This window comes from Triticum aestivum, chromosome 7A, assembly GCF_018294505.1.
Source record: "Triticum aestivum cultivar Chinese Spring chromosome 7A, IWGSC CS RefSeq v2.1, whole genome shotgun sequence".
NCBI classification, from domain to species: Eukaryota; Viridiplantae; Streptophyta; class Magnoliopsida; order Poales; family Poaceae; genus Triticum; species Triticum aestivum.
In genome coordinates this window covers 112,909,645-112,981,733 of record NC_057812.1, presented here as the reverse complement: position 1 = coordinate 112,981,733, position 72,089 = coordinate 112,909,645, and the positions used below count along the sequence as shown (strand labels likewise).

At 45.8% G+C, this 72,089-nt stretch overlaps 3 protein-coding genes across 3 annotated transcripts; 2 read left to right on the top strand and 1 right to left on the bottom strand.

Moving 5' to 3' along the window:
• Window positions 1–21,932: 21,932 nt before the first annotated feature.
• LOC123154015 (ornithine decarboxylase-like) lies at window positions 21,933–23,360 on the bottom strand. The gene has a single exon (XM_044572834.1). It carries the CDS (start codon window positions 23,277–23,279, stop codon window positions 22,053–22,055), a length of 1,227 nt encoding a protein of 408 aa, XP_044428769.1. The 5' UTR covers window positions 23,280–23,360; the 3' UTR covers window positions 21,933–22,052.
• A 5,445-nt stretch (window positions 23,361–28,805) lies between these two features.
• LOC123148098 (diphosphomevalonate decarboxylase MVD1, peroxisomal) lies at window positions 28,806–35,727 on the top strand. Its single transcript, XM_044567453.1, has 8 exons — window positions 28,806–29,320; window positions 29,490–29,549; window positions 29,644–29,724; window positions 29,870–29,956; window positions 31,684–31,815; window positions 32,048–33,817; window positions 34,038–34,750; window positions 35,401–35,727. Exons 1-5 carry the CDS (start codon window positions 29,150–29,152, stop codon window positions 31,744–31,746), a joined length of 462 nt encoding a protein of 153 aa, XP_044423388.1. The 5' UTR covers window positions 28,806–29,149; the 3' UTR covers window positions 31,747–31,815; window positions 32,048–33,817; window positions 34,038–34,750; window positions 35,401–35,727.
• Window positions 35,728–49,398: 13,671 nt separating this feature from the next.
• Window positions 49,399–53,409, top strand: LOC123153136 (protein transport protein sec31). Its single transcript, XM_044572401.1, has 5 exons — window positions 49,399–49,417; window positions 49,529–50,126; window positions 50,653–50,757; window positions 51,345–51,403; window positions 51,527–53,409. Exons 1-4 carry the CDS (start codon window positions 49,399–49,401, stop codon window positions 51,361–51,363), a joined length of 741 nt encoding a protein of 246 aa, XP_044428336.1. The 3' UTR covers window positions 51,364–51,403; window positions 51,527–53,409.
• The last annotated feature ends 18,680 nt before the right edge of the window (window positions 53,410–72,089 follow it).

Sequence of the window (72,089 nt, the reverse complement as noted above, 5' to 3'; positions counted from 1 at the left end):
TGGGACGAACCGGGACCAATGGGCCTCGCTCCTGGCCCACCACCATTGGTCCCGGTTGGTGGCTTGAACCGGGACCAAAGGCTCCCCTTTAGTCCCGGTTCATGCCACCAACCAGGACCAATGAGGTGCCTATATATACCCCCTCGCGTAAGAGCTGAGCACACTGCTCTGTTTTTTCTGGCTGAGGGGGAGAGGGCTTGGTGGTGCTCTAGCTCACCTCCTATGCACACAAGGTGTTCGATGGAATACCCGAGCCACACTACTTAAGCTTTCTCCTCTCCAAGCTCGACTTCCAAGCTCCATTTTCCTCAATATTTGTCTAGGTTTAGCGGTCTGTCACGCCCCGTCCCCGTCTTCACCGCCGTCGATCACCCGCGCCGAGCTCATCGCCGGCACCACCGTGGTGAGCCTCTTGTTCTTATCTTCTTTCTGAAAGGAAAAAATATTCTTACTTGTATGTTTACATAGATACTTGTATTATTTTCTTACTTTTATTATTTCATCTTATATAGTGCGATGGTTTTGGTATCCGCCCCCGTCGGCCCTCGTCTTGTCTATGATTCGGATGTGGTATATATATTATCTTTATAACTATTGGTTCATTTATTGTTTATGAAAATTATGCCGACCAACGTGAGATAGATTTTATTTATCTAGGATGTATGTGAACCGGAAATTCCAACCGACCCTATTGTCGAGAGGTTAAATTTAGTTGAAGAAGAAAACAATTTCTTGAAGGAAAAAATAAAAAAATTGAGGAGGAGAAGATGATATTGGAGTTGCATGTTGCGGATGTCGTCGATGATCACAAGATCAAGATGGATGCAATGCGCTTGAAGATTAGAAAGATTAGAAAATATGACATTCATACCGAGGCTTGGTATCATTATGTCGTTGGATCAATTGTTACCTTGGTTGCGATTATGATCGCATTTGTTTTCGCATTAAAATGTTTTACATAGTTTTAATGTATGGTTTAATTAATTAGATGCTCTGGAGAGCTATATGTTGTTAGATGAGAACTATGTATGTACTTTGGTTTTAATGTGATGATGAACTTCTATTAATTTGGACACTTAATTATATATAATGCACGCAGATGAACCGGCAATGGATGTACGGTGACAGACACACCTCCGAGTACATTAAGGGCGTGCATGAGTTTCTCGATGCGGCTGAGGCAAACAAGCAGAATGGTTTTATGTGTTGTCCATGCACTGAATGTGGGAATACGATGTCTTACTCTAACCGGAAAATCCTTCACTCCCACTTGCTTTACAAGGGTTTCATGCCACACTATAATATTTGGACGAGGCACGGAGATATAGGGGTTATGATGGAAGACGGCGAAGAAGAAGAGTACGATGGCAACTATGTGCCCCCTGAATACGGTGATGCTGCAACGGGGGGAGCTGGTGAAGATCAAGAGGAACCAGACGATGTGCCCAATGATGCTGCAACGGGTGAAGCTGCTGAAGATCAAGAGGAACCAGACGATGTCCCTGATGATGATGATCTCCACCGGGTCATTGTCGATGCAAGGACGCAATGCGAAAGTCAAAAGGAGAAGCTGAAGTTCGATCGCATGTTAGAGGATCACAAAAAAGGGTTGTACCCCAATTGCGAAGATGGCAACACAAAGCTCGGTACCGTAGTGGAATTGCTGCAGTGGAAGGCAGAGAATGCTGTGCCTGACAAAGGATTTGAGAAGCTACAGAAAATATTGAAGAAGAAGCTTCCAAAGGATAACGAATTGCCCGACAGTACATACGCAGCAAAGAAGGTCGTATGCCCTCTAGGATTGGAGGTGGAGAAGACACATGCATGCCCTAATGACTGCATCCTCTACCGCGGTGCATACAAGGATTTGAACGCATGCCCGGTATGCGGTGCATTGCGGTATAAGATCAGACGAGATGGCCCTGGTGATGTTGATGGCGAGCCCCCCAGGAAGAGGGTTCCTACGAAGGTGATGTGGTATGCTCCTATAATACCACGGTTGAAACGTCTGTTCAGAAACGGAGAGCATGCCAAGTTGATGCATGGCACAGTGAGGTTGTAAGAAAGACGGGAAGTTGAGAGCACCCGCTGACGGGCCGCAGTGGAGAAAAATCGAGAGAAAGTATTGGGATGAGTTTGCAAAGGACCCAAGTAACGTATGGTTTGCTTTAAGTGCGAATGGCATTAATCCTTTCGGGGAGCAGAGCAGCAATCAAAACATCTGGCCCGTGACTCTATGTATGTATAACCTTCCTCCTTGGATGTGCATGAAGCGGAAGTTCATTATGATGTCAGTTCTCATCCAAGGCCCTAAGCAACCCGGCAACGACATTGATGTGTACCTAAGGCCATTAGTTGAAGAACTTTTACAGTTGTGGAATGGAAACGGTGTACGTACGTGGGATGAGCACAGACAGGAGGAATTTAACCTAAAGGCGTTGCTGTTCGTGACCATCAACGATTGGCCCGCTCTCAGTAACCTTTCAGGACAGACAAACAAAGGATACCACGCATGCATGCACTGTTTAGATGACACTAAAAGTATATACCTGGACAAATGCAGAAAGAATGTGTACCTGGGCCATCGTCGATTTCTTCCGACCAACCATCAATGTCGAAATAAAGGCAAGCATTTCAAAGGCGAGGCAGATCACTGGAAGAAGCCTGACATGCGTACCGGTGATCATGTACTTGCTATGGTCAATGATTTACACATAATCTTTGGAAAGGGTCCCGGTGCACTAGCTGTTCCGAATGACGCTGAGGGACACGCACCCATGTGGAAGAAGAAATCTATATTTTGGGACCTACCCTACTGGAAAGACCTAGAGGTCCGCTCTTCAATCGACGTGATGCACATGACGAAGAACCTTTGCGTGAACCTGCTAGCCTTCTTGGGCGTGTATGGAAAGACAAAAGATACACCTGAGACACGGGAGGACCTGCAACGTTTGCACGAAAAAGATGGCATGCTTCCGAAGCAGTATGAAGGTCCTGCCAGCTACGCTCTTACGAAAGAAGAGAAAGAAATCTTCTTTGAATGCCTGCTCAGTATGAAGGTCCCGACTGGCTTCTCGTCGAATATAAAGGGAATAATAAATATGCCAGAGAAAAAGTTCCAGAACCTAAAGTCTCATGACTACCACGTGATTATGACGCAACTGCTTCCGGTTGCATTGAGGGGGCTTCTACCGGAAAACGTCCGATTAGCCATTGTGAAGCTATGTGCATTCCTCAATGCAATCTCTCAGAAGGTGATCGATCCAGAAATCGTACCAAGGCTAAGGAGTGATGTGGCGCAATGTCTTGTCAATTTCGAGCTGGTGTTCCCACCATCCTTCTTCAATATCATGACGCACGTCCTAGTTCATCTAGTCGACGAGATTGTCATTCTGGGGCCCGTATTTCTACACAATATGCTCCCCTTTAAGAGGTTCATGGGAGTCCTAAAGAAATATGTCTGTAACCACGCTAGGCCAGAAGGAAGCATCTCCATGGGCCATCAAACAGAGGATGTCATCGGGTTTTGTGTTGACTTCATTCCTGGCCTTAAGAAGATAGGTCTCCCTAAATCGCGGTATGAGGGGAGACTGACTAGAAAAGGCACTCTTGGAAGTGACTTAATAATATGCAGGGACGGATATTCTTGGTCTCAAGCACACTACACAGTTCTACAAAACTCTACCTTGGTGACCCCGTATGTCGATGAACACAAGAACAGTCTGCGCTCCAAACACCCGGAGAAGTGCGACGACTGGATTACATGTGAACACATCAGGACTTTTAGCAGTTGGTTGGAAGCATGTCTCAGAGGTGACAACATTATTTGTGATGAGTTGTACTTGTTGTCCAGGGTACCATCTTTGACTGTATTGATTTACAAAGGATACGAGATAAATGGGAATACATTTTACACGATTGACCAAGACCAAAAGAGCACCAAACAAAACAGCGGTGTCCGCTTTGATGCAACAACTGAGAGGGGAAATGACACATATTATGGTTACATAGTGGACATATGGGAACTTGACTACGGACATGATTTTAAGGTCCCTTTGTTTAAGTGCAAATGAGTCAATCTGTCAGGAGGCGGGGTACAGGTAGACCCACAGTACGGAATGACAATAGTGGATCTGAAAAATCTTGGGTACACTGACAAACCGTTCGTCCTAGCCAATGATGTGGCACATGTTATCTATGTGAAGGACATGTCTACCAGACCGAGAAAAAGAAAATATAAGGAAGCGAATACATCATACGATGAGCCAAAGCGCCACATAGTTCTTTCATGAAAAAGGGACATCCTGTGAGTGGAGGGCAAGACAGACATGTCTGAAGATTATGAAAAGTTTCATGAAATTCCTTCCTTCAAAGTCAAGGCTGACCCAAGCATCCTGATATACGATGAAGATTATCCATGGTTACGGCGCAATAAGCAAATGACACAAGCGAAGAAAAAGTGAAGACTTTCTCCCCCAACTATTATGATGATACCATGCCAACTTTGTAACAGACGAGTATGATACCATTGTCCATTTTATACATGCACATGCTATGCCAACTTTTTCAGAGTTCATTTGAAAACTATGAATTTAGGTCGAATTTTCTCTATAGGTGCATCTATGTTCATTTTTTAGTAAAGTTAATCACAAACTTATGATTCACACAAATTTCAAGGAATTCAAATTTTAACTATTCAAATTTGAAAACTAATGGCACTAACAAAAAGTTTATAATTTTTCTAAAACTAATGACACTAACAGAAAGTTTATAATTTTGCTGACCTAAAAGCAAAAAGAATTAAAAAATAAAGCAAAAAAGAAAAGAAAATAAATAATACACAAAACAAAACAAAAAACTGGAAAAAAAATAAAAATAGCAACAATAAGTATTTTGTTGTAAGTAGAAACGAAATAAAATAAATAAAGCAACAAAGAAAACAAAAAAAAAACAAAAAAAGTGTTTTCAAATTTGAAAACTAATGGCACTAACAGAAATTTTATAATTTTTCTAAAACTAAAAGCAAAAAGAATTAAAAAATAAAGCAAAAAACAAAAGAAAATAAATAATGCAGAAAACAAAACAAAAAAACTGGAAAAAAATAGGGCTCGCCCCTGGCCCATGACCATTAGTCCCTGTTTGTGCCACAAACTGGGACTAAAGGGTTGGTCCTCGTTGCGCTCGGAGTTTAGTCCCACCTCGCCAATCGAAGAGCGCTCACAACGGTTTATAAGCCCGTCTCTCTCTGCCTTGTTGAGCTCCTCTCAAAGTGAAAGTAGATGCCCCTATACAGGGAATTTGACCTAAATTCATAATGAATTTCTCTTAAATTTATAGAAATTGATTATGAATTTAGGTCGAATTTTCTCTATAGGTGCATCTATGTTCATTTTTTTAGTAAAGTTAATCACAAACTTGTGATTCACACAAATTTCAAAGAATTCAAATTTTAACTATTCAAATTTGAAAACTAATGACACTAATAGAAAGTTTATAATTTTTCTAAAACTAATGGCACTAACAGAAAGTTTATAATTTTGCTGACCTAAAAGCAAAAAGAATTAAAAAATAAAGCAAAATACAAAAGAAAATAAATAATGCAGAAAACAAAACAAAAAAACTGAAAAAAAACAAAAATAGCAACAATAAGTATTTTGTTGTAAGTAGAAACAAAATAAAATAAATAAAGTAACAAAGAAAACAAAAAAAACTAAAAAAGTGATTTCAAATTTGAAAACTAATGGCACTAACAAAAAGTTTATAATTTTTCTAAAATTCAAGCAAAAAGAATTAAAAAATAAAGCAAAAAACAAAAAAATAATAATGCAGAAAACAAAACAAAAAAATGAAAAATAGCAACAATAAGTATTTTGTTATAAGTAGAAACAAAATAAAATAAATAAAGCAACAAAGGAAAAAAAACTGCCACCTATTGGGCCACCACGGCCTGAATACGACTAGAAACCCAGCCTGGGCCAGGATTCAGGCCCGCAGAAGGCCCAATAGGCCCACAAGCAGAGATGTGTCAGATTAGGCCCATAGGCCTGCAGTTCAGAGGAGTTCCAGAGGGAAGAGGCAGCAGAGCTTATAAACAGGTGTTGGCCGCTCTCAACTAGCGAGGTGGGACTAAACTCCCACCACCGCGCCAGCGCAAGGCCATTGGTCCCGGTTGGTGGCACCAACCGGGACTAAAGCGGGGCATTGGTCCCGGTTCGTGCCACGAACCGGGACCAATGCCCCGCTTTAGTCCCGGTTGGTGCCACCAACCGGGACCAAAGGCCTCTTAACCGGGACCAAAGGGCGGGAAGCGGCGGCCTTTGGTCCCGGTTGGTGGCACCAACCGGGACTAAAGGGGGCATTGGTTCCGGTTTGTGCCACGATCCGGGACCAATACTCTGTCTATATATACAGCACTTGTGAAAAAAATTCAGTTCTTCGATCCCGCCCCGACGATGCCGCCAGACTGCCCCTCTGTGCCTCGCCGTCGCCGTCGTCGCCCCTGCCTCCGACGCCGTCCCGCGCCGCCCAGACACCGTCGCCACCCTGCACCGCCCCGCGCCGTCGTGGTCACCTCCCCGCGCCGCCCCGATAATATTATTTTCCCATGTATGTATGTCGTTGTTGTCGATATACCCCAAACCCTTGAAGCGTTGTCGAGGCCACCCCAAACCCTAGAGAAGCAGTGTCGAGGCCACTAATTAATATTAGTTCTACATTTTCCACTAATATATCCATCTGTCATGTTTGAATAATAATTGCCATGTTGTAAATATTTGTAGAAACTATGGACACCGCCCGAGACGAAGTACAAGAAGAGTTGTTGGGGGACATAATCGCACGGGGAAGTGATGCCGTCTGCTCGTTGTTTCTCAACGACACCGATGGTCTGGAAGCAGCTGGCTATGATTATGATGGCTCTGGTGACCCAATGTCGGTGCAAGAAGGAGACCGTGAGGACGGCTCCGGTGACCCAATGCTGGTGCAAGAAGGAGACCGTGATGACGGCTCCGGTGACCGAACCGAGTCCGGCCAGGTATATATATTAGTTAAGCCTGTGCTGACTAGCTAATTGATGCATTCATTGTTTTGGTATGTACACATATTAATTAAGTCTTTGTTCTTTTTTCTAGCCCTCCGAATCGAGAACAACTTCGGTAAAGAGACGAGGCCCGAAGAAAAAGTTGAGCTCGGATGAAAGGTTTGAGATCATAGCAATCGCGCCCGACAGCCAACCGATTGAACCCATCCGGACAAAGAACGCATTTGTTGCTCAGTGCGGGGTTCGGGTTAGGGACAAGATCCCGATCAGCATCCAGCAATGGTTAAAGCCGGCTACAGAAGACCCTGAGGTGTCTTATGTCAATGATATGCAGAAAAATGATCTTTGGACTGAACTGAAGTCAAATTTCATCCTACCACCAGAGGATGATCCGGAGAAGCCAGTTAAAGAGCAATTAATCAAGTCTTTTGCTCTTAAGAGGATGGCAGACCTATTCAGGAGGTGGAAGAAAGAGCTGAATAAGTTTGTTGATTAAAAAGAGACACCTGAATTCAAGGGAAGATATGAGAAGATCAGAGATTACTGGCCCGCGTTTGTGGCCCACAATACATCGGAAAAAAGTAAGAAGATGTCGGCGACAAACAAGCAAAATGCTGCGAAGAAGAAGCATCACCATCGCACGGGGTCAGGTGGCTACCTCGTAGCCCGGCCTAAGTGGGCCAAGGCTGAGAATGATCTGGTTGATAAAGGGATCGAACCAGAGACAATTAACTGGCCAGACCGTTGCCGGACTTGGTTCTTCGGGGCTGGCGGAAACTTGGACCCTGTATCAGGGAAGTGCATTTGGACGGACGAGCAAATTGAAATACCAGTCAAGAGGCTTAAGCACTATATCGAAGCAGCGCAGCAAGGGACGTTCGTTCCAGACAGAGAGAACGACGAGCTCACAATGGCCCTCAGGAATCCTGAGCACCCTGGACGGACACGAGGCACACCAGGCTCCATTCCGTGGAAGGCTGGGTTTCCGGTCGCAGGCGGTTACAAATGCCACGAGAGGAGGAAGAAAGTGGAGCAGACCCAACTGCAGGCGCTGCATGCTAGGGTACAAGCGATAGAGGAACGAGAAGAAAATCGCAGCAAACGAACTGCCGAAGCTTCCCCCGAAGCTACCCCGCCATCTCAGTGGAGAAGCAGCGTGGCTTCCACTGAGCTACTTCAGCCGGAGCATGTCTTGACGGCTCCTTCCAGCTATCCCGTGGATGCTATCACGGAGTCTCAAAATTGCCACCTTATGACGCAATGGATTAATATGAAGGTCAAGGCGGCTGTTGGCTCTGTTTTTCCTACTGAACCCGGCGCAACTTTTCACTGCCGGCCGATTCCAGAAGGATATGCTAGGGTGATGGTGGATGAAATAACGGAGGGATTTGAGAACCTCCAGCTTGACCACCCTACCGGTGAAGGGGAGACTCGGCTGGGTTCTGCTCTGAAGACTCCATGCCTATGGCGGAAGGAGCTCATCAACCTTCCGAACTGGACGCCTCCGCCTCCTCCTCCTCCTCCGGTGAGTCAGGGCACTCCGCCTCCTCCACCGCCTCCTCCTCCGGCGAGTGACAATCAGGGCACTCAGCCGGCTCCTTCTCCGGCGCGTGGCGGCACTCTGCCTCCTCCGCCTGCGCCAGCGCGCCCGAGCAGCCAGCCTCCTCCTTTTCCGCCTCGTCAGCAAGGGCGGAAGAGACCCACCGCCGCTCCGGCTGCTCTGGCGCGTCGTAGTCCTTCTCCGCCTTGTAAGCAAGTAAAGAAGACAACCGCTCTGTCTGCTCTGACGGCGTCTAGCAATACAACCAGAGGCGGGAGGACATACATATTTGGTCCTTCTCTGAAGACTCCAGAGAAGTTACCATACGAGAGGACCCCGGAGGAGAACGCCGAGATCGCGCGAGAAGTGAGGAACTTCTTTGAAGGGGTGAAAGCAAAGAAACATCCACCTCCGGAGGAGAAGGTAGATCCGGTGAAAGCGAAACGCACTCTGGCTGCCCTGACAAAACCACCCAAGTCTCCGCCGAAAGGCAACTATGAGCGCATTATTGGAAAAGCATTTGCCGAAGCGGAGCGGTCGGGAAGTACTGTCAGTGATCAAAGGATGAAAGAACGACGAGGTGGGAAACAAATTGCCCATCTCGGCGAACAAGCGAAGCAATTGTGCCCCCTGCTCAAGGTGCCTAGCGACATCGTCGCTAATGATCCAAGGATGGTGCCCGGTTATAGTAATCTTGGAGATTACCTGCCTGACGATGTACATTATGATTTCTTGGAGGTGCAGATACAAAGATACGAGTACGGGAAGCCTCTCGTCAAAGATGAAAGATCTCTATAAACGATGATGCGAAGATTGCATGATTGGTACTTGAAAATCTGCAGAGAGTCTGGGGGGGAGGAATACTTTGTATGTGAGAGTTAAAAAGGAGCATGACCTCGTTGGAATTGAACTGTTGCCTATTCCATTTGAGGAGTTCTTTCAGTTTTTCAATAAATTGGCCCTATAAAGCAACGGTCACTTGCTACTGTCTGTAAGTAGTACTATTTCTATCATTAAGTCTCTCTATATAGCTCAGCTCTTTCATTGCATGTATTTATAATTATCCTCACTATATTATGCAGATTGAAGATCGTCGAATTGAAGAAAAGACAAATGGGTGATATTGGGTTCATTAACACAAATCTCATAGATGCAACTGAGGTTAAATTTCATGCCGCGGATACCGAGGCCAACTTGCTACGATCGTTGGTAATAAATGAAAACAAAGATATAATACTCTTTCCTTACAACTTCAAGTGAGTGTTACTGTCTTATGGATATTTGGTTTCCCTTATATATTAGTCAAGGTTATAGTAATGTAATTGATGAGTTATGCATGCATGCGCAGGTTCCACTATATTCTTCTAGAGATTAAGCTTGAGCAGGGAGTAGTAACTATCTTGGACTCTAAACGAAAAGATCCCCAGGAGTATGCGGACATGACTCAAATGCTCGAGAAGTAAGTTAAATCGATCATTATCCACCATATTAGTAACTTTGTTCATTTCTGATATCAAGTAATTGTTTTCTTTGTCTAGCAGGGTTTGGAGAAAATTCACCAAAAAAGCTCCGGGACTGCCGAAGAAGCTGGAATTTAGACACCCGAAAGTAAGTACTATAGTAGCATGTTTCACGCATCTCCTAGTGATTCAAGCACTAGTTTCATCAATACCATTTGGCATTCTTGCTTATCAGTTTGATTGACCTCTATTTCTTGTAAAGTGGTTGTGGCAGGAACAAGGGAATGATTTCTGTGGATACTACGTTTGCGAGTCCATCCGCCACACGACCTGTGAGCGGGGCTACTCTGACGAACAATATGAAGTGCGTAAATAACAATATTCACAATTTTATTTTATTACCATCATTTGTGTTGAGTTTCATTCATTCATATATATATATGTATTGACCCCCTTCTTCAAATTAGATGTTTCGGAAGCGGGATGAACTCCTAGCACCAGCTCGCATGCGAGCAATTCAAGAGGAATTGGCGGCATTCTTTCTTGACCACGTGATCGCTGAAGACGGAGAATACTATGTGGACCATGCGTCCATATGTTAGGAGATTATATTTGTAAGAGATAATTATTGTATATATGTAGCCGGTAGTGTCGGATAGATATACGAGAACTTGTTGTTCGACCAATCTCTTGGAGAAGGAGAGGTGGTCGATATCACTTCTCTCTGTATGCATATATGTTCATGACGATCTTCTGTTTCCTTCGTTTGCTTACTAGCTAGCTAGCGTGTCTAGTCCTCTCTATACGTATGTATAGTACGTAGCGTCGACCAAGCACGGACATAAGAGAGGACACTTCTCTCTATTAATTATAGCTAGCTAACACAATATATGAAACACCTAAATGTTGGAAATATGCCCTAGAGGCAATAATAAATTGATTATTATTATATTTCCTTGTTCATGATAATCGTTTATTATCCATGCTAGAATTGTATTGATAGGAAACTCAGATACATGTGTGGATACATAGACAACACCATGTCCCTAGTAAGCCTCTAGTTGACTAGCTCGTTAATCAATAGATGATTACGGTTTCCTGACCATGGACATTGGATGTCGTTGATAACGGGATCACATCATTAGGAGAATGATGTGATGGACAAGACCCAATCCTAAGCCTAGCACAAGATCATATAGTTCGTATGCTAAAGCTTTTCTAATGTCAAGTATCATTTCCTTAGACCATGAGATTGTGCAACTCCCAGATACCGTAGGAGTGCTTTGGGTGTGCCAAACGTCACAACGTAACTGGGTGGCTATAAAGGTACACTACGGGTATCTCTGAAAGTGTCTGTTGGGTTGGCACGAATCGAGATTGGGATTTTGTCACTCCGTGTAAACGGAGAGGTATCTCTGGGCCCACTCGGTAGGACATCATCATAATGTGCACAATGTGACCAAGGGGTTGATCACGGGATGATGTGTTACGGAACGAGTAAAGAGACTTGCCGGTAACGAGATTGAACAAGGTATCGGTATACCGACGATCGAATCTCGGGCAAGTACCATACCGCTAGACAAAGGGAATTGTATACGGGATTGATTGAGTCCTTGACATCGTGGTTCATCCAATGAGATCATTGTGGAACATGTGGGAGCCAACATGGGTATCCAGATCCCGCTGTTGGTTATTGACCGGAGAACATCTCGGTCATGACTACATGTCTCCCGAACCTGTAGGGTCTACACACTTAAGGTTCGATGACGCTAGGGTTATAAAGGAAGTTTGTATGTGGTTACCGAATGTTGTTCGGAGTCCCGGATGAGATCCCGGACGTCACGAGGAGTTCCGGAATGGTCCGGAGGTAAAGATTTATATATAGGAAGTCCTGTTTCGGCCATCGGGACAAGTTTCGGGGTCATCGGTATTGTACCGGGACCACCGGAAGGGTCCTGGGGGCCCACCGGGTGGGGCCACCTGCCCCGGGGGGCCACATGGGCTGTAGGGGGTGCGCCTTGGCCTACATGGGCCAAGGGCACCAGCCCCTAGAGGCCCATGCGCCAAGATATAGGAAAAAGGGGAGAGTCCTAAAAGGGGAAGGCACCTCCGAGGTGCCTTGGCGAGGATGGACTCCTCCCCCCCTCTTAGCCGCACCCCTTCCTTGGAGGAAGGGGCAAGGCTTAGCCTCCCCCCTCTCCCCTGCCCCTATATATAGTGGAGGGGAGGGAGGGCATCCATACCTGAGCCCTTGGCGCCTCCCTCCCTCCCGTGACATCTCCTCCTCTCCCGTAGGTGCTTGGCGAAGCCCTGCAGGATTGCCACGCTCCTCCATCGCCACCACGCCGTTGTGCTGCTGCTGGATGGAGTCTTCCTCAACCTCTCCCTCTCTCCTTGCTGGATCAAGGCGTGGGAGACATCGTCGAGCTGTACGTGTGTTGAACGCGGAGGTGCCGTCCGTTCGGCACTAGGATCATCGGTGATCTGAATCACGACGAGTACGACTCCATCAACCCCGTTCACTTGAACGCTTCCGCTTAGCGATCTACAAGGGTATGTAGATGCACTCTTCTTTCTACTCGTTGCTGGTCTCTCCATAGATAGATCTTGGTGATACGTAGGAAAATTTTTGAATTTCTGCTACGTTCCCCAACAGTGGCATCATGAGCTAGGTCTATTGCGTAGATTCTTTGCACGAGTAGAACACAAAGTAGTTGTGGGCGTCGATATTGTTCAATATGCTTGCCGTTACTAGTCTTATCTTGATTCGGCGGCATCGTGGGATGAAGCGGCCCGGACCAACCTTACACGTACGCTTACGTGAGACCGGTTCCACCGACAAACATGCACTGGTTGCATAAGGTGGCTGGCGGGTGTCTGTCTCTCCCACTTTAGTCGGATCGGATTCGATGAAAAGGGTCCTTATGAAGGGTAAATAGCAATTGGCATATCACGTTGTGGTTCATGCGTAGGTAAGAAACGTTCTTGCTAGAAACCCATAGCAGCCACGTAAAACATGCAAACAACAATTAGAGGACGTCTAACTTGTTTTTGCAGGGTATGCTATGTGATGTGATATGGCCAAAAAAAGGATGTGATGAATGATATATGTGATGTATGAGATTGATCATGTTCTTGTAATAGGAATCACGACTTGCATGTCAATGAGTATGACAACCGGCAGGAGCCATAGGAGTTGTCTTTATTTATTTGTGACCTGCGTGTCAACTTAAACGTCATGTAATTACTTTACTTTATTGCTAACCGTTAGCCATAGTAGTAGAAGTAATAGTTGGCGAGGCAACTTCATGAAGACACGATGATGGAGATCATGGTGTCATGCCGGTGACGATGATGATCATGGAGCCCCGAAGATGGAGATCAAAAGGAGCAAAGTGATGATGGCCATATCATGTCACTATTTGATTGCATGTGATGTTTATCATGTTTATGCATCTTATTTGCTTAGAACGACGGTAGTAAATAAGATGATCCCTTACAACAATTTCAAGAAGTGTTCTCCCCTAACTGTGCACCGTTGCGACAGTTCGCTGTTTCAAAACATCACGTGATGATCGGGTGTTTTATTCAGACGTTCAAATACAACGGGTGTTGACGAGCCTAGCATGTACAGACATGGCCTCGGAACACACGCGAAACACTTAGGGTTAACTTGACGAGCCTAGCATGTACAGACATGGCCTCGGAACACGGAGACCGAAAGGTCGAACATGAGTCGTATAGAAGATACGATCAACATGAAGATGTTCACCGATGATGACTAGTCCGTCTCACGTGATGATCGGACACGGCCTAGTTTGACTCGGATCATGTAATCACTTAGATGACTAGAGGGATGTCTATCTGAGTGGGAGTTCATAAGATGAACTTAATTATCCTGAACATAGTCAAAAGGTTTTTGCAAATTATGTCGTAGCTCACGCTATAGTTCTACTGTTTAGATATGTTCCTAGAGAAAATATAGTTGAAAGTTGATAGTAGCGATTATGCGGACAGTAGAAAGCTTATGTCCTTAATGCACCGCTCAGTGTGCTGAACCCCAAACGTCGTCTGTGGATGTTGCGAACATCGGACATACACGTTTTGATAACTACGTGATAGTTCAGTTAAACAGTTTAGAATTGAGGCACCAAAGACGTTTTTGAAACATCGCGAAACATATGAGATGTTTTGAGGGCTGAAATTGGGATTTCAGGCTCGTGCCCATGTCAAGAGGTATAAGACCTCCGATGACTTTCTTAACCTGCAAACTAAGGAGAAAAGCTCAATTGTTGTGCTTGTGCTCAGATTGTCTGAGTACAACAATCGCTTGAATCGAGTGGGAGTTGATCTTCCAGATAAGACAGTGATGGTTCTCCGAAGTCATTACCACCAAGCTGTTAGAGCTTCGTGATGAACTATAACATATCAGGGATAGATATGATGATCCTTGAGGTATTCGCGATGTTTGACACCGCGAAAGTAGAAATCAAGAAGGAGCATCAATTGTTGATGGTTGGTGAAACCACTAGTTTCAAGAAGGGCAAGGGCAAGAAGGGATACTTCATGAAACGGCAAATCAGCTGCTGCTCTAGTGAAGAAACCCAAGGTAAAACCCAAACCCGAGACTAAGTGCTTCTGTAATAAGGGGAACAACCACTAGAGCAGAATTACCCTAGATACTTGGTAGATAAGAAGGCTGGCAAGGTGGATAGAAGTATATTGGATATACATTGTGTTAATGTGTACTTTGCTAGTACTCCTAGTAGCACCAGGGTATTAGATACCGGTTCGGTTGCTAAGTGTTAGTAACTCGAAATAAAGAGCTACGGAATAAAGGGAGACTAGCTAAAGGTGAGCTGACGATATGTGTTGGAAGTTTTTTCGAGCTTGATATGATCAAACATCGCACGCTCCCTCTACCAAAGAGATTGGTGTTAAACCTAAATAATTGTTATTTGGTGTTTGCGTTGAGCATAGACATGATTGGATTACGTCTATCGCAATACGGTTATTCATTTAAGGAGAATAATGGTTACTCTGTTTATTTGAATAATACCTTCAATGGTCTTACACCTAAAATGAATGGTTTATTAAATCTCGATCGTAGTGATACACATGTTCATGCCAAAAGATAGTAATGATAGTACCACCTACTTGTGGCACTGCCACGTAAGTCATATCGGTATAAAACGCATGAAGAAGCTCCATATTGATGGATCTTTGGGCTCACTCGTTTTTGAAAAGTTTGAGACATGCGAACCATGTCTATTGGTGTATATGCATGAAGAAACTCCATGCAAATGGACCGTTTTGACTCACTTGATTTTGAATCACTTGGGACATGCAAATCATACCACATGGGCAAGATGACTGAAAAGCCTCGTTTTCAGTAAGATGGAACAAGATAGCAACTTGTTGGAAGTAACACATTTTGATGTGTGCAGTCCAATGAGTGCTGAGGCATGCAGTGAATATCGTTATGTTCTTACTTCACAGATGATTCGAGTAGATGTTGAGTATATTTACTTGATGAATCACGAGTCTGAATTATTGAAAGGTTCAATTAATTTTAGTGTGAAGTTGAAAGATCGTCGTGACAAGAGGATAAAAGATCTATGATATGATCATAGAGATGAATATCTGAATCACGAGTTTGGCATAGAATTAAGACATTGTGGAAATTGTTTCACAACTGATACAGCCTGGAACACCATAGTGGGATGGTGTGTCCGAACATCATAGTTGCACCCTATTGGATATGGTGCGTACCTTGATGTCTCTTATCAAATTACCACTATCGTTCATGGGTTAGGCATTAGAGACAACCACATTCACTTTAAATAGGGCACCACATAATTTCGTTGAGACGACACCGTATGAACTATGGTTTGGAGAAACCTAAGTTGTCGTTTCTTAAAAGTTTGGGGCTGCGACGCTTATATGAAAAAGTTTCAGGTTGATAAGCTCGAACCCAAAGCGGATAAAATGCATCTTCATAGGAAACCCAAAACAGTTGGGTATACCTCCTAATTCAGATCCGAAAGCAATATGGATTGTTTCTTGAATCGGGTCCTTTTTCGAGGAAAGGTTTCTCTCGAAAGAATTGAGTGGGAGGATGGTGGAGACTTGATGAGGTTATTGAACCGTCACTTCAACAAGTGTGTAGCAGGGCACAGGAAGTTGTTCCTGTGGCACCTACACCAATTGAAGTGGAAGCTTATGATAGTGATCATTAAGTTTCGGATCAAGTCACTACCGAACCTCGTAGGGTGACAAGGATACGTACTACTTCAGAGTGGTACAGTAATCCTGTCTTGGAAGTCATGTTGCTAGACAACAATGAACCTACGAGCTATGGAGAAGCGATGGTGGGCCCGGATTCCGATAAATGGCTCAAGGCCATAAAACCCGAGAGAGGATCCATGTATGAAAACAAAGTGTAGACTTTGGAAGAACTACTTGATGGTCGTAAGGCTGTTAGGTACATATGGATTTTGAAAGGAAGACAGACAATGATGGTAAGTGTCACCATTGAGAAAGCTCGACTTGTCGTTAAGATGTTTTTCGACAAGTTCAAGGAGTTGACTACGATGAGACTTTCTCACTCGTAGCGATGCTAAGAGTCTGTTGGAATTATATTAGCAATTACTGCATTATTTGTGAAATCTTGCAGATAGGATGTCAAAACATTGTTTCCTCGACGATTCTTGAGGAAAGGTTGTATGTGATACAACCGGAAGGTTTTGTCTATCCTGAAATATGCTAATAAGTATGCAAAGCTCCAGCAATCCTTCTGAGGACTGGAGTGAGCATCTCGGAGTTGGAATGTATGCTTTGATGATGATCAAAGATTTTGGGTGTATACAAAGTTTATGAGAAACTTGTATTTCCAAATAAGTGAGTGGGAGCACTATAGAATTTCTGATGAGTATATGTTGTTGACATATTAATGATCAGAAATGACGTAGAATTTCTGGAAAGCATATAGGGTTATTTGGAAAGTGTTTTCAATGGAAAACCTGGATTAAGCTACTTGAACATTGAGCATCAAGATCTATAAGGATAGATCAAAACGCTTAATAGTACTTTCAAATGAGCACATGCCTTGACGTGATCTTGAAGGTGTTCAAGATGGATCAGTCAAAGAAGGAGTTCTTGCCTGAGTTGTAAGGTATGAAGTTAAGACTTAAAGCTCGACCATGGCAGAATAGAGAGAAAGGAACGAAGGTCGTCCCCTATGCTTAAGACATAGGCTCTACAGTATGCTATGCTGTGTACCGCACCTGAAGTGTGCTTTACCATGAGTCAGTCAAGGGGTACAAGAGTGATCCAAGAATGGATCACAGGACATCGGTCAAAGTTATCCTTAGTAACTAGTGGACTAAGGAATTTTCTCAATTATGGAGGTGGTAAAAGAGTTCGTCGTAAAGGGTTACGTCGATGCAAGCTTAACACCTATCCGGATAGCTCTGAGTAGAGATACCGGATACGTATAATGGAGCAACAATTTAGAATAGCTCCAAGTAGAACAGTTATTTGGAATAGCTCCAAATAGAACATGGTAGCTGCATCTAGGAGATGACATAGAGATTTGTAAAGCACACACGGATCTGAAAGGTTCAGACCCGTTGACTATAACCTCTCTCACAAGCATAACATGATCAAACCCAGAACTCATCGAGTGTTAATCACATGGTAAATGTGAACTAGATTATTGACTCTAGTAAACTCTTTGGGTGTTAGTCACATGGGGATGTGACCTTGAGTATTAATCACATATCGATGTGAACTAGATTATTGACTCTAGTGCAAGTGGGAGACTGTTGGAAATATGCCCTAGAGGCAATAATAAATTGATTATTATTATATTTCCTTGTTCATGATAATCGTTTATTATCCATGCTAGAATTGTATTGATAGGAAACTCAGATACATGTGTGGATACATAGACAACACCATGTCCCTAGTAAGCCTCTAGTTGACTAGCTCGTTAATCAATAGATGGTTACAGTTTCCTGACCATGGACATTGGATGTCGTTGATAACGGGATCACATTATTAGGAGAATGATGTGATGGACAAGACCCAATCCTAAGCCTAGCACAAGATCATATAGTTCGTATGCTAAAGCTTTTCTAATGTCAAGTATCATTTCCTTAGACCATGAGATTGTGCAACTCCCGGATACCGTAGGAGTGCTTTGGGTGTGCCAAACGTCACAACGTAACTGGGTGGCTATAAAGGTACACTACGGGTATCTCTGAAAGTGTCTGTTGGGTTGGCACGAATCGAGATTGGGATTTTGTCACTCCGTGTAAACGGAGAGGTATCTCTGGGCCCACTCGGTAGGACATCATCATAATGTGCACAATGTGACCAAGGGGTTGATCACGGGATGATGTGTTACGGAACGAGTAAAGAGACTTGCCGGTAACGAGATTGAACAAGGTATCGGTATACCGACGATCGAATCTCGGGCAAGTACCATACCGCTAGACAAAGGGAATTGTATACGGGATTGATTGAGTCCTTGACATCGTGGTTCATCCGATGAGATCATCGTGGAACATGTGGGAGCCAACATGGGTATCCAGATCCCGCTGTTGGTTATTGACCGGAGAACATCTCGGTCATGACTACATGTCTCCCGAACCCGTAGGGTCTACACACTTAAGGTTCGATGACGCTAGGGTTATAAAGGAAGTTTGTATGTGGTTACCGAATGTTGTTCGAAGTCCCGGATGAGATCCCGGATGTCACGAGGAGTTCCGGAATGGTCCGGAGGTAAAGATTTATATATAGGAAGTCCTGTTTCGGCCATCGGGACAAGTTTCGGGGTCATCGGTATTGTACCGGGACCACCGGAAGGGTCCCGGGGGCCCACCGGGTGGGGCCACCTGCCCCGGGGGGCCACATGGGCTGTAGGGGGTGCGCCTTGGCCTACATGGGCCAAGGGCACCAGCCCCTAGAGGCCCATGCGCCAAGGTATAGGAAAAAGGGGAGAGTCCTAAAAGGGGAAGGCACCTCCGAGGTGCCTTGGGGAGGATGGACTCCTCCCCCCCTCTTAGCCGCACCCCTTCCTTGGAGGAAGGGGCAAGGCTTAGCCTCCCCCCTCTCCCCTGCCCCTATATATAGTGGAGGGGAGGGAGGGCATCCATACCTGAGCCCTTGGCGCCTCCCTCCCTCCCGTGACATCTCCTCCTCTCCCGTAGGTGCTTGGCGAAGCCCTGCAGGATTGCCACGCTCCTCCATCACCACCACGCCGTTGTGCTGCTGCTGGATGGAGTCTTCCTCAACCTCTCCCTCTCTCCTTGCTGGATCAAGGCGTGGGAGACATCGTCGAGCTGTACGTGTGTTGAACGCGGAGGTGCCGTCCGTTCGGCACTAGGATCATCGGTGATCTGAATCACGACGAGTACGACTCCATCAACCCCGTTCACTTGAACGCTTCCGCTTAGCGATCTACAAGGGTATGTAGATGCACTCTTCTTTCTACTCGTTGCTGGTCTCTCCATAGATAGATCTTGGTAATACGTAGGAAAATTTTTGAATTTCTACTACGTTCCCCAACACTAAATTAACCCCCCAAAACCCCCAACCCCCCCTCCCTTAAAAAAAACAAAAAACCCAGCCACAGAAATGCTGACGCGTGGATGCCTATTGGTCCCGGTTGGTACCACCAATCGGGACCAAAGGCCCTCCTACCTGGGCTCCGCGCATAGGCCACGTGGAGGCCCATCTGTCCTGGTTCTGGACTGAACCGGGCCTAAAGGGATAGGGCATTAGTAACGACCCTTTAGTCCCGGTTCAAGAACCAGGACAAAAGGCCCTTACGAACCGGGACAATAGGCCTGTTTTCTACTAGTGTGTCATTCTTCTTCTCTTTGAATGAATGGTCACATCACAGGTATCGACAGAAACATCAACATGCGAGGGTATTCACCAACAGGTGCCGTCGACGGTGGCCTAACATGTTGCATCTATCCTGAGACCTTCCCAGGTTCCCCTACACTACCGTTTTGAAGCCCTTGGGTTGGTGGACCAGTTGCATAAATTGTGTGGGGCCTATGCTTCCGAGATCCTAGGTTGTTCACTGCAAGCAACCTCTCTGCCAACATATAACAACAGAGTTAATAAACCTCTCTGCGTGAACGAAGAGAGTCACAAGTTAAGAAGTCGTAATAATAAAATCTTCAACATATATGTAGCAATGGTGGTAAGAGTAGGTGACAACTATGTGATATAGTAGTAAAAATGCCACCCGTAATAAGACCAAGATCCATCATGTTTACTCTGATGATATGATCCGTTCGTTCAGCACTCACCATGCTCGTCGGTGTTGCCATCCCCTTCTTCGGTGGGCTACTAGGGTTCTTTGGTGGTTTTGCATTTGCCCCAACAACCTACACTTCGTAAGATTCAACCTAAGCTTTTCTCTGTACTTCTTTTAATCTAGGGAACTATATACTAGTTTTACTAGTTAGCTTCATCTATAGTAGTAAATCACATGATGAACCAGTTTGTTTCCTTAATTAACTGGAGGACTATAACTTATTTGTATGCAGCTTCCCTCCATTATGTGGCTGGCAATCAAGAAGCCGGCGAGGTTTAGCATGTCGTGGTGCATCAACTGGGTAAGTTCATATCCAGTCTTTACTTCTTTGCATAATCTGCCGCTGAATTCTCAATCATAGAAACTCATAGCTTCCTCAAAATCATCGGTGGCAGATCTGCATAATATAGTACAAGATGGTAAGTGATTAACGAAGATGGAAGAATGAAATGGATGAAAAGATGCCACAAATAAAACTATACATATAAGGTTCAAAGATGAAAACCACACAGTTTTTAGATAAAAATACCTCGATGACGCAAACCATTTCTACAATCTTAAAAAGATTACAATGTTGGTTTGAAACCAAGAACTCCACCTTGTTCAACCATTCTTGAGTTTGCAATAATCTATAAGGTGTGGTTGGTTTTAGTCCAGCTCTCTTTTAGTGGGATTTTCTTATCCAATCTATCCAAAAAATGGATCAGATTCTATAAAGAGCTAATGGAACAAAAACAACGAAAAAGCTTCGGGTGCAACATACAAAATAAAAAGGCTAAAACAAAGTCTCGCTAATCGCTGCTCCATTTCAGCAGTTTGGTGGCAGTGCAAGAGGATGGCACGACAGCCATGGGGTCGCAATATACGGCGGAGAGCACCAGCAGATACACATAGTGGTTGTGGGGAGGTCGGCGGATTCGGATCGAAGGGGAGGGAGATGCAGCAAGGGAACCCTGGTGACAATGTCAACGGCCAACCATAGAGGGACTCCGACAATGACGAGGAGGGCCGGTCCATGAACTGCATGGCGGAGTGGAAGCAACGGAAAAGGTTCAATTTATAAATTTCTTAAATTTGAGTCCATTGCTTGCAAGGCTTGTTCTTCAGATAACATTTCTCCAATTTGTGTAATTGAACCCAATGCATACCGTTGCGTGGACAAACCAAACAAAGTCCACCTTTTCTCTTTCTGTTTCCGTTATGAGCGCATTCTGATTTTGTTACCGTCCGTGTTACCAATTTCTGAACCAAACGTGTCCCAGATCAATACCCGCTCAATTGTGCTGATACTTGGCATAAATGTTCGGTTTGATGCTTGGCATAAATGTTCGGTTTGATGCTTGCAGTCGTAAAATACATAGGACCTGTTACATAACTCGGCACGCGTGTGCAATACAATAAGATGAGATTACTATGTCTATATCTGGATGGAGTACAATTTTTCTTTTTTGTGTGTGTGGGAGTACAAATTTTCTTTCTATGTGTGGGAATACAACAAGTACAGCTTGTCGAGAAGAAAGACCCGCGCGTTATTCATGCAAAAAATACCCAAAAAAAAAACAAAGGAGAAAGGAACATGCATGTGCAATATACAAACACCAATCGACGGCAAGGATTTCGGGCGTGCCCATGCATGCATGTGCATGTGCATGTACCTCCCTAGCTGGACGTCGGGAGCTAGGTGGAGTAGGCCAAATGCGTCTTTATGTCCGAGATCAAGAATCCGTTGAAGTTGGAGCCCGACGAGGCGGCGTAGGCGCCTATGCCGTCGAACACGAGCCAGTCCCCCATCTGCATCTCCGGCAGCTGGTACCCGCTCACCACCTTGTCGCGGGAGTCGCACGTCGGCCCGAACACCGTCGACGCGTACTTCTTCTCGCCGCCGGGCGGAAGCTGGGCGGCGAGCGGCCTGGGGCGCGGCACGTAGTCGCCCAGGATGGTGCAGCTGAGGGCGCCGTAGATGCCGTCGTCGATCCAGTACTGGCGCACCTCGCCGCGCGTGCGCCTGCCGATGACCCGCGCCGCGAGCGTGAATGCCGTCTCGGCGAAGTACTGCCCCGGCTCGCCGATCATCTCCACGCCGCACCCGCGCGGGAAGTACTGCGCGAGCGCGTCGCCGATGGCCTCCGCCGCCCCCTCGAACGTGGCGTCCGGCATGAATCCGCCGCCGATGTCGAGCACGCGCATGGGCGGCATGCCGAGCTGCGCGGCCGCGTCGAACGCCGCGCGAGCGGCCTCGATCGCGCCGCGGTACACGTCGACGCGGGACGTGCACGCCCCGACGTGGAACGCCACGCCGGCGACGCGGAGCCCCGCGCTCTGCGCGGCCCGCAGGAGCGGGACCACCTCGTCGGCGCGCGCGCCGTACTTGGTGCCGAGGTCGATCTTGGCGTCCGGGTTGTCGGGGCCCTTGATGCGGAGGAGGAGGTCGCAGCCCGGGTGGCAGCGCTTCACCTTGGCCACCTCGTCCTCGGTGTCGTAGGTGGCGAGGTTGACGCCCACCTCGGCCGCGTACCTGAGGTGCGCCTCGGGCTTGCACGGGTTCGCGTACACGATGCTCCCAGGCCCGACGACGCCGAGCGCGAGGACGGCCTCGATCTCGGCGCGGCTGGCGCAGTCGAATCCCGCGCCGAGAGTCGCCATCGCGCCCAGCATCGCCGGCTCGGGGTTGCACTTGACGGCGTAGTAGGGCCGCACGCCGTCCAGCGCGCGGCACCAGCCGCTGTACAGGTCGACGACCTTGGCGAGGTCAAAGACGAAGAAGGCGCCCTGCTCCTCGGTGCCAGCGATGGAGCGCACGACGCCGGCAACGGCGTCCTTCTCGCTGCCCTTGAACGCGCGCACCTTCCGGCCCTTCACACCGGGGGCCGCCAGCACCGCCTGCATTGCGCTGCCTCCGGCCATGTCTGTCCGGCCGCGATCTAGTGGTGGACACGAAGAGCCGAATCCTATTCCTAGCTAGCTCCCCGGCGAGGTGTGTGCGCGGCTTGGGTGGCTGGGATGAACTGAACTAGCTAGCTAGGCTCTTATATATAGTGCGTGCGTGCATGGTATGGCTGTGGAAATGCGACGCCGCGGCTGGCGTACGTGCGTCTGCGCGTGCTGCATAACGAGTTTTTTTTTTCAACCCGGCATAACCCCTTACTTGCATAACGAAAATACAACAGTTCAGACGACAACAAGAAAAATGTAGAAAGGGAAAAGCGAGTTCAAAGCATCACCGAGAAACCCACGGCAATGATGTAGTATGCCACAGTAATGGTACGTGACCTAGACATGTTTCGGTTTTCTTCATGAACAGTGCCTATTCTTTTAACTTGCACAAACTAGAGAATGTCCCAAGGTCAACTACTCCATGGGATATACACATGAACTCGATCAGAGATAGGAGTAACTGGCATTGAACTCTTTCTTGGCAATTTGAACGGCTAATAGTGGTGTTTGCCTCGCATATCAGACGGAAGATCTGGTTATAAATCGAGTTATGTGATGGTAAACTGTAGGCCTCGACGCTGGCCTATTTTGTCGCATGTTTGCCGTTTCAGAAGTCGATCGGGTGTTTGTTTTCTTCTAGCAGATCTATCATCACCTCCAACGGTAAGAAAATGTATGCCACCAAGGAGAGCGGTTGATCGGTGGTGCCCCTACCGTGGTCGAAGACACGACCGAGTACAAGATTGTGGCATGCACTACAAACATTACTGGCCCCCGCTGCCATAGATGATGGCCGTCTTTGCCTTCTTACTTCATATCAGGAGCCGCCGGCCATGACCTGACAACCCATGGTGCTTAGAAGGTACACCGAGACGAGAAGCTCGTGATTTTCATGCTCGGTCTACCTGATCAGCTCGTTGCCAGCTAGGCTCATGAAAACATTGAATTATGGGCGGACTAATAATAATATAATGTGTTGAGTTTCTCTTTAACCAAGCCCTACTTGCCAGACAGACCTGGAGGCTCTTAATCAATTCTAACAATCTATGTGCGCAGGTACTGGAAGCCAAATACTGTCCGAGGGGTGTCTTGAGGACACGATCTTCCCCGGGAATGCATCCCCCACTTGGCAGGCCATCCAGTATGGGCTTGAGCTCTTGATAAAGGGTCTAGTCTGGCGCGTGGGTGACGGATAAAGCATCAGGATCTGGCGGGACCGTTGGCTGCCCATGCAGCCGACTGGGCGCCCGATCATGCAGCAAGGAACATGCAGGATTCGACGAGTGCCAGAGCTCCTTGATGCGTCTGGTGCTTGGCGGCTGGACCTCCTACAACGCCACTTCCTACCGGCAGACGTGCATATCATGACCAGCATCCGCATGTCGACCCGCATCACCGACAACATGATCGCCTGGAGCCCGGAGAAGAATGGTATCTTTACCATTCGCTCCACCTACCGCCTTGCCATGGACGAGCGCGAACGTTCATCTGCGACAGCCACGAGCAGGGCACCAGATGGTCATCGCACCATCTGAAAGATCATATGGGGGTGCCCTGCTCCCCCTAAGGTACGTGTGTTTGCTTGGAGAGTTGTGTCCAACTCGCTTGCTACTTGGGTCAACAAATTTTCTCGCCATCTGGCGCTTACTAACATATGCCCCCTATGTGGTATGGAACGTGAGAACGGGTTCCATGTGTTCTACAGGTGCCCATTGGCTCATGAACCGTGGCATGTCATGGCCTTGGATTGGCCAATCCCGGAGGTGGACACTATATGCAACAATGGTTCAGAGTGGCTACTCTCCCTCCTTGAGCCGCTGTCAGAAACGGCGCGTATGGTTGTCCTTATGACCATGTGGAGAGCTTGGTATGTGCGGAATGAGATCACACATGATAAGGCGCCTCCCCCAACAAAAGCATCTCGCCGTTTCCTCCATGGGTACATCACCTCTCTGCTTTATATCCATCAACACCCTCATGGCGACTTGGAGAAAGGGAAAATGGTGGTGCATGATAGCCTCCCGGTTATACACACAAGGGAAGTGCCCAAGCCGGAGTTGCATTGAACCCCTCCTCCACCGGGGTGGGCTAGGCTCAATACAGATGGCAGCCATGTCCCTCCAACCGGAGAGGCAGGGGGTGGTATGATTCTTCGTGATGATAGAGACACCATCATCTATACTGCTTGTAGACAGCTCCTTACATGCGATAATGGCCTTGGGGCAGAGCTGGCTGCGTGCAGAGAGAGGGCCTGGAGCTTGCGCTTTACCGTACGAACCCGCCCATTATGGTTGAGCTCGACTGTGCCAAAGCGGCGTCTATGCTGCTAGCACGTACTGGAGATAGATCGCAGTACCGTATGCTCGTTGAGGAGATTCGAAGACTAGCACAAGATGCTCGTAGGGAGATTTTTTTTACTCTTATTAGTCATTCGCAGAATAAGGTTAGTCATGCGCTTGCCGCGTATGGACGTGCTACACCCCGCACTGCAGTTTGGCTGTGCTCGACTGCTTGGGGCTGGACTTTGTTGTAAACCTTTCGAAGGCTGATATGCCTCCTTAAGTAATGAAATCTCCTTTTACCCCGCAGAAAAAAATAATGTGTTGAGTTTCATGTCACTGGCTGTAAGACCTGGAATTATGGTCTGCAACTAATCTAACGTGGCTGTGAGAAATTTAAAACAGAAAATGCCGCCCGATGATCCCGCGGCTCACTCGTATCGTTTCCGTCAAAACCGAAAATTAAAATAAATAAAATGCAGACCTGAAAAAGAGGCCGGCAGGCCGGCATGGCCAAGGTACGTGCTTTCCCCGAATCATTTTCATCCCCATCGATACCAAATCATTGAGGACATGTACATGGCTGCGAGCTTCAATCGAGAATTATGCCACTTAGGGTGGGAGGATGGTCTGCACCTTGTATCTAGCTGCCCTTTCACGGCTGGTATTTGGGGCTATTGCCTGGTGATATATAATTTTCCATTCAACCTCTTACCTATTGCTCATACTGGCTCTATATTGGACTGGTGGTTAAAGGCTCTGGATCGTACAGGCAGGAAAAAGGACCTATCATCACTTATAATGACGGTGTCCTGGCAGGTTTGGAAAGAAAGAAACAGCCGCATATTCAACAACAAGGCAAACCACTTCCTGAAGGTCGCTGAGAACATTATCAATGAGCTGAATTCTTGGAGAATCGCTGGATTCAAAGGAGCACAATGGACAGGCGCGAGATAATTTCTTTCTTTCTTTCTTTCTTTTTCTAGTGTACATTTGTATAGCTTTTCCTTCCCCTTTCTGGCCTTCAGCCGTCCTGAACCTTGACCTGTATTTCTTGGGGTGTCTCATCCTATCTTAATGAATGAAATCAGCACAATGCTGTTTTTCGTCAAAAAAAAAAAAAAAGAATTATGCGTTATGGAACGAAGTGGTGTCTTGATGGGTCGGTCCTTCGCTTGGACGCTTGGTGGAGTTATACCGACGCCCACTCCTCCCATGTTTCCGATTCTCTCCTTGGACACTCCTCTCCTTAAATAAATAGAAATGGAAAATGAGGTAGTACTACCTCTCTGTCGTCCTGGGTTATTGATCCTTATTGTAATCTGTGCCAAATTTTGATCATAAATTTAACTAACAAAATATTCATGCATGTCATAAAAATTATATCATTCAAAACTATGTTTAAATACGAATTCAACGGTATAACTTTTTTTAATATGCACTAACATTTTATCAGTTAAATCTTTGATCAAAATTTAGCACAAATTATAAAGGGAATAATAAACCAGGATGGAGGTAGTACTAGTAGTACACATCAACGGTGGGATGATTCTCCAAGAAATCAATTGAACTTAAAATTGTGGAGCCAACAAATCAACCGCATTGAGATGCGTGTCTAACTAATCAATTACCTTTGGAAATTTGTAGCCAAGAAATGAATGAGTAATTCAACTACAGGAGGAGGTAGGCTGCCATGTGAAGCTCTCTTTCAGGCCAAGCCAAGGATCATAGCCTCATGGTGTTGCTTTTGTAGATTTTTCTTCTTCAGTTTAGAGTATGATTTTGCCTTCAAGGCTTGAATAAGTTTGAGTGCAAATTAAAACTCAAAAATAATAAATTGAGCTGACCGATCATAGCCTCACGGTGTTGCTTTTGTAGATTTTTCTTCTTCAGTTTAGAGTATGATTTTGCCTTCAAGGCTTGAATAAGTTTGAGTGCAAATTAAAACTCAAAAATGATAAATTGAGCTGACCGATTAATGATTATTATGGTTTCATTCAAACTCACAATTGATAAAACATTTTTTATTGTAGAATTGTTTTTATTTATTATAGAATTGTTGTAAAACTGAACTTATTGATAAGTCCTTTTCGTAAATTATGTACTTATTGATAATTTCTAGGGCCGAGACAGAATATGAGTTGTAAAATTAAACTTATTAATACATTCTTTTGATAAATTATAATAGTATGCAGTGGCGGAGCTAGACAAAATCTATTCATGGATGGGCAAAGACAAAATATGAGTGTTGGGTGTGGAGCGGGGAGGCTAAAAAAATCATATCTAAGCCTTCCCATAAGTCTTCATTAAGAATGTGTTTGGTTCATGGATATGTTAGGATGGTTGTGTGGGGTATCCCCAACCACCTAGCTAGGTATAGCCTCTTTTTTTATTTGGTTGGGTAGGATGATAAATGGTTGGAGATAGCCATGAATGTGTTTGGTTTGATGGATGAGTAATGGATAAAAAATATGATGAGTTTTTCTTATTGAGGTGGTGAGATTAAATTGCAACTTTTGCAACGGTGCAATTTTTTAACCGAACAAAGGTTAAAACAATGGCATGATCTAGATTAAAACATTGCTTGGTCCTTAGACGGATTTGTATTTGCAATATAGCGGTGCACATAATAATTAAAAAATTGTCACAGCATAGCATTGAGAGTTTGAGGCACGCTGTGTTTGCAATCACCATCGACATTGCGGGTGCTTGTCAGTTTGCACTCGTCGCCATTAGCCCCAAACTACCATTTCAACAAACACCCTGTGAGCACCATGTAGTAGACAACCAAGCCTAGTGTCGTGTCCCCCGACAACACAGCTCTAAATGACACAGTCAGAAAGGTGCCCAGCAGTAGTGGACTGCGTCCTCCCGGTGGCAGCTCATTATGCCCTGACGATACTCACCTCTACCAAGTTTGTGACATGCGACATTTTTTGTGTGTGAATGGGGCGTGCCAGGCAGAAGTCATATACGAGGAGAGAGCATGTGAGGCTGGATTATATGTCTAGAGGCAGGCACATCGTACGATTGGGGAGGGGACTGATCTGGGTTGGCGCCGGTCGACCAACACCTTGCACTGCCCAAACAAAAAAGGAAATTTATCTCTACTCCTAATGGAGCAGTTGGTAGTTTCCGCCGGTCAATTTTTGTCCCACCACTTTCATCCGTTTTTTTTTCATCGGTTAACCTTCGCCCACCTCCCACCACCCCGTGCAAAACCAAAAAAAAAACATACGCCACCATCCGTCTCTCGATCCACCCGATGCGGCCGCCCTATCTCCCTCGTCTAGCGATGCAACGCCGCCCCAATCTCCCCGCTCCGCCGCCGCCGCCCCCCGCCTTCCACTATCACCCGCTCAGCCACCTCCACCCTCCTCTACATCGCCGGAGGAACGGGCACACCTGGCGCGCCGCCTCGAGGCCGCGCTCGAGCAGGTGAGGAGGGAGTCGGTGCGGCAGGGCGCGGCCCTGGACGAGCTGAGGCGGCGGGCGCGCGCGGACGAGCTCCTCGTCGCCAGGCGGAGGGCCACCGAGGGCGTCGAGCGCCGCAAGGAGCAGATGCAGGCGCAGATCAAGCGGGTGCTGCCGCTCTCCAGGGCCCTCGCCGCCGCGCACCGGCAAGTGCAGGTACCTGCCTGCCCGCCCGTTTCTTCCTCTCAACGCGAGACTGGAATGCTTTGGCTATTGTGGCTGCCTGCGTTTGGTCCAATAGCATCTGTCAATAGCAAGGTCTGTACTCTGTACTGATACATTATGTAGCAACACTCTGTTTGTGCACTATCCTGTTCATGATGTTTGCTTCATGATATAACAGCAATTTTACTTCATCTTACTCTGTATACTTATGTCCTCTCTTTAGTTATACTTCTCTCGGGCTGACAAATTTCAATGCAGGCAGGGGTCTGGAAGTGCATGCCGCAGTATATACGGTGGATTTGTGAAATGGTGTATGGGAAAAGTAAGTTTTCTCTTGGTTAAGGCAGAGAAATTGAATTGGTTAATATGCATGTTTTTCTATTGTAAAACGATTGAGTTTGACCCTATACTTGTAGAATGATGATGGAAGTGACAGTATGGCAGTACAGCTTGTTGACGAATCGCATTGGGATGATCTTGTTATAATCATAGCAGTGGTATGTCAATGTGATCTCTGTTGTATAACAGATATTGCTCATCGAGTCATGGTTCCATTAACACCAATCCTTAACTATATAGTGACACCGTTTTACCATTTTTATCCCAACATCTTTCTCTTATTATGTTGCTTTGTGGAATTAGGTCAGTTCAAAGCAGAAGGAAACCAGTAGCACCAGTGGGATGCGGGACACTATTGAAACAAGCCCCCTCTTGCAGTACAGGGCCCAGGTGATTGCATTTTCATCTTTAACTTGTTTTTGGCACATATAGTACAATTTTTTTTACGAATCATCAAGGAAACAAAATACCCTCCTCTTGTGTGGACCCTCAAGTTTTGTTGTTTCAATTTTTTAAAAGTCTTTTGGCCATTTATCTCTTTAGCTGCAGCTTACTGTTTCTTGCTCTCACTCTGCACTGCACTACTTTTTCTTGTATTCCACACTGTAGTGCCAAGTCGCATATTGAAAATGGAGGAGGCCATCAAGAATTGTGATTCTGAATCCTTTGCTAGGTTAACTTGTGCAGATAGCAACCAGTTTCATGTTGTATGTTTGGACACGAGTCCTCCCATGTTCTACATGAATGATACGCCACACAGGTAGTTTTTTGGCAGTCCTGATTTTGAGGTTCTGTTAGTACTGAAATCCCAGAGTTGAGGATCGCTCTTTCAACCAACTGCAGGATAATTAGCCTTGTGGAGAAGTGGAACCACTCGGAAGGAACCCCACATGTATATTCTGTTCCTGTTTAACACTTGCTACCTTGTTTTAAATTCTTCTGACCTGCGTCAGTGCTGCATATAGGGTTCTAAAATAAGGTTGGTTAAGCTTTGTTATGATATGCCGGTACAATAAGTTTTCACTGCACTGGATATAACATATTTAACTAGCATCACACAATGAAGTAATTTAACTTAATTTAAAAGAGCAACAAAATTATTGCCCTCTTTCTGAAAAAGGTCCAGAAAATACGAGTTTAAGCTTCCAATCCTTTGGTTTTTAGGGAACATATAGTTCAGTTTGAAGAGTTCATGATGAAAACATATTCCCGCAGCCACTGCCTCCTCGATCTACGCTAGCCTGCAGCAGCAAGGTCAGCCCCCACACTCTGCATTTTTTTCTTCAGGTCTTGGCACAGGAAACTGAAAAGGAGATGCTCTTAAAGTCACCACATTTAGGAAAACGTAACAAGTCTTCTTTTGCCCCCCCCCCCCCCCCCCCCCCCCCCACACACACATGCAGCTTGTTGCCACACTGGCCAACTCCTACCAAGGTATGTCCGAGGGTCGCTTGGGACTTGGGAGGTGCAGAGTGGTGAATTAGTGCATCGGGTCCCTCAGGAAGGTGTTGCGGTCAGTGGAGAGGTGGGAAGATTTGGTTGTTCCAAATGCACATATAATTTAATAAGCATATATACATCCCATGTATATGCAGCCTACAAAATATATGCATCGAAGTATCCATCTCTGCAGTTTTTAGGTTTTTCTTTTTTCTTGGTACCTTAGGCTCACATGGGTAGGAATAGGATATAAGCAAAGAGTAGCACGTTGGTTCAGGATTCATTTCTCCATCCAGTGATATTTATCATGTTGGTTCTGGAATTTGCTTTGATGCGTAAAGTCCAGGATTATTTTCTCCACCCTGTTTATTAATTCTGGGAGCATCTTACATATTTTATAAAATAAGGCATGTGCAATCATCAGTCTGTTTTTGTTTTCCCTAGGAAGGGCATTGTAACTATATCATGGTCAGAACATCGACCCTGTTAGTAATTTGGTTTAAAGAGTTTTGCATCTGTACACCTCTTAAATGTTTGCACGAATCTTGAAGTTACTAAGGGTACCAGATAACAGGTCCTGGTTCTACAAAGAACTCCTTCGTATGTGTGACCGCAAACTCTTCTTTTTCCAGTATATAATGTTCATAACATAAACTCATGCTTGCTGAATTTGATAGGTGAAATGTGGAGTAAGAGGAGACACCAGACCAAGATGCAATGAATATTTTGCTTCGTGGTGATTGGGCAGATGACTATCAACACCAACTGCAGCATCGTCCATCTTGCGAGCATACCACCAAGCTGCGCAGGTATGGAAATGCCATGTTGTGTTTTTTGTGAATAACACCTTTTTATCTTCATCTTGATAAGTCACTGCATTTTGTGTTTTTTGCACGGTGGTTCAGTATGAGAGATAGAATAGTTAGTGTAGGAAACTTATGTACGAGGGGCTCAGATTCAGTTAGTTTTTATGTGAGAGTGCATATGGTGTTGTTGCTACGAGTCTGCTGGTCAGTAACTTCCAGTTGGCTTCATCTACAGGGTTAAGGAGGATTTCACCAAGAAATAAAAACGGAGAAGAGGCCATAAGTGCTACTACCAATAGCCTCAAACAAGAAAATGGATACTTTCCGTGATATCTGTGCAATATTTCAAAAGTTTTAGCAAGTGTCTAATCATATAACGTGAATAACAAATTACTATTAGTATGAGCAGTGTGCATGGTTCAGAAAAGAGTAAACAATGTGAGTTACTATTCTATACAGTGGATATCTTCTTTTTCCAGGCCTAAGCTTAAAGAACAAGTGAGGTATTGTGACCAACACCCTGAGGAGATTGACACACTTGTAGAAGTGAAGGCTCAGTTTTCAGAGGCGAAGAAATGCCACAAAACTTCAAGAAGGTGCGTGTCTATTGTACTTTCAGTCTGATAGTGACTGATTCCTATGGGGTTATTTCCGAAACTTTGTCCTGTTTGCTTATTTCCGTACAAGTTGTAATCTAACCTTGAACTGCTTATCAATAGCTGAGCTTCAGTTAAAACTACTACAAAAACGTAAGAAAACTCTTAATATTGTTGCTCGATTTTGCAACTTCCATCTCAGCTAAGCTCGTCAGACCCACTTAGAGTATGTGAACTTCTCCTGTTTGTGCATCGGTGATTGGCATCACCGACAACAGTTTTCTACTACAGATCTTGATCTAGCTGAAGCAGGGAGCAATGCCTAGCTGTAGATGTTGGCCCTTCTTTATGAAGATAAGTTTAGCCTTTAGGCAAAGCAAAAGTTAAAAAATTAGTGCAATTTCTCGATTGTTTTATTCTGCGTTCTTATTCTGGTACAATTTCAGAAAATTAGTACCCATTATCTTTTAAAGGGGAGATTCATAACCAACCCAAATTAGTGCCCCTTCAAAGTCACTTGGCTTTTTCTTCACGTGGATGGCGGAGGCGGCGGCAATTACTCGAGGCGGCTGGGGCACCTCGGGCTGGGGGCTTTGCGCTGAGTCCAGGGCAGCTCCCTGGCCGGGCGGTGGCAACCGACAACCCCATGGCTGGTGGTGCTGGCGATGGTGTGCATGGTGGCGGCCGCGGATCTGGATCCCATCCAGATCCGTCGTTGATTCTTCACGTGGATGGTCGGTAGCGCGATGAGGGCCCCGGTGAAGGGATGGAGGGTCTCCGGCGGAGTTCCGGCGGCAACATACGTCTTTATGGCAAAGCTCCGCACGGTTCTAGCCAGCCGCGAGATCGGGACGACACGGCTTCCGGTGAAAACCGCGTCTGACTGCGGTCTTGGCGGACGATGGCGGTGTCTCTGATGTCGTTTCCTTCTCAAGGCCTTGTCGTTGCAGGTCACGTGAACTCGATCGGGATGTTCTGGGGGAAACCCTAGATCTGGGTCTACCGGATCGGACAATGACGGCGCCTTCGGTGTCGTTCTCCCTCCTGGGAGCATTGCTTTGGATCAAGTGTTGGCTAGAGGGGACAAGAGGGGGAACGGTGTTACATCTACTGCAAGGCGCCACGGAGTTCCGACGACGGGCGCGTGTGGATGGATATGTGCAGGATGGTGGCGTTGTCTAACGCCGTGGTGGCATTGACGATAGGCCTGGCAAGGTGGATGCGTCAGTACCTGCTCTGGAGATGGATCGACATCGACAGAAGACGGCGGCGGCTGCAAGCTGAGATCGTTAATACGGATGTTAATTATGTCGAGATTGCTTGCAGGTCAGCGGCGTCAGGTCTGGAGATGCGGATGCCCCTACATAGCGTGGCGCCAGTGGCACGTCGGGGATCCTTCATCACCCAAGGTAAACCTACGCTTGACTTCCTTCCTTATTCCCCTCATGTTCCGATGTTTGTTAGCTACCATTAGATTGGATCTTGGTTCTCTATGTGAATGGTTGTACATAGTAAATTTTGGTGATCTATTTTGGACTAATGAGGTTTCTAGGGTCAATTAGTATGGCACAAACTGTGTTGGTCTTGAACGTATGTATGCTTTCTCAAATTGTATTGATTCCCTTCCAGGAACAAACGCAATCGGCACTACTACATTACTGCAGTCTGCACATGCTGTGTTGAGGGGATTGGAGGAATTGGTAGCACGCCATAAAATTTTGCTTACCTTCTCTAAAATCATGCTTGTTTCATTCATTGCTTCACATCACCAAGTTATTGGTGCGATTGAGGTATGCATCTTTTTTTAGATAATAGAAGGCATGTATCTGAACTTCTAAAGAAACACGCTATGTGAGTTAACTATGTACTATATTTGACGAATCGTCGTGTAAGCTTTGTAGTTCAGAAAAATATCTTGTTTCTTACTCCCTCTGTCCCAAAATTCTTGTCTTACATTTGTCTAGATACTGATGTATCTAATACTAAAATATGACTTGATACATTCGTATTTAACAAATCTAAGACATCATGTGGTCAGCAGAATGGAGAAGCAAAAGAGAACATCTATCATTTAGTTCAGTAATATCATATTTTAGGCGTTGTCATTTTATGCGTGTTCAGAAAGTTCCCATATTAAATTTATCATTTCATAAATATACTATGACTCTGAAGTTTGTTTATTTTATATTATTCTTGCCCTAATTCCATCACATCATTAACAAGCTCATTGCTTCTAAGAAGTGCACCCATGTAACAAGCTTCTATAACTTGTATTTTTTTGGTACAGTCCAAGCTTGTTTGCACTACTGGATGCCGCTCCATTTAACTCCATGTGCTGTTTGGTAAAAACCGATTCACGTTTTACATCCAAAAGTTGTATTCTTTGACTCTACAAAATGCACGCCAATAATTCTTCATGCATTTTGTTTTATAGGTCACACTACCATATTATATATTGGAAATATTCAATAACATAGGATTTCTTTTTTACTTTATACTTACACAGATGTGCAAGAGAAAAGGTTTGCGTATGGTTCAATGCAACTAGAACAGGCTGGTGGGGGAGGGGGGTGGGGGTCGATTTATGTTCGAGAAGAAACTTTGGGTTCTCCTTTTATGATTGTACTTTTTATTTCGGAATAGGATATTCGAAAGTAGAAATATCTTATGAAAGATCTTGATGGGTAGACAACAAATATACAGGATAAGCATGTGTGGTAATGTTGGATCAATGAACGACAATTTCGGTTTCAGTTTGATTTACGCCTATGTATCATCATACCCTTACTTTTTAAAAACATAAGTTCAAAATTATATTTATATGATTTTGGGTGGGTAGGGGGGGGGGTTAATATTTGCCGGTCTATGCCTACCAGAAGAGCGTCATGTTACTAACAGAAGAGTGCCATGTTACTTTGTATCCTGTCATTTCAAGTCCTTGGAAATTCTAAATCATGTTCTAATGTTGGAAATGTTGTTTTTTCTTTTGCAGATTTTATAGGGGTAGAGAGTTTGTGCGAAAGTGCAGGGGTGCCGGTGGTACAGGTTGAATTGAACCCATGGAAGATTTCAACTCATAATCTTTGCTGTCAATCGTACACAAAAGTTCCTAATTTTTTTAACCTGTCTTGGAAGTAAATTGCCATTTCTTTTTTAGATTGACTCATGGTAATACTAGCATGTACACACATGAATGCACGTCTGAACATTTTGATGTGATTTTGTAGATAAGAAATTACAAAGATATAAACGAACCAACCTTCTTTGTAATTATGTATTTTACTCCTTATAATTGCCAGCAAGGACTAGCTATTTATCATATTTTCATCTAAAAGAGAACCCTGGCGTGTCACAACATCTACGACACAGTGTGGAGCAATGCAATGTCACAATGGCATTGGAGGCAATGGACTATTTTAACTCAGTGTTATAAATATGAAAGGAAACAAAGGAAGACGACAACACATATTAGGACCATGGTATGTGTATAATATATTTCTAGAAATGCATAACCAATATGTTGATATGTCTAGACACTTGTCACTATTGTCAAATGTATGTGATAGTGAGAGAATATTAACGTAAGGTGTTTAATGTACTATCATCCATGGATAGAAAGGATATGAACCATGACAAAGAAGAGCAATCACTATGTGATAGCAATATCGGAGATGAGGTCGTAGGGTTCGCTGAAAATAGGATGCTGGAAGGGAGAATGAAGATGATGTCATGTCTTCTTGCGGCTTTGACTGAGGAGTAAATAGAATGAAGATGGTGTCAATGTCTTGATGCGGTTTTGAGCGAGGAGTAAATAGAAAGAAACAGAGAGAAGAGAATGATTGTCTTATGTATTCCCACAATTTTTCTCACAATTCTGATATGTATCTAGAATTACATTATCTATGTATGTAGAAAAGCCGAGGGTTTTGCATCTTGGTGAACAAGATAAAAGATGACCACAACTTATGCCTTTGTGCTTATCTATATTTCTCTTGTGCCCGTAGCAGCGCACGGACATTCTACTAGTTGTAGATAAGGGACCAACACCCAGTTTTAGCCACATCATTTCCTATTCAAAAAGATGTAATGCTCCGAACAAAGCTCAGATTCTCTCCTGGCCTCTATTAAAGGGCCAGAAGCCCAATGCCATCGTATTCCTAAGGTAGTCTTCCATTTCCTTTATATTTGACATGTCATTTTTTTAAAATCAATTTAATCACTATCTTATTCACAGATCACAAGTTTCTTGTGGCCGCACATATATAAGTGGCACTTGCCAGCGAAAAACCCATGAGCTAGCTATTGCCTTGACCTGGACCTTCATAAAGACATGCACCTAAATTTCACAAGAGAAAAGAAAGTGGTGCTAGTCAGGAGCCACATGCTTCGCACTCATGGCCATGGCAAATAATTAATAGCCTTTGTTTAGTGAAACATTTTCTTCAAAAAATAAATAAATAGAAGTGATAATAAAATGATGCATATGCTTCCAGCGAACCAAGTTATATAAGATGGTAGAGCATTATAGACAGAACAACAGTAGTTCTTACAAAAGTGAAAGAGAACAACAAAGAGGTACTTCAAAGTTTGCCATGGTTCTGATGTGGTCTTCCACCGGGACTCAAATTGCAACTCATGAGATTGGGAGATATTGGGAACCGCTTGTATGTGTATTGGTCATCACGACCTTCTCCATTGCCCTTGTTGCCTACTTGATGTGAACGTCCCACTATTGCTGTTCTAACCTAGGGTAAGTGGCCTTGGCTTGGGGAACAAACTTGTGGGACTCCGGGTACAATATGGTCGTACTGAACTGGGCCACGTAGTCTGTAGATTGAGTTCGGCTCCATGCCTCCATATCAATCCTCAACTTTTTTGGAATGCGATGGATAGATACTGGGGTATATTCTGAAGGATTCCGCCGCATGCTGTGCGCAGATATATATACGGGATGACGTACTCTTTTTCGAAAAGGGAGGGCTCCCCGACCTCTGTATGAGAATGATGCATACGATCATTTTATTAATCCAAATAAATAGGATCCAACAAGGTCTCACAGTCTCCAAAAGCAAAAAGTAAATAAAAAAAAGGCTCACACAGAACCAAAAAGGCTAGAAACACAAACTAGCCAAAAGAAGGATGCCACAACCGGCTGGCTAAAAAGAGATAGGTAAACTAATTGTCTATCCTATTACATGACCGCCATCCAAACCGGTTGAAGATATCCCGAGCTACCGTCTCCCAGCGGATAGATCCAGTAACCAAACGCTCCCTGGCCTCCGTCGAAGTGAGTAGCGACCAGGAATGGATCAGCGTCGTAGCTCTGAAAATAACCTGCAAAAAATGAATGTGTGTTGTCCTGTTAAAAACCAAATCATTCCTGCAATTCCAGAGCGCCCACACCAAGGTGCAGACTCCTACACGAATATGTCGCGCTAACTCGGGCTCTACCCCGTTAAGCCACATTCTAAATAACGTGTTGACTGAACTTGGTGGAGAAATATTGATAGCAATATGGACTGTCCTCCATAAAACTTTAGCTAGTGGGCAATCAAGAAAAATGTGTTTAATCGTTTCATCCCAATCACAGAAACTACACCTAGTAGGTTCTGTCCAATTACGCTTTGTCAATTTGTCCTTGGTTAAAATAACTTGTTTGTGGAGAAACCACATAAACACTTTAATTTTCAAAAGAACTTTGATAGCCCACACATGTTTGGAACTAGGAATCGAGCTTGAATTGATCACATCAACATACATTGATTTAACTATAAATTCTCCCGACCTAGTAAGCTTCCAGCGTAATTTATCGGGTTATTGGGAAAGTTGAACGTCCATCAGTCTCCTTACTAGATGTAACCATTCTTCCCAACGATTGCCCACTAACGCCCTTCTGAACTGAATATTAAGGGGGATTGATTGAAATACCGTTGCAACAAAAACCTCACGTCGTTGAACAATACCTCTCCGAATAGGGGCTTATGTTGGATTGGCACGATATATATAAATCCAAATAGGATTAAAAAAGAGGTAAATTGTGTCTAAATAATTAGACAACTAGGAATACTAATAATCTTCTCCTATCCTACTTTTTGATTCATTTAGTTCTTCAATTAACTCAAAGTTCTTTCTTTTTCTTTAAAGATTTCTGCCTTCCTTAAAATATCATAAACAGTTCTTGTTGGTTGAGCACCCTTTTCAAGGAAATAGAGAATAGCTGGAACATTTAAACAAGTTTGATTCTTTATCGAATCATAAAAACCTACTTTTTGAAGATCTCTTCCTTCTCTTCGAGATCGAACATCAATTGCAACGATTCGATAGACAACTTATTGGGATAGATGTAGATAAACAACGCCCCCCCTAGAAACGTATAGGAGGTTTCCTCCTCATACGGCTCGAGAAAATGATTCGAATTTCAGTCGATAATAATAGAAATTAGACTATGACGTGCATTAATTTCCTTACAGAAAAAACAAATTTCATTTATGCTCATGACTCAAGTGGGCTAATTTTGCCTGACAAACTTTGAAGGCAAAATCCTTCCAAAATTTTTGAGTCGTCTTTAAACTCTTTTCTTTGTCTCATTTCGAACGAATTGACTTTTATTCCTTATTCTAATCCAACTCTGTTGTTGAGACAATTGAAAATTGTGTTTACTTGTTCTGGAATCCTTTATCTTTGATTTGTGAAATCCTTGGGTTTAGACATTACTTCGGGAATTCCTATTTTTTTTCTTTCAAAAGAGTAGCAACATACCTTTTTTTATTATTTCCTTCGATAAAGCATTTATCTCTTCTATAGAAATCTAATAAGAGGGATTGATTCTGATATACTTTTATTGGACTTTCTTCTTATTTTAACCTTTCGATTTATTTCCATATTAAGGATAGACTGACAAAGTTGGCCTAATTTATTATTTTTCACTAACCCTAGATTCTTTCCCTTGATAAAAAAATTCCGTCCTCTCGAGCTCCATCGTGTACTATGTTACTTAAACCCAGCGCAAATTTGGTTCGGAACAAATAGAACAGGCTATGTCGAGCCAAGAGCATTTTCATTACTATGGAAAATGATGGATAGCAAAATCCACAATCGATCATGTCCTTCAAGTCGCACGTTGCCTTCTACCACATCGTTTTAAATGAAGTTTTACCATAACAAACATTCCTCTTTTCATTGCAAAGTGGTATAGAGAATTGATCCAATATGGATGGAATCATGAATAGTCATTGGTTTAGTTTTTTTATACTAATTAAAACTTGCTATCTATGGAGCAATATGGATAAAAGAAAGTAAGTATTTATCCAGGAAGCCTCCGCCAAGATCCAATTTATTTAAACCCATATTAAAATTCTATCATATGAATGAAACATAGTTTGAAAAAGACGACTAAACAAGTTTGCTTAAAACTTATTTATTCTTAAATTTCCACCCTCAACGGATGGCTCGAGATGATCAATCTTGAAGTGAGAAAAGAAGGATTGACTCTTCCTCAATAAATAAACTATCAACCTCCAAAAAAGTTTAATTAATTTAATTACTAGAATTAGAATTCTAGTAGTAATATATCTTTTCAGTACCAAAAACAATTAACTATAATAACTAAATAAACTATTCCAATGAAAAGATTGAAATTTTTTGGTAGTTATAGAATTCTCGTACTTCTTCAACTCGAATACCAAAAGGAAGAAAAAAATATGACTAAGTGATTTTATAGTAGAGGCATATCCTGAATGTGCATGATAGATCCCATTTTTTCATGAAAATAAAGATAGTCAATTTGACTGGACTTAAGACTTTATTATGTTTTCTGAGAAAGAATAAGATATCATTATTCTCTTTAATAAACTTTTGTCTCGTACGGAATACTATATGATTTCACCGTTTGTTTCATCAGAAACAATCTGGGACGGAAGGATTCGAACCTCCGAGTAACGGGACCAAAACCCGCTGCCTTACCACTTGGCCACGCCCCATTTCGGGTTTTATGCGACACTAATAAACACTAGTATGTTTATTTGTTATTCGTCAATACCATTTCAATTACATAAAAAAGGAGGGATATTCTCTTGCTAGTATTCTACACATGCGGATAGGGGTACCTCTCCGAGCCAAGTATCCTCCCAGAATCTCGTACTGGCTCCGTCACCAACAATAAACTTTGTCCTATTAAACAAGGAAAGCTTTACTTTCATAAGCCCTTTCCAAAAGGGTGAATCAGTTGGTCTTACTGTGACCTGAGACAAAGTTTTGGTTTGAAGATACTTACTACGAAGGATTTGTGCCCAAGTGGCGTCAGTTCCGCTAGATAACTTGCACAACCACTTGCTGAGAAGACATCTGTTTTTGACTTCAAGATTCTCAATCCCAAGACCCCCTTGGTCTTTCGGTCTACAGATGATATCCCATTTGGCTAAACGGTATTTTCTTTTTAGCTCATCACCCTGCCAAAAGAATCGGGATCGATAAAAGTCCAGTCTTTTGCTAACACCAACTGGGACTTCGAAGAAAGACAAAAGAAACATAGGCATACTCGTGAGAACCGAATTTATCAGAATTAAGCGGCCTCCTTATGACATGAGCTTGCCCTTCCAGCAGCTCAGTTTCTTTTCAAATCGGTCCTCGATGCACTTCCATTCTCTGTTTGTCAGCTTATGATGGTGGATTGGTATTCCTAAGTATGTGAAAGGCAAAGCCCCCAAATCACACCCAAACAATTGCTTGTAGGCCTCTTGTTCATCATTGGCTCTACCAAAGCAGAACAATTCGCTTTTGTGAAAGTTAATCTTTAACCCAGTCAATTGTTCAAATAAGCATAACACTAGCTTCATATTTCTCGCTTTTGCCAAGTCGTGCTCCATAAAGATGATTGTATCATCGGCGTACTGGAGGATGGACACCCCTCCATCAACGAGATGAGGTACAAGGCCCCCCACTTGACCAGCCTCCTTAGCCCTTCCTATCAAAATTGCCAACATATCAACTACAATGTTGAACAAAATAGGGGACATCGGATCCCCTTGTCTTAGGCCCTTTTGTGTCTAGAAATAATGACCAATCTCGTCATTCACTTTAATTCCAACACTCCCTTTTTGCGTATATGATTCAACTTGGCGTCGCCAGACTTCATCAAAACCTTTCATACGCAACGCTTGTTGTAGGAATGGCCACTTTACTTTATCGTACGCTTTCTCGAAATCCACCTTAAAAATAACTCCATCCAATTTTTAAGAATGTTGTAGGATGACGTACCTGGAATAGCAAACTGGCTTCTTATGCTGAATTCTTGTTTTTTAGCTGTACATTTTTTAAACCCCGAAGCAGTGGACTCTACTGTGGAGGAGAATCATTGATCGATTCATCTCGCCTGTGGCCGTAAGCCTGTATATAGCTAACTAAAACCCTCGCTGTGCGTTGATATGAATACTGCTCTTTGTGCTCCATTCACGGATAAGGAAATATGTGATGCGTTGTTCCAGATTGGGCCACTAAAAGCCCCGGGTCCAGACGGATTTCCGGCTCAATTTTTTCAGCGGAATTGGGCTTTAAGGAAAGAGGATGTAATGATGGCTGTCAGGTTGTTCTTTGAGACTAGACACATGCCGGATGAGGTAAACTCAGCTACTATTGTGCTTATTCCTAAGGTTGCGAATCCAAAGAAGCTGAATGAGTTCAGACCAATCAGTCTATGTAACTTAGTTTACAAGGTCATCTCTAAGTATCTGGTAAATCGTTTGAGACCTCTCCTTGATGTTATTGTTGCTCCTGAGCAGAGCGCCATCGTCCCTGGTAGACTTATTACAGATAATGCTTTCATAGCTTTTGAGTGTATGCATACCATCAAACAGGAAAGGAATCAGGAGAATAGTTTCCGTGCTTACAAGTTGGACCTATCAACGGCATATGACAGGGTAGACTGGAATTTCCTAGAGCGAATGATGCAACATTTGGGTTTTCATCACCGGTAGATACAGCGGATTATGGCGTGTGTAACCTCGGTGAGATATAGTGTTAAACTAAGTGGAGCCCTCTCGGATTTGTTCGCACCGTCACGTGGACTTCGGCAGGGTGACCCTCTATCCCCGTTTTTGTTTTTGTTCGTAGCTGATGGACTTGATGCTATTTTGAAACAGAAGGTCAGACAAGCAAAGATTTCTCCTATTCATGTGTGTCCAAGGGCGCCAGGTATCTCACACCTCCTATTCGCGGACGACACTTTAATGTTCTTCCGTGCTACTCAGGAAGAAGCTACCTAGGTGGGAGATGCACTGGCTATTTATGAGCGCACTATAGGACAATTCATTAACCCGGTGAAATGTTCTATTTTATTTGGCCCATGTTGTGGTGACAACGACAAGCAGGAGGTTGTGCATACCTTGCAGGTTGAGATGGTGGGATTCGATGATAAGTATCTGGGTCTCCCCACACCATCTGGTAGAATGTCGAAGGGCAAATTTCAAAATCTACAAGAGCAACTTACTAAGAGTATCTTACAATGGGGAGAAGCGGCGTCACAAGGGGCAAAGAAATTCTCATTAAGGCGGTTGCGCAGTCCCTACCTACATATATCATGGGGGTTTTCCATTTGCCCCGGAGTGTTTCCGATGATCTTACTCGCATGGTACATAACTTTTGGTGGGGGGCCAAGTAGGGGAAGAGGAAGACACATTGGCGTGCGTGGGATACATTGATTAAACCAAAAGTGCAAGATGGCATGGGGTTCCGTGACTTCAGACTCTTCAATTAGTCACTTCTGGCTAGACAGGCTTGGCGTCTTATTGCTTACCCTGACAGTTTATCTGCACATGTGCTCAAAGCATGATATTACCCGGCGGGACGTCTGAAAGATACGGCCTTTTCGGATAACTCATCCCAAATATGGCAGTCTATTGTCCACAGTCTTGAGCTTCTCAAGAAAGGTCTAATTTGGCGCATTGGCGATGGTGCTTCTGTACGTATTTGGTGTGACCAGTGGATACCACATCCACTTGTAAGGTTGCCAATATTACCCCAGGGGCGCTGCCGCCTTCGTCGTGTTAGCGAGCTCCTGGACGACCGAGGAAATTGGAACGTGCAACTACTTAATCAACATTTCATGTCGATAGATGTCATGGAAATTATGAAGATCAAGGTGGTGCCACAGTTGGGCGCCTGAGCGTACTGTATCGTTCACAGTCCGGAGTGCTTATCGTCTATCCTATGACGAGATTCACCGTCAGACTACAGTCGCATCGAGTAGGGCACCGGACGGGCGACATGTCGTCTGGGCACTTATATGAAGATGCCCTGCTTCACCAAAGGTGCATATATATCTTTGTATGGCGTTTGGTCAAAAATTCATTGGCTACTTGGGTGAATAAAAAATCACGAAAACTTGAGGTGTCTAACCTTTGTCTGTTGTGTACAATGGAACTGGAGGACATATTCCACACATTCTGTAGATGCCCATTGACTGCTGCTTTTTGGAACGGCCTGCAGGATAAATGGCTATTGCTGGACTTAGCTTCAGTGATGAATATAGGCCGTGAGTGGCTTTTTGATCTTCTGTACAAGCTAAATGAAGATGATCACATGCATGTGTTGATGGTGCCGTGGAGTAGTTGGTATGTACGTAATGAAATAGTACACCATAAGCTACCACCTCCAATTGAAGCTTCCTGCATATTTCTGATTAGCTATATTGAATCTCTTCGATGCATCAATAATTTTCCAACCACTGACATCATCAAAGGGAAGATGGTGCTACCGCCGATTGGGTATAGTTCTACAATGATAAATACACCAACACAGCATGCAGCCACGGTCCAATGGTCTGCCCCGCCGGCCGGTCGCGTGAAGTTGAATGTTGACGGGTCGTTCGTTGATACCGACGGTGGATTAGCAGGAGTCGGTATGATCCTATGTGATAATGCCGGCAACATTATCTTCTCTGCTTGTCGTTTCATCTTGCATTGTTCCGGACCGCTCTAGGCTGAGTTGTTGGCGTGCGAGGAGTGATTAAGCCTTGCTCTACAATGGTCTACTCGCCCGGTAGACATCGAGATGGACTGCATAACGTTGTTAGTCACACCCTTGCTGCTTTCGAACGATGGGCCGAACTGCAGTTTGGTTGCACTCTGGACCTGCAGACGTTTCTCTGCTATGTAGGAACGAATATTCCAACAGTTGAGCAATGAAATCCTTTTAACCCCGAAAAAAAACCTCGCTCTGCGGCCCAGATCAGATCCTCCACTGAACATATTCGAAAAAAAAATCCTCCGCTGAACGAACTAACCGACCCTTGTGCACGCTGTATGTCTCCATGCCTTTGACCCTCACGCGGTGCAGCTGTACGTAGGTGCGAGAAAGACCGACCGAACAATTAACAGCAAATCGCACTGATCGGTCGAGGAGCCGGGTCCAATGATCTTACATAATCAAAGTCCCGTGGGAGTGAACAAGAAGCCAATTTGTGTCATCCCTATGACATATCTTAGAATCTATATATTTATTTATCCTGAATTCTTATTAGTGCGCACACACTATTTGGAGATTGTGAATAGCCGCTTCATGTAGGCATGCATGTGTGTAATTTTTGTCTGCTAGCGCATATCTCTTTTGAAATTTAATGCATTCACACCGGTCATATCAGTTGGAAAAAACAGAGTACAAATGCATTTATCTCGGGTTTTCAAAATTTTTAAAAACCATATCTTCCAAACAGCGCATCAAAATTCAGATCCGTCTTCACTGTTGGATTCTTCGCGACGAAATCTTTGAAACTAGATCCCGCATGATTATATTTTGACAAATTTTTTGATGCCAACTTGATGCTATATGGTGCAACTTCAGAACTACATTGTGCTACATGATGTAACTTTTTGCAAAACCAGTTTTTGGAGCTGCATGATCTAACTTCATATGAGGTTGCAAACTAGCAACCATGACAACTTGATGTGCAACTTCTCTAATGTCCTGGCCAACTATCTAGTAGTTAATATGCAACCCTTGTCCCTACTCGTGGATGTGTAGTTTTTTTAATAGTTGACACACTCTGCCCCACCTCTCCTACCAGCGATATGTGCAACTTAGTTTGTTGTTTGAGCCAACTACATATTACTCGATGTGCAACTCCCCCCTACTTGTGGATATGTAGTTTCAGTTGGGGCAACAAACGGAGTTGCATAAAGTCTGCTAGGCAGTTGACCGATGCAACATATGAAGTTTTACATCTCACAGGCAGCGATAGTTGGATTGTGAAAATTCCATATTCATGAGGGTAGTGAGAAGTCACATATTCATGAGGGTAGTGAAATCTGCATATAAACAGGGCACTAAAGTTTGACATCACACTAGATGGGTGGTTTGGACCGAGTGCTGCTAGAGAAATCACACATCCACGGGGTATGAGGGAAAGTTGCATATCATTGGTAGACAATTGGCCATCGCAATATCCGAATCTGCACATCCACTGCTATACAGTTGGCCGATGCAGGAAACAATTAAAGCACAACCATGGGGAGGAGAAAAGTTGCACATCAACTACTGGGCAGTTGGCCTGCGCAGCACATGAATTTCCACATCTCACTAGAAGGAGTTAGTTTGGGGGTGGAGGTACCATGAATGAAAACTACACATCTACGCGTAGGTGAAAAGTTGCACATCCATGGCCAGGTAGTTGCACGTCAACAGCTAGGCAGTTGCACAAAACTAAGACTAAATTGCATAAAAGAATTGTCGAAACATACCATGCGGGATCTAGTTTGAAGAGCACGTCGCGGAAGTTTCGACAATGAAAATGGGTCTTAATTTCGATACGGGGTTTGAAAGTTATTTGATTTCAGAATTTTGAAAACCTGAATTAAGTGCGTTCACACATGTTCATGTTGGTGATTTGCATTTACTTTTTAGTTTTTCTGTTCATATATTTTCACTCTTTCTAATATGGATTTACACTACTCACAGTGGAGAGTAATTTCGACTAGTAATATACATATGTTACTAGTCTATATTGCTAAATCCACAGTGGATTGTAACATTGTATGGTGTCATGCAATACTTTGTTTATTAGCTTGTAGACTCATCTTATATTGATATGTGTGATGTTACTCATAGTATGAGTAACTAGCTATGTTACTCAATTCATTTCTCTCCTCATTAAATCACTGCTACATAAGCAAATTTGTTGAGTTGGACCTTATGTTACTGCTGAAATTACTCCCACTATGGGTACTCTTAGGGGTCAAACTATTTCTATTTATAGATTATTAGATGGACAAAATAGTTTTGATGTTTCCTTTTTCGTCTGGCTGCTCCGAAGAGCTGGGGAGCAGCCGACCGCTCCCTAGAACATTCCTTTATTTATTTATTTATTCATGCAGTGCGTCATTAGTATAGCCCACGGTGCGCCATTAGTATGCCTCCCAGGGGGCCATATTTATCCATGTGCTTTGACATACTAATGGCGCACTGGTGGATGATGCGCCATTAGAGTCCTTTTTGCAGTGCGCCATTAGTGTGCTGAGTGGTGCGCCACTAGTATGAATATTAGGGATTTTTTTCTTTTTTGATATTTGCACAGGTTACAGAACATATTACTGCACATAATATAGAGAGCACAACATATAAACAACAGATTTATCGAATACAATAGAAGATTATCTACGAATACAATTCATCATATTAGTCTCGGAATTTAAAATACCAAACAAAGTTAGAACATTACAAGTCTCAAAACCGCGAGTAGCGAGTTTGTCTTCACATTACAAGTCGATATCGATCATCTAAACTACCATCACATAGAAGAGAGCTGCGGTCATCACGATTAGCATCATCGCGATGAAAATGGTCTTCATCCGGTTCCTCCAACGCTCCCTCCTCTCTCCCGCTAGATAGCTCACGTATCTAACTTCCGCCTCCGCCCTAATGGTGTACCCTTTGTAACTGTTACCGCTGAAATGGTGAACCTGTCTCCAACACTCCTCCCAGTCATCGTAGACTCCGGGAAGGCATCTCTATGCACTAGCCAAACAAAACGTTAGTAACAATTCACAGACAATACATAAGCAATATATAAGTATGCAACAAAAGGATCGGAAGAGAAAAGCAACACATTAATAGCACGATTCATGGTCCTACTAATAAATAGCATCGATTACATATAAGTTGAACGACTGTCCAAACCAAAAAGATATACAAGTTCATTAAAGTTTAATTACAACATGAGCCAATCGATGTTTCAGAACTACACATAGCATCACTACTTTCGACTCGACTCAGAGACTGGAGCGTGGATGAAGCCGCCGTCTCTCGTGATGGTCATGAAATCGCGGGCGTTGTCAGCCTGCATTTGTAGCGTTGTGTCTATCTCACTGTTGGACAGTTGATATCTGAGGTAGGACTGCCCCGAGGTATGAAGGACATCTTGATGGATGATTTCCGCAAACTCCGACTGGATGCGAAAGAATTCTTGTCTGATGTCCGCGTCCTGGATTGCCGACAATCTTGCGGCCCAATCTTTGAGATTATTTGGTAGCAGAAGGTGATTATGGTCCCGTACGATCGCCCGCATGTGATGGAGGGCGTAGTAGGCATCCTTATGACCGCCAGGCGGCTGCTTGACGCAGGGGAACGTCGTAGTGTGGGCGAACACGTGCTTGCCGTACCTACGAACTGGCCTGGTGAAGGTGCCTCCAGATCTGGCGTAGCCGGGGAGAACATCATCAAGAACTTTCTTGATATTTGTGTAGTCTTTCTTCGACTGACGGTCCGAGTTGAAATACGTGGCCATGGAATATTTCGGGCTTAAGAGGATGAGTGTGCAATGTGTGTCACTGCACAAAACACGGAATGTTAAAAAAAAAGAACGACCGAAATCTAAGAAATCATATGTTACGGGGCGGTGAGGGGATGACTTACTTAGGAAAGTAAGGCACGAGGAAGTTATCCTTATTTGGGTTTTCCAGAATGACGCCTTCGAGGTAAGAACTCGCGACTTGTCGGTCCCAGCGCTGCCCAAGATCTTGGCACACATGTAGAAGGGGTCGACTATCACGATGTCCGGGGTCTTGTCTCTAATGATCCACATCTCCATACTCAGCGAAAATAGCCGAACGAAGGTGTAGTGCAGCGGATGAAGGTTAAACATAGCGAAGATGTCATTAAACCGCAGGACGATTGTACCCCCGATGGCGTTATCTACAAAGCCCTTGCCCTCTGGCACCTTGGCCATAAAAACCGGGTATGCCACATCATTCTCGGAGAGACGCCGCTTCTCCAAAGAAAGAACACTATCATGCAGACTCCGCATAGCATCGGTTGCAGCATTGAGCAGATTAGTCGGTAGCATCGGCCTACCCGCCACATGCACCCTCCTCGAGATATCCTTAGGTGAAGGTGGACCGTCCTGAGCACGGATCGTACTCGGTGCCGCCTGGCTGGCACCCTTGTTACTCTTTTTTTTCCGTCCCTTCTTCTTCTGCTGTAATGGGATCGAGTTCTGCTTACAGACCGTCTTCTTGAGTGTGTTGGGGCTGATAATATTTGGCACCTCGGCTATATGAGGCTCGGTGAAGGCGGCAGCTGGAGGCGTCTCCTGAGAACTGAACGTCAGACGACGCCTGTTGCAATTTGGTTGCTCCGTGGTGCCAGCATGATCGCGGTCGTCTTTTCACTACACCACGGTAGAGCTTATGTGACACACTTCTGTTGGCAAAGGTCCACTAGTCTCCACGAAAAAACTGTCGGGGTAGCTATGAAGTTTTGTCCTTGGACCATGTGTCGGCGTAGATACATCATTGTTGACACACTATGTGTCAGCAACTACAAAGCAACGACTTAGCTGTCGGCAACTGGCTAACAACATGTTGTGTGTCGGCACATGTGTGGGTCCTAACAATTTATGTGTCGGCGTAGGTACATGCTTAGTGACATCCAATATGTCGTCGTATGTAGGGTGTATGGACACGGAATAAGTGTCGGCGTAGGTACATGCTTAGTGACATCCAATATGTCGCCGTACGAAGGGTGTATGAACACGGAATAAGTGTCGGCGTATGTGCACACGTGTCAAGCGACTGAACCTTGGAATTTTTTTCTTTTCAAAATCCCGAAACTTGGAAAGTTGGCGTGCCATTTAGGCGCGAGACGGGAATTTCTTTTGGCTGGCCCGTGCAAAATACCCCTCAAATCGACCAAGTCCATAACCGACCTGTGCCAGCCGCCGCCCTTCCCATCCCTATCCCCTCGTCCGCGCTCTCAACCCACGCCCTGCCGCCGTCGCCGCCGTATTCGCTCTCCACCCACGGTACTGCTGTTGTCGCCGCCGTCCTCGCGCTCTGTCCGAGATCCAGCCGCCGTCCTCGCGCTCCGCCCGAGATCCAGCAGCCGTTATCGCGCTCCGCCCGAGATCCAGCCGCCGTCCTCGCGCTCCGCCGGAGATCTAGCCGCCGTCCTCGCGCTCTGCCTGAGATCCAGCCGCCGTCCTCATGCTCAGGGATCAACCCCCTCCCTTGATCCCCATCCTCCCGCCCCCAACTTCGTCCGCCATCTTCCTCGCGCTTCTCCCCTGTCGACCCCGCCCCGGGCCCCAGCCCTGCCACGAGCTCTCCACCCGTGCTCCCCGTTCCTGCTGCCGCCGATAGAGATCCATCCACGAGCTCTCCATACCGCTGCGCCCCTCCTGAAGCCAGCCGTCTGTTGCTGCAGATCTCCGCACAGACTCGTCTTTTCCAATAGGTAAGCATCGGCTCCTCCTGAGATATCCTTTTCTGTACTGCTGCACAATGCGTGCTTGTGCATTGCTGAACTTTAAACCATATGTCATTGCTGAACTCTGAAAATTAGGGTAACACTTCCATATCTTCTGCTAAGATCTGTTTATTCTACAGTTCTTATTCCTATTTACATGAAGCACTTTTGATTGTCAATACGTATTTCTAAGTTATATAGTGCAAACGATTGAGTTGGCTTCAACTTTGTTGTAGAACTGAATGTTGTTTGTTCTGTAACATCTTGTAGTTTCTGATGCTTCATGGTTTTATATTTCTTTTTGTATTTTCTGATGCCGGTATATGGGCTGAATAATATATGTGTAAAATCATATCAATTGAAACTTCAATTGGAAACTTCAATTGGTCTTGCTTGCAGCGATACTAATATGATTTTCTTTTTGTATTTTCTTCAATTTGTCTTCCAGCTCATCTGAATGATTTTCACACAGCTAATGCATGCTGGTATAATGTTTTTTTCTTCCCTAAAATAGGAAGCGGTGGGTGACGGAATGTCAAGGCGTCTGGTCAGATGACCTGGGTCCGTGGCGAGTTGGTGGATCTCGACTACAGGAACATCATAGAGGCAATGATATTAGGTTGGTCTATTGCTAACACAACATGTTTAGAATTGCAAACTTTTGCTCTTCTGTTTATTTTTTCTGACTAAAAGTAGCAGTTTTGCTTCTGTATTAAGATTTGAACAAGAATCTATAAAGGCCTCTAAGGGAGCAGAGGAAAGAAAAGAAAACGCCTGATAGTGTAGAGTGCACTTCGGCAGTAAGGTCAACACGAGACTACTCATGAAACGCCTCCATCAGGAGGCAAAAATATACAGATACGAAGATTGCATGCCGGGAAGCTTTCTTCTATTTAGGACTTAAGATACTCGACTCTCTAAGTTCAGAAGTAAGTTACTTTTTGTTCTGAATGATTTACAAACATAATACATGTTAGTCCAAGAAAAGACCTTTTTTAAATTGTAATCCTCATGTAATACCACTCGATTTTGTTTTTGCACAACTAGGCTGATAACATGCTCATGAAAGCTGATAATATGCTCATAAAAAGACCACTCGAAGTTGTAGAAGGTCCACACCCTAATGCAGCATAAAGTTGGACTGGACTTAGTATTCTTGCTTGGTTCTGGTTATAGGTTTTCTAATGGTTTTTCCTCCCTTTGCAGTTGTTCCAATGGGATGTAGATAGTAGGATCGAGACTACAATGTCACATGGTGGAAGCAGGTCAGTTGCGAAGAACAGGTTCTATTATGCTCACTTTATGCATATCCAGTTTAGAAGAATTTATCTTACATCCTATGACTGTGCCTGCAAGTTTGAAATTTTAATTAATCTAACAAATGACAGGAGAAAGTGATGTGTGCTAGCCGTGAACTTATTGGGTTGCTTGTTCCTTGTAGAAGAATCCGTTCTGATGAGCGGTGTAAATATTAGGTAATGTCGTGAAACGTAAGGTAATCTCTCAAGCATATAAGTTAGGTATTTTACTCCTAAGTGTAATGACATATGACTCTGTACCATTCGATTGCATATCTTAATATTCCCAAAATATTCTAATTACCTTTACATTCTGGGAGGGTGGTACTAAGCTATTAAATGATACACAATGGGAATAGAGTGGGCATTTACTTTATTTGGTTGTAAATACGAGCTTGGGTTTTTCAGGTAGCATCTTATAGAAAGCAAATTATATTTGGTGCAAAATTTACTGTATTTGAATTGTAACAATGGTGATCTATTATTTAGATGGGTGTACTTCAGTGCTCCTATTTCTAACATGTCTTACAAGTTATTGCTGCAATATGCGGAATTTAGAGCTGGTACTGGTAATGTGTGATTTGACTGATGCAAACTAAAAATCTCACTGCAATACAAGTATTCTTTTTAATTGTCCGATGGCAAAATAGGTAAATAGCTTGTGAGCAGACATTCTGAACCAACTATGTCGCGAATGACTATGAGGCCTTCCTGCTTTTCCATACCTGTAATACTCTTCTATTTTCATTTCAGTTTTGTACTATCTTGGCCCTGGGGTTGTGGCTGTTGCACATGCTCTAGGAAACAATCTCCCAGTTTTCTGCTCGAATTGACAGAAAGTTGGAAATGCGGAGATTGTATACATATGTGTCGCCCAATTTTGATTAGCTCTTTATTTTGCTGGAATTTCGATTAGCTCTTTTTTTCTGGAATTTTAATGAGCTCTTTTGAAGTCCATGACCCTCTCTAGGAAGTCAGAAATTTCATTCATTCCTTAGACATGAGATATTGCACACTTGCATGCATAGTTTAAGGAACAAACATCATATCTGGCTGTATATGCCAAGGCGTTGGACCTAGAATTGTGTTGTTTTAGGCTAATTTGGTAGTAGATCTTCTATTCTCTAAACTTAAGGACCAGCCCAAAGAAGAATTGTCATGATTCTCCAACCATTTAATGTGTGATGTTGAGCACGTAGTGCTATCTGAAACAATAAGAAAATCTCGAGGTGCTTTTAACACATTACACATGTAGAATGTGGACTGCTAGGAGATATGCATTTAACAGTCATGTAGATTGAATGGCATCTTCATGTAACATAGCTGAGTATTAGTTTTATCTTGAAAGTATATGCTAACTTCTGCAGGTTCAAATCACTCGGAAGAATATGAGAAGTGGGTATAGGAGGAGCTCGAACATTAGAGTGGCAGGGGTGGAGCAAATGATTACAGGGCCTATCAGCAGCTGGGCATGGGCGTGGTGGCGGATGGAGTGGGAGACTTGGACATGAGCATGCACCGCGGAGCTGCAGGTGCTTGGTTGATTGGCGATCCGATGCTAGGGAGAAGAAGATCAGGAAGGAAGTTGTGTGTAGAATGATGTTTTCTCTGGAGAAAGGAAAAAAGGAAGATGCAAGATGCAAGATAGTAAAAGAGAGGGCGTGCAGGCTCAGGACCAGCCAACTTAATTGTAATCATGAATCTTATGTGTGTTCTGGACTGGTGCTCAAGTGTTCTGGAGTAGAAATCTTGTGGTCATGGATATTACTCAATTGTTTGGACCATTTAGTGTTTGAACTATTTTAGAGCAGCGAATAGGGGTCCTTTTATGTGATTTGTGTTTTCTGGATGGTTGCCAAGATGGCCAAACTTTGCTTTTGTGAAGATTGACTTGTGTTTGAACCTGTGAACAATATGTGTGTGTGTATTTTTGTTACCATTTTATCAATGATCGTGCAATGTGTTCATCTTGATATTGTTTGTGGATAACAGTTGAGCATTGTATATAACATTTGAATTAGAGCAGTATCCAATTGTTGTTTTGGCTGTGCACCATCTTACCAACAGTTTATATGTCGGCAAAAACATTCCAATGCAGAAAGTGCAGGCAAAAGTAAACCCCTAACTAGACAAACCATGTGTCGGCAATACTAAATGCCTTTAGATAGACTAAGTGTTGGCATAGGTTGGGTGTACATTGACTTACCATGTGTCAGCATAGGTAGGGTGTATATTGACTCGCCATGTGTCGGCATAGGTAGGGTGTACATTGACAGATTATCTGTCGGTGTAGGTAGGGTGTATGCTGACAAAAAAAGTGTCGGCGAGTGAACTTCTGTCGGCAATACCTTTCCCAACAGCAAGTCCTCCGACTGTTTTATCTTCTGTCAGCATATGTGTTAGCTACAATTTATCTGTCGGCAAAGGTACCCTATGCCAACAGGTAGTTCTGTCGCCAAAACTTGACCATGGTGTAGTGTTTTCAGGGTTGGGTTCTTGAGAAGGAGGCCCGAAGAATTCGTCACCGTACCCATGTTCGGCAAAGTACTTATCGACGTTGGTAAATGTACCATCGTTGTTGTCGTTGTCGTCCGGATCCTGTGCCATATGCATGTTCGGATCCTGTGCCATAGGGATGTCCGGCATGTCCGGTAGCGTTGCGGCGGTCTTGCCATGGCTTGGCGCCGGCACGACTGGCGGTGTTATCTGTGGGGTGGTGTCCCTCGCCCCCAAACGAATCAGGCTCTTCGGCCAAAGCAGGGGCCAGCTTACGCAGGCGCTGAGGGTCATCACATCATCTTTGTCGGCCCCAGTGGGTCGAATCGGAGGTAACAACTCGTCGCAGCCTGGCAGCACCCGAACCAGTTCAACCCTATACACGGTGGGTGGCATCGGATTACCGTGGAACACGGGGTTGCCCGTTTGAAGATTCTGCCCTTGGCGACATCGATCAACTCGCCACCCACGAAGTGCAGGAGAGTGCATGGAACGTCGGCGGCGCCCTGCGAAAACATGTAGAGCGTCAGGGATGCCCAGTCAAAGGCAAGGAGATGAAGTCATCAGACGAGAGGCTTAATTAGTTACCGTGATGGCGTCGAGCTCGGCTAATGTCGAGGCACCGCCAACGGCGAGCGTGCAACTGATGGAGGGGCCGCTTGCTGCCGAGGTGCCGACCGGCATACACCCGGGTGCATTAAGCTCCAATGCCCGTGCTGGCGTCGGAGACACCAATACCGCCTCCGCCGGAGACACCAATGGCGCCACCCGCGCGTTGTGCGAGTTGCTGGCCGTGAAGCTGGGAACCGGGGGCGGCCCCTGTTGGCCGCCCGCAATCCACGTCGTCAGCCCCTGAATCAATAGGCACAATGGCGGTGAGCGTCGATCCCAGTTGTTGTTGCACTTGCTCTTGGACAATCTCCGAAATCCGCGCCACTTGTGCCTTGAGTTCTTGAACCTCGCGCGACTGGCTTTCCGAGCTGGTCTTTCTCTCTTTTCGCCCACCAGCATTATAGTATGACGACCATTTTGTGGACAAGCCTTTGCCGGCCACATGACCAGCTGACGACGGCTTACTAAGCTTATCCTTGTTTTTCATTACGTTCAACGCCCTATTTAGAGTGATGTCCCAAGGGGTGCTCTGAGACGACCCTGCGCTACTGCTTCCAGTCTCCTGCGGAAGGATTGTGAACCATTTAGAAATTTGGCTTCATTAATTAGAATGCAACCATATGGAGCTAATTACGCGGGGGTGTATTCCTTACTAGAACAAGCTCAAGCGCCCTGGTCTTCGGATCCGTGGTAAGCTCCTTTGTTACCGGGTCCTCCTTGTACCGGGCCCTGACATAGTTCCTGGTCTGCTTGTCACGGTATTTCTCGAAGCGGGGCGGTAGGCCTTGCTCGGCACGCTCCGCGTCCTCCTTGTCCCATATAGGCTCCGCCACTTTGTAACCGCCGGGACCGAGTTTGTGTTCCCCTAAGTTCAACTCCCGCATTTCTTTCCCCCACTGACTTGATTCGGAGGTTGCACTGCTCTTGCACTTGATCTTGAACTCCTTGTAGTCATCTTCACTGATCGAAGGATTTTCCGCCTTGATCTTCTCATAACTATCACCTTTGTCAATCATTCTCTTCACAGCGCTTCTCCAAGTAGACAGGGCCGTGCTCATCGTCGTGAGGGTGGCACTGTTCACTTTATTCCCTGAGAGGCGTGTGTTTACAAAGTCAGTGGGGAACTTGTATCGTTCATGCAGCTTTGTGAAGAGGAGGTTGCGCAAATTCCCTCGGTCCTTATGCCTTAGGTTCTCGGTGTTGATCGAGACGGTGCTCCGGAGAATGCACCCAAGCTGAAGCGAGTACCCCTTGACTAATTCTTTGGACGCCGTTGGATGCCCGTCGGAGTTCACTTGAGTAAATTCCTCCTTGACGGTGCGGAGCACGTTCGGGCGCCGGTCCTTCCATTGCCTCTTCGGTTGGCTGCCATCTGTGCGTGCGCTGCCATCATCAGTGGTGGCATCCTTGGCGGCACCATCAGTGGTGTCATCCCCGACGCCACTAGGGGTTGTGTAGTTAGGATCGGTGTCTTCCACGGCGTCCTCATAGCGGTGAGGTTCTTCCTCCATCTCCTGGGACAGCTCCCAGAATTTCTTGCCCGAACCGCCGACCTCATTGTTGTGGGCCATGTTTTGCTCTAAATAGGAAAAAAGTTTGGTCAAAAAGTTGGTTATTGTCAAGGAACAAGATCATGGTCTCATCATTTAGGGTTTGTCGACACCGAGGCATCCGAAAAGCTAAGCTTTTATCGTTTAGGGTTTGTCGACGCCGAGGCACCCTAAAAGCCTAAGCTTTCATCATTTAGGTTTTTAGCGACACCGAGGCACCCTAAAAGCCAAGGTTTTATAATTTAGGTTTTGTCGATGCTGAGGCACCCTAAATGCTAAGTTAAGTTTTCATCATTTATGGTTTATCGAGGCCGAGGCACCCTAGCTAGGTTGATGCTGAGGCAGTTGATCCTACTTAATTAAGTACTAAGATACCCCGGCCCATGCATTAGTCGCAAGTACCCCATATGTCCTATTTTTAGCAAAGTCATGCTAAAATTCACGGAACAACATGACCTTTGCTGAAAATAGGACATTGGAGTACCCGAATTTGCCGGAACGGAAGTTAATCGACATTCCGGCAAACTCAAGGGCCTCTCGGGGGACCTGCAAAATCATCACGACACGATGGTCGGAGACATGACCTTTGCCTAACTGTTCCGAACTCCTGCCAAAACTGAACACAACATATACCAAGGAAAATCAGCACTTGTAGATTCATATCAGACTAACAACCAACACTGCATAACAGTTCCATGTAGAATACAATCAACACTTCTTTGTGTCCATATCAACTACCTCAATAACCTGTCAATACTGAATATTAGAATTTTATAATTTAAAGCATGCTAAAGATATATAAAACTCCATTGCAAATGTGCCATGTCAATCAAAACCCCAATGGATGAGAACTACCATTCAATACAACAACTCTTAGAAGTGAAGAATAGGTTCTCCAAAATGAGTAGAAAGGGAGCATGCTGACATCTATAGAAGCCAATAATGATTTACTACTCAATGGAACAGGGAAAGATAAACACCAGTCAATAAATTTACTACATCAAAAGGAGTAAAACTCAACAATGCAGCACTATCTCTGAACCTAACCTTTGTTTAGCACACAAATTGTTTTCTGTAAAAGATGATCATCATCTTTACAGAATAAAGCGACACCCTGCACTAGCCTAAAAACAAGTGAAGTTTCACCCATATAAGAACAGGTGCAAACAAAATAATGACACTCAATTTAGATAGCAAAAAAAGTGAACATCAAGTACTAGGGCACATTGACACTCCTAGTTTTCTACAAACACCAGGTACTAGGGCAAACCAAAGTTCTGAAATTTGTGTGCCTAACTGTAACTGAATTTTCAGTAACCGAATAAACTAATTTTTCAAAACTGACAAATATTAATAGGTTGACTATTAAGTTCAACTATTAATAGATAGCATCAGCAATTCAACATTCAACTATTAAGTTCCTAATCCCTGAGGAGAGCACGGCCACGGGGGCGGCAACCAGGAGCTGGGGCGCGGTGGTGCGACAGTCTACGGCGACGAAATCGAAGGGAGGGAGGGGAACCGGTGCAGCTCACCAAGAGGAAGACGATGGCGAGCTCGTGCGGGGCCGGGGTTGACGAGGTGACGCGGATCGACGGTGAGGCCGCGGTGGCCGGAGGTGGAAGAAGACCACGATCCGCACGATGCAGAGTCGTCAAGTTCGAATGGGCGACCGTAGATGACGTACAAGACCACTGCAAAGCTCCTGGACTCCTTGGTGGGGTGCGGGGATGACGGTGGTCGCGGGGACGATGCAGTGACGGCGACGACCTAGTCGGGTGAAGCAGCGCGAGGGGAGGGGAAGTGGGGAGGTGCTAGGGTTTGCACAGGGGTCTGGCTCGGCCTTATCCAACAGGGGAGCCGGAGCGGGTGTGGAGCGGGCGCGGGGGTCGTCAGAGCAGGCGCGGGGGTCGTCAGAGCGGGTGTGGCGAGGGAAGGAAGGGGATCTGGTGAGGGAGAGGGAAGGGGGATCGGGCGAAGGGGTATCCAGCTAGAGGGGGGAATGTTAGTAATGGCGCACCATCTAGGGGTGCGCCATAAAAACACTGATAACAATGACGCACCATCCTCTGGTGCGCCATTAGTAACTTTTTTCTGATAGCAATGGCGCACCCTCCTCTGGTGCGCCATTAGTCACTTTTTTTCATTATTTTTTGTTGCATCTAATAATTTGTTTTTTTATCAAATTTGTTATTTTCATGAGGACTAGAACAGAAGATATCATCAAATTTGTTTTTTTGAAAATATCATCAAATTTGTTTTTTATTTTTAATTGAAAATATCATCAAATTTGTTATTTGAAAATACCATCAAATTTGTTATTTAAAAATATCATCAATTTTTTTGGATTTTTAGTTGCATTCATTTGTGAATTGGTAAAACATTTATGAATATGAAAAAATATCATCAAATTGGAAGAATATTCATGAATTCAAAAAGTTCCCATGAAATTTAAAAATATTCATGAATTCAAAAAATATTAACAAATTCAATATTGATCAGGACTAGAATAGAAGAAATATCATTTCAAGATGTCGAAATACAATCGAGAAATGAAGACTATGATTTAAATACAATCGATCTTAGGTAGCTATCTTTTCACAATCTTCTTGCCCTTCTTTTTTGCAAATAGAGTTCTTCTGTTGAACGGACATCCTTTAGGTAGGGTGGTCCCGCTTCTTCTTGTTGTGTATGGCACTTCATCGTCGTCGTCATCTTCCATCTTCGAGTCGCCGTACTTGTCGAAGTCTTGCTCATTGGCGACTCCATCCATTCCGATGATCTTCCTTTTACCTCTCCTCACGACAACATGACTGGGCTTTGACGGGTCGGTAATGAAGAAGCATTGGTCCACTTGGGAAGCCAGTACCCATGGCTCATTTTTCGCGGTGACGTTTGCGCCCGCAGTCTTGGATTTGGCTTCGGGTATAACCATGGTGGTGAAATACCGGTCTTCTTTTATGACGCTCTTGGCCCATCTGACACGGAACATTGGGACCTTCTCTCCAGCGTAGCTCAACTCCCAGATCTCCTCGATCCTTCCCTAGTATCTGTCCTTGTCGTTACCGGTGTAGGATTACATCGTTACCCCAGAGTTCTGATAACCATCGCGCTTCATGTCCTTGTCCTCGGTGTAGAATGTGTAGCCGTTGATATCGTACGCCTCATAGGTCATCAGGTTGTGCTCGGCGCCCTGTGACAAGGCGAATATGAGTTTTTCTTCCGCGGAAGAATCCTCATGTAAAGGGTACGACAGAAGATTCTTCTTGAACCAACGCGTGAAACATGATGTCGGTGTCAAAACCGGCGGATCTCGGGTAGGGGGTCCCGAACTGTGCGTCTAAGGAGGATGGTAACAGGAGGCAGGGGACACGATGTTTTACCCAGGTTCGGGCCCTCTTAATGGAGGTAAAACCCTACGTCCTGCTTGATTATTCTTGATAATATGAGTAGTACAAGAGTTGATCTGCCACGAGATCGGAGAGGCTAAACCCTAGAAGCTAGCCTATGGTATGATTGTATGTTGTCCTACAGACTAAAACCCTCCGGTTTATATAGACACCGGAGGGGGCTAGGGTTACACAAGGTCGGTTACAAAGGAGGAGATATACATATCCGTATTGCCTAGCTTGCCTTCCACGCCAAGTAGAGTCCCATCCGGACACGGGACGAAGTCTTCAATCTTGTATCTTCATAGTCCAACAGTCCGGCCAAAGGATATAGTCCGGCTGTCCGGAGACCCCCTAATCCAGGACTCCCTCAGTAGCCCCTGAACCAGGCTTCAATGATGATGAGTCCGGCGCGTAGTGTTGTCTTCGGCATTGCAAGGCGGGTTCCTCCTCCGAACACACCACAGAAGAGTTTGAATACAAGGATAGTGTCCGACCCTGCAAAATAAGTTCCACATACCACCGTAGAGAGAATAATATTTCCACAAATCTAATCTGCTGACACGTTTTGGCAGCATGACATCACGCCACGGCCCGGTAATTATTTGAATCATTTTTCTTTAACCAGCCCCGCACATAACGCGAGGCGGTTTCTTGACACATCTTGTCAACGCAGAGATCGTGTTCCCCTTATTACGGGATTCTCATCAATACGGATGTGGGTAACCCAACCGTGCCTAGGACTCCTAGTTTTTAGGCAAGTCCCAAACGGCCACGAGGAGGACGCTTGATATTCACCCTCTTTATAAAGGGACAAGGCCTTTACTTCTTCCCTCCCATGCTCAATCGAATCCTTCCCCCGCCTCGAGTTCTAACACCCAAAGCTCAGGTCAGGTGCTTCGGACCTTCAATCATGTCCGGATCCAGCCTTCAAGGCCGGTGGATGCCTTCCTCCGTTACGGAGGAGGATATCAAGAAGTTGAGGGAGGCCATATACCTGACCGCTGAAATTTCGCATAGGCTGCCCGCCAGAGGGCAGGTCATCCCTACTCCCGAACCCAAGAGCGTTGTGTTCGTCTCCCACTTCCTCCGAGGACTAGGCCTCGCTCTAGATCCCTTTGTCAGGGGTCTCATGTTCTATTATGGGCTTGATTTTCACGATCTGGCCCCAGACTCCCTTCTCCACATCTCGTCATTGATTGTCGTCTATGAAGCCTTCCTCCGCATTACCCCTCACTTCGGCTTGTGGCTCAAGACCTTCGATGTGAAGCCGAAGACGGTCGAGGGACAATATGCAGTGTGCAGAGGTGCTTTAATAAGCAAAATTGCCAACACTCCATGGCCAAAGGGTTCCTTTCCAGAGGTGTCCGAATTGTGGCAACGGGAATGGTTTTACGTCACAGCTCCCCGAAGTGCCAAGTGGGTAGCCGCTCCCATCTTTCGCTCGGGCCCTCCACCACAACTAATGTCATGGATCAGCAGGGGGCTGAGCTGGGGCCCAGCCAATGACGTGCCCATACTGCAGAGCCACATCCGAGATCTCTTGGAGGGAGATTTCAGTCTGGTTATGGTAATGCAAGTCATGCTGGTTCGTCGAGTCCAGCCTTGCAAACGCCGGCCCCTCTGTATGTGGGAATTCAACCCGGAAGGACCGCGCACTATTCAGAATTTCCTCGGCCTGACGCACGAGGAGATGTACAAATCGTTCTTCGGACCCCAAATAGAGTGTCCGGACACCACCGAGGACGTGGGCCTAAGCAGCAACCGCACCGCTGCCCAAGTAAGTAATCCCATGGCCGAACACACCGTCCTTTTATTTATCATGACGTCATCCTGAAAAATCGCTCTTTGACCAGGACTGGATAACAATGGCGAAGATGATCCGGTGTTTGGCCCCCTTCCTGAAGGCTTGGACAATCCGGTGCTGGAAAAGATGCTCGAGCCAGCGCCTTGTCTGGTGCCCTCGAAGGAAGATGAAGGGGGGAATAAAGAGGGCGAAAGCGGGCCTCCATCGCTACCTGTTCCAACCAAGGGAACGAGCACCTCCGCGAGGGAGGATAACCGAGAGAAAGAGCCTGACACTCTCTCTCCCCGGGGAAGGAAAAGGACCACCTCCGAAGAACCGGAAATCAAGGTTTCCAAATGGGAGAAGAAATCTCCGCCAGAGGGTCCTGCCTCGAAGGGTGTTCTTGCCGCACAATGTCCGCGCGGGGATCAGCCCTCTAACGAGCTGTAAGTAATCAAAAGGTATTTAATAATGAAGATATCCTACCTTACTTCTGAGGAAAATAACTGAAGTATTTATCTTGTAGTTCAGATCGTAGCCCTTCTCAGCTGAGCTCGTCTTCGGGGGATCTTCTTCCGGAGATGATGGAGAGGGAAACGCCTCCCCCGGACTCCCCGGCTCAAGAAGCGGGCGACCTTGAAGTGTCGTCGTGGAGGGTCTCTCCAGATCCGGCGAGGCCAGAAGATAATCCTATGGCCACCCGAAGTCCCCAGTATCCGGCTCTTGAAGAGAGCAACCAAAAGAGTCCGGCACTGTCTGGTGCGCGGTCGGATGTGCGGAGGGATCTGCTGGAGAAGGCGGTTATCTCAGAAGAACACCGCTCATTGATGGGTACGGTGATTGAAAGGATTTCGTCCGCCGAAAGTGGGCTGCATGAAGCCTTTATAAGTCTACTGACGGGTTTTAAGGTACGTGAAATGATGTATATTTTTGAAAAGTACCGCACATTTTTAGATGTGCCCTGTGTAGATAGTAGCCCCTGAGACTCTGGCTGTCATCGAAAACGGTGGCAAATAGAGATCATAGTCCCAGGTAATAACCAAACTGCCTTTATGTGCAGGTGATGGAGGCTCCGGTGGCTAGCCGGACTATTGGGTATGCCGAAATAAAGCGGCAGCTGGATGCGGCAGATGCCGACATCGTGCTTGTCAACGAGCGGCTTGACGAGGCATAGGGTAAGTGGCCTTTCTGGTGAGCGTCACATAATAAGAGCAGCGTGATGCCAGTATCTTTAATATGTTGTGACTGCAGATGGAGCGGCCAGCGTGGAGACCCTTCAGGCGGAGCTTGCCCGAGCCAAGGAGCAAGCAAGGAGTAGTAATGCGGCCGCTGTAAAGGCGACCGAAGAGTTAAGAGCCGAAAAGGCCGTGCATTGCGAGAGCAAAGAGAAAATGGCCAAGATGGCCGTAAAGTTAAAAGACACTGCCGACCGTTGCCAGCTTCTTGAAGAAGAAAACCGGGCGAAGGCGACAGACCTGGAAAAGGCCATGATAGCGACCAAAGGCACCCGCTCTGCGATGAGAGCGAAGACGGAGGAGCTGCGTCAAGTCGGGGATATCGCGGCTGGGAAACCCTTCATGCTGCGGAGGAAGTTTGGAGATCCTTAGTATGCACCTTTGGATCGGCTGTGGAGTTCGGCAGACACATATCTAGATTTGGCAGTGAGTGCTGTTGATGCGGCCGAATACTTCCGAGATCAAACAGATCATGAAGTGGACAAGCTATTCTGGTCACAATTTAACGTTCTAGAGCGTCTGCTTCCATTGATTGATCGGCTTGCCGAATGGGCCGAGCTGAACAGATTGTCCAGACTCGCCATGAGGTCTGTTGTGGATCATTTGTGGCCGGAAAGGCCAAAGCCGAACAACTATTTTAGGTTGGTGCAGCAGTTCCTTGATGCGGTGCCGCACATTAATGCGATGAAGAGGTCAGCGTGCATAGAAGGCTCGCAGATGGCCCTTGCCCGTGTCAAAACATACTGGGCGGAGATGGACGCCACCACAGTTGCGGCGCAGGGTTCGGCCATAGGCCGAGTGGCTGCCGAGCGCTATTTTGAAGAAGTTCTTGAAGGCGCTCGTTCGATAGAGGCCCAGTGCTCGAAGAATATTATGTTTGAATGACATGTATTCCCATTGTAAAAACAATGTTTTATTAATTTTATCAAGGCTGTATTTATACTTTTGCCCGAAAGTATTATGATGCCTCCTGTGCGGCCGTTTATGTATATATGTATATAACCTGAAAGATTACAGTCGTCGGCTTCAGCCCCCACACATATAATGCAGGGTTTTTTGCAGAAAACGCATGTTCACACTTGATCCAATGTCTTGGTCCATTAAGGAGGTGATAGCGCAACGAACTAGGCAACCGGACTATAATGCTTTAACACTTTCACTTAGCCAGAGGAGTTTGACGGTGGGGCTACTATATAGCCCCTGGTGGCTCCGCACTCCTCTGAATACGGGGTGCGTACATGCCTGGCCGGAAAACGGCCCTTCGTTAAGGAGGAGAAATCCCAAAGATTCCGGTAGGTCATCAAGTGGTTGACCAGTCTCACGCTATATCATGACAGTCGGTTTTCGGCTTTCTCTACTGAGGTGCTCGTCCGGATGAATCAGGGCACAATCGCAGTAGTTCTCCTGGTGCCGCCTTAGCCGATATAGCGGAACGTAAGGCTGCAAAACACAGGAGCCGGGCAATCCCAACATTTGACCAAAGACATGATTCGAAGCTGATGCATATAAGGCCAAACTCGCGACGCCGAACACTCCCTAAGGTATTCGGTCTTTATGGTGTAAACTGGCCTAAAAAGTGCCCGTTGTAATAAGCCCCTGGTGTCTAGGTACGTGCAATATTCTGACGTGGCCACATGCCAATACGTCAGCATCCTTCTCCATTGTACTAAGAATCCAGGGGATGTGTATCAACAAGAGAAAGTGAAAAAGGTTTACACAGGGTCTTAATCTAAAAAGAATCCTTGGAACGGGTCCCTGCTGCACGTCTGTGCCTGTGTCTCCGTTGTGCCGTATCCTGGACGGGCATAGCACGATGGTCATCTGTAAAAGAGATGTACTTTAGTTGAAAAGTTGTCGTGCAAAAAGGTAGGTTGTACTAAAGAAAATATGTACAGTTCGAGATGAGTGAAGTTGAGCCTAATTGCCACTTGTTTGCGCGCTTTGAGCCCCTTGTATTGTAATGGGGGCATAGCCATCAAACCTGTAGCAATTACATGTAACTGCGCCGGACTTGTCCAACCGTGTCCGTGGTATTAACGACATGTCAGGTGCTTTAGTTAGTGAGGCCGTTTAGTGTGCGGCTGCCGAGGCAGCCGCACGGTCTTCCGCGCGCAAGGAGCGCTCAATATTTCCATTAACTGTAATGGTGCCGCGTGGACGGGGCATCTTAAGCATGAGGGATGCGTAATGCGGTATTGCGTTAAAGCGATCGAAAGCTTCGCGTCCGAGTAGTGCTTGATAGCCGCTTTGGAACGGAGCGATGTGGAAGATTAATTTTTCACTGCGGAAGTTATCGGGGAAGCCGAATATAACCTCTAGTAGCAGGGAGCCCGTGCAATGGGCTTCTGGACCTGGCGTTACTCCTTTAAAGGCAGTGTTGCTATGGCTGATTTTTGCTGGGTCTATCCCCATGTTGCGGACTGTGTCCTGATATATCAGGTTTAAACTGCTGCCGCCGTCCATCAAGACTCGTGTGAAGTGGTATCCGTCAATTATTGGGTCTAATACCAAGGCAGCCCATCCTGCACGCCGGACACTTGCTGAGTAGTCTTGATGGTCAAAAGTGATCAGTTGGGATGACTAGTGGCAGAACTCCGCGGTGATAGGCCCTGGGGCATGTGTCTCTGGGAGTGCCGCTTTGTTTTTCCCCTTTATCACGTATAACACGTTGACTGTTTTGACTTCTGGTGGGAATTTCTTCAGTTCCCCAGTGCTTTGCTTGCGAGGCTCGTCCTCGTCTTCGCTTGGTGTATCCTGCCCCTTATGTTCGGCGTTGAGCTTGCCGGACTGCTTGAAGACCCATCATTCTCTATGGGTATGATTTGCAGGTTTGCCGGGGGTACTATGGATCTGACATATTTGGTCTAGAATTTTGTTTAGACTGGACAATTCGTCTCTGTTGCCTTTGGGGGGCGGCTTTTGCTGACCTGGCCGAGAGCTTCTGAATCCGGCGTTTACCGCCGTGCTCTTCGGGCTGTCTTCTTTATTCCGGCGCTTGTTTTTGCTGCGTCGTGATTTCCCATTTTCGTCCCTGACTTCGGATATACTTGTATCGCTGGTGCTGAATCGGGCTAACCAGCTGTCCTTGCCCGCGCAAAAGCGGGTCATGAGGCTTGTTAATGCTGCCATTGTTCTCGGCTTTTCTTGGCCGAGGTGTCTGGCGAGCCATTCGTCTCAAACACTGTGCTTGAAAGCTGCTAAGGCTTCGGCGTCCGGACAGTCTACTATTTGGTTTTTCTTAGTGAGGAACCTGTTCCAAAGCTTTCGAGCTGACTCTCCAGGCTGTTGAGTTATATGACTTAAATCGTCTGCATCCGGTGGTCGGACATAGGTCCCTTGAAAATTTGCCCGAAAGGCATATTCGAGCTCTTCCCAGCTTCCAGTGGAGTTTTCGGGGAGGCTTTTAAGCCAGTGCCGAGCTGGCCCTTTGAGTTTGAGGGGTAAGTACTTAATGGCATGGAGATCGTCTCCTCGAGCCATGTGGATATGGAGGATATAGTCCTCAATCCAGACCCCAGGATCTATTGTTCTGTCATACGCCTCTATGTTTACGGGTTTGAATCCCTCTGGAAATTCATGGTCCAGCACCTCATTGGTGAAACATAGGGGGTGTGCGGCACCCCTGTATTTGGGTGTACCGTGGTGTTCGGATGTTTGTTGTGTTGTATTGCATACTAGAGCGCGCTTGCGTGGCCCGTATATGGATCTGGTTACGCCATCCTTTTGATGCGAGTTCTCGCGTGGATCGCGTACGGGCTTATGTGCGGCGTCATTTGCCGCTCCATATTGGCCGCGAGGTTGTCTATCCGACTGAATGGCCGTTTTATTTTCTAATTGCGGGGGATCTAAGGCCTCCTCGTCGAATTCAGGTAGCAACTTTCGCTTCGGGTAGCTCTTGGTGTGGCAATTACCGTCGTACTTCGCTGCAGTGTTAAGTACTTCACTCCATCTGATTCTAAGTGTGTCTTGCACAGTCCTGAGCCTTTGCTTCTGCTTTTTCAGACTCCTCGCAGTGGCAACAAGCCTTTGATGGCCATTCTGTTGCTCCGGGCGCCTGTCCGGTGTGATATCGTCTGGACTGTTATCTTCGACGGAGCCGGGTTGTTCGGTTTGATTCTCCATGTTGCCCTGGTCGGGCGATGGTTCAGCCTGCTCTATCGCTGGGTCTATGTGACCGTTGTTTCTGGCGGGGTGGGGTTTGGAGCGGCGCTTACGTCGCCGCTTTGACTGCTTCTCGCTGGAACAACCCTTCATTGCGTCCTTCCGTTCCTCGTCGTCGTTTTCTTTGGGTGTGTCCACCATGTATACATCATATGATGAGGTGGGCGTCCAGTGCCCTGTGGGCGGTGGTTCCTGTTTGTTTCCTGCATCGTTGTCCATACCGTCGATGTCTTCGGAGTCGAGGTCGAGCATGTCGGTCAAATCGTCGACAGTGGCTACTAAGTGGGTGGTGGGTGGGCGGCGAATTTCTTTGTCATCCGTACCCCAATCCTGCCGGACATGGTTCGGCCAGGACTCTCCTCACAAGGAGAGAGACCTTAATGAGTTCAGTATGTCACCGAAGGGCGAGTGCTGAAAGATATCCGTGGAGGTAAACTCCATGATCAGTTCCCAATCGGATTCGATAGGTACGGGCGCAGGCGGTTCGGAGTCCGTGGCCGGGGAAGAATCCGGTAGTTCGGCATCACAGCTCTCGTGAAGGGTAAGGTCGGTATTCGGCACGATCGCCGCTGAGGATATGGCCTCCGTGGCGGGGTCTATCCACCCGCCCATGGATGGGGCAGCTGGCTCCGAATTGAGGGTCGGAGCGGTTGCCGGTGCGATCTCCTGGACACTGTCCGATGACAGAGCTAAATCACGCCCATCGTGACCGTGTGGCGCACTAGGCAAAGGCTCGAATCCGTCGGAGATCAAGTCTCCGCAGATATCTACCGTGTAGTTTAAGGTTCCAAACCTGACCTGACGGCCATGGGCGTAACTCTCGATCTGCTCCAGATGGCCAAGCGAGTTGGCCCGCAGTGCGGAGCCGCCGAATACAAAGATCTGTCCGAGGAGAAAAGTCTCGCCCTGGACTGCATCGCTATCGATGATCGTAGGAGCCATCAAGCCTAATGGCGACGACACAGAGGAACTCTCAATGAAAGCACCAATGTCGGTGTCAAAACCGGCGGATCTCGGGTAGGGGGTCCCGAACTGTGCGTCTAAGGCGGATGGTAACAGGAGGCAGGGGACACGATGTTTTACCCAGGTTCGGGCCCTCTTAATGGAGGTAGAACCCTACGTCATGCTTGATTATTATTGATAATATGAGTAGTACAAGAGTTGATCTACCACGAGATCGGAGAGGCTAAACCCTAGAAGCTAGCCTATGGTATGATTGTATGTTGTCCTACGGACTAAAACCCTCCGTTTTATATAGACACCGGAGGGGGCTAGGCTTACACAAGGTCGGTTACAAAGGAGGAGATATACATATCCATATTTCCTAGCTTGCCTTCCACGCCAAGTAGAGTCCCATCCGGACACGGGACGAATTCTTCAATCTTGTATCTTCATAGTCCAACAGTCCAGCCAAAGGTTATAGTCCGGCTATCCGGAGACCCCCTAATCCAGGACTCCCTCACATGAGTTGTGCTCTTTGATTATATCTCCGTCCGTCCTCTGTTGGCCTTGGTCATTGTACGTCTTCTCAATAAAGGTTTTGTGCTCTACCACCAAAGGATCGACCACGTCTTTGTGTTGTAGAACGACTAGGTTTGCTCTTTCAAAGTCGGTGAGTCGACCCTCCAAGTCGACATGCATTTTGCGGCGACCCTCGCAGTGACCCCATCCAGCAAGCCTGCTGAGGTGCCTGTTGACGGGCAGACCAATGGGGTTCTCGATGCCTAGATAATTTGTGCAGTAGGAGATGCACTCTTCGGTCAGAAAGCCCCTAGCTATGCTTCCCTCTGGACGTGACATGTTGCGAACGTATCCTTTGATGACACCATTCATCCTTTCGAACGACATCATGCTGTGCAGGAACGTCGGCCCGAGTTGGATGATATCCTCCACGATATGGACCAGCAGATGCACCATAACGTCGAAGAATGCGGGCGGGAAGTACATCTCAAGCTCGCATAGTATCACCACGATCTCTTCCTGTAGCCTTCTGAGTTGCCTCACGCCAACTGGCTTCTGAGAGAATACGTCGAAAAAGTTGCATAGGCCAAATAGCGTTTCACAGATGTGCGCGTCCATGATCCCATGGATTGCAACTAGAAGTATCTGCATCATCAGCACGTGACAGTCATGAGACTTCATCCCACTGAACTTCTGCTTCGCTGGGTCTAGGTATCTGCTTATCTTCCCCGCGTAACTATAAGGAAGTTTTACTCCTATGAGGCAGGTGAAAAACTGCTCGATCTCCTCCCGACTTAGAGTGAAGCACGCGGGAGGGTAGTCATTTCCGGTCTTCTTGGCCTATTTGCCTTTGCGACGACTTTCCGTGTCCCGCTTCGCCTCATCATCATCATTAACGTGAAGCTCCTCCCTGATGCCCATTGATTTCAAGTCTGCCCTTGCTTTCGGCCCCTCTTTGGTCCTCTTTGGCATGTTGATCAGGGTACCAAGCAGACTCTCGCACATGTTCTTCGTGATATGCATGACATCAAGGCTGTGAGGCACACGGTGGATCTTCCAGTACGGCAAGTCCCAGAAAACAGACATCGTTTTCCATACCTTCAGCAGTGGATCTGGCGCCTTTCGCTTCTTTCCCGGCTCTGGTGCCTTTTGCTTCTTTCCCGGCAGTGGGCAATCTTTCCAATTTTCAACAGCTCGTCTATTTCCTCGCCGCTCCTCGTACGCGGGCGTCTTTGGGGTTTGGTTTCACCATCGAACAGATCCCTGCGTTTTCTCCATGGGTCATCATCGCGAAGCCACCTTCGATGTCCCATGGAGACGGTTTTTGAAGACCATGAATCTCTATCTAGCTGGCGATACGTTGTGCCATCCATGCACCTGACGCATCCAGAAAATCCGTGGACCACCTGCCCCGTGAGATATCCGTAACCGAGATAGTCGTGCACTGTCGTGAGGAGTGTGGCTCTCATAGGGAAATATTCTTTCTCTGCAGCGTCCCACTTATTGGCTGGCATTTCCATAGCGTGTCTAGCTCCTCTTTCAGCAGCCCTAGATACAAATTGATGTCGTTCCCTGGTTGTTTCGGCCCTTCAATTAGCATACTCATGTGAATGTACTTCCTCTTCATGCACAACCAGGGGGGAAGGTTGTACATCCACACAAACACATGCCAGGTGCTATGTGTGCTTCTCTGGCTGCCAAACGGATTGACTCCATCGGTGCTCACGCCCAGCACGATGTTCCTTGGATCATCCCCAAATTCTGGGTGTTCGAAGTTCAACGCTTGCCACTGGCTCGCATCCTTAGGGTGACTCAGCATCTTGTCTTTTTTATTTATCTCCGGATCATTTCCGTCATCTTCTTGCTTCTTCTCATCCCTATCCGTGTGCCAACGCAGGAGCTTTGCTAGCTTAGGGTCCGCGAAATATCGCTGCAGACGAGGAGTGTTCGGAAAGTACCACACCACTTTTCGAGGAGCTTTCTTCCTCTTCTTGTATCGAGTGACACCGCACACCGGACATATGGTAGACTCCACGTGCTCGTCCCGATAAATGATGCAATTGTTCATGCACACATGGTATTTCACGTGCGATAAATCTAGAGGACACATGATTTTCTTCGCCTCCTCAAAACTGGTCGGGCACTTGTTCCCCTTGGGAAGATGTTCGTGCCAGAATGACATGTTCTCATCAAAGCATGCGTCGGTCATTTTGTGTTTTACCTTCATCTCCAGAGCCATGAGCGTTACTTTCAGGCGGGTATCCTCGGGCCTGCATCCTTCATACAATGGAGTAACCACATCTATCTCTAGTTGATCCAGCTTGGCTTTCTCTCGGGCGGCAGCTCTCGCGTTATCCGTCTGCTTGAGAAGCAGCTCTTGAATATGAGGGTCCTACACCCAGCCTCCATCGTCGTCTGCTCCGGCATCTTCATCTTCATGAGCATGCCCTCCGTCTTGATCTTCCTCATCATCACGTCCGGCATCTTCTACATGATGACTGTGTACAGCATCGCCGTCGTGATCATGTCCTGGAGATTCTTCGTCTTCTTGCCCGCCCTCGCCGCGGTGGTTGTCTTGCTGCCCTTCCTCATTTCTTGCCCGGACCCCATGAACGACTTCATAGTCATCTTCATCACCTTGACACCGATAACCATCCATGAAACCACGCAAGAGCAGGTGGTCCCGCACCTGCCCGGAATCCGGGTCCGCAATAAGGCTCTTCAGCTTGCATCTTCGACACGGACATCTTATCTCTGTCTCGTTCTTTTGAAGCATCTCGGCCTTCGCGGAACTCAAAAACCTATTCAGGATGCCTTCGGTCATCGTGCGGACCATGGTCGCCTGCGGGGTAGAGCAAAACGATATTTTAGAACCAAGAAAAGATTTGGCATGACTTTCCCTAAAAATAGGACCAATAAGAATGCGTAGTGCCAAAATTCTCGCTGAAACGGAAATGAATCAACATTCCGGCAAAATATTGGCAACTATCGCATTTCAAATACCGGTAGCTGCAAACACAAACATATATGTAACACCACAAATGTCAGGACCCCGACTCGATGTCACATCGATCTAGCCGGTAACACTTCATATCATTTTGCGGCCTCACGCACGGTGTTCCCACGGGTGTCGCCTTACCTTTGCCCGGGACCGTTTGCGCCTTTTGGCTCACGTATATGATAGTGTCGCTAGCATCCATATGATAAAGAGCCCGGGCTGACATGACTAGTCGTAAACCCAAAGTGGCACAGACTTACAGGGACAGGCATCCATGACCCAGCTTCGAACGTGTCGGTCATCAGCAAGTGGGTCCGGGCTGTAGCACTGGGCTAGCAGGACTCCGATAAACCGGGCTGTAGCGGGCTAACAGGACTCCGGTACTCAAAGCGTGACATTTCCCCGAAGGGACAGACACAGGAACGAAGAAGGACACATGCCGGCCAGCCTAAGTGTTCCAGAGCAGTAGCAAGCTACCATGGCTCAGCGGTAACACTAGGAGACATTTCCCGGTAAGAGAGGCTACTAAAGATAAACAACTAGATAGTCAGATCCCACACATACCAAGCATTTCAATCACACACACAATATGCTCGATATGTGCAAATACAACGAAGCATCACAATATGACTCTACGACACAAGTACTTAATTCATTAGGCTCCGAGGAGCGAGATATTACAAACATGGGTCTCATGACCCAACACTCAGAGCATACAAGTCAAAGCACAAGCGGAAGCTATCATGTCTGAGTACATACAACTATAAATGAAAAAGGCTGAGAAGCCTGACTATCTATCAGATCCTGCCGAGGGCACAAGATCGTAGCTGAGGTATCAAGCTAAACGTCGAAGTCCACGTGAAACTACTAGCGAGACCGAAGTCTCTCTGCAAAAACATAAAATAGGCAAACGTGAGTACAAATGTACCCAGCAAGACTTACATCAGAACTATCTACATATGCAT

Excerpts from the sequence above, each read along its gene's own strand:
- LOC123148098 (XM_044567453.1), top strand. The coding sequence starts at position 29,150 with ATGCAGGCGCAGATCAAGCGGGTGCTGCCGCTCTCCAGGGCCCTCGCC. Across the intron at positions 29,725-29,869 it reads TTGTTATAATCATAGCAGTG|GTCAGTTCAAAGCAGAAGGA; the intron begins GTATGTCAATGT and ends TTGTGGAATTAG. Across the intron at positions 29,957-31,683 it reads TCTTGCAGTACAGGGCCCAG|GTGAAATGTGGAGTAAGAGG; the intron begins GTGATTGCATTT and ends TGAATTTGATAG.
- LOC123153136 (XM_044572401.1), top strand. Across the intron at positions 50,127-50,652 it reads AGACTCGTCTTTTCCAATAG|GAAGCGGTGGGTGACGGAAT; the intron begins GTAAGCATCGGC and ends TCCCTAAAATAG.
- LOC123154015 (XM_044572834.1), bottom strand. The coding sequence starts at position 23,279 with ATGGCCGGAGGCAGCGCAATGCAGGCGGTGCTGGCGGCCCCCGGTGTG.